Source organism: Pyrgilauda ruficollis, unplaced genomic scaffold (assembly GCF_017590135.1).
Source record: "Pyrgilauda ruficollis isolate IOZ18807 unplaced genomic scaffold, ASM1759013v1 scaffold10, whole genome shotgun sequence".
Classification (NCBI taxonomy): Eukaryota; Metazoa; Chordata; class Aves; order Passeriformes; family Passeridae; genus Pyrgilauda; species Pyrgilauda ruficollis.
In genome coordinates this window covers 3,675,176-3,746,537 of record NW_024508101.1, presented here as the reverse complement: position 1 = coordinate 3,746,537, position 71,362 = coordinate 3,675,176, and the positions used below count along the sequence as shown (strand labels likewise).

General features: G+C 45.0%; 3 protein-coding genes across 3 annotated transcripts; 1 reads left to right on the top strand and 2 right to left on the bottom strand.

Annotated features, from left to right (window-relative positions):
• Positions 1–16,736: 16,736 nt before the first annotated feature.
• Positions 16,737–33,792, bottom strand: EIF4E3 (eukaryotic translation initiation factor 4E family member 3). The gene is made up of 7 exons (XM_041463582.1): positions 33,719–33,792; positions 25,259–25,331; positions 23,270–23,364; positions 21,205–21,265; positions 19,890–19,956; positions 18,720–18,875; positions 16,737–18,151 (listed from the first exon to the last, which is right to left on the bottom strand). The coding sequence occupies exons 1-7, from the start codon at positions 33,790–33,792 to the stop codon at positions 18,120–18,122; spliced, it is 558 nt and encodes a 185-aa protein (XP_041319516.1). The 3' UTR covers positions 16,737–18,119.
• Positions 33,793–48,523: 14,731 nt separating this feature from the next.
• GPR27 (G protein-coupled receptor 27) lies at positions 48,524–50,575 on the top strand. The gene has a single exon (XM_041466121.1). It carries the CDS (start codon positions 48,565–48,567, stop codon positions 49,705–49,707), a length of 1,143 nt encoding a protein of 380 aa, XP_041322055.1. The 5' UTR covers positions 48,524–48,564; the 3' UTR covers positions 49,708–50,575.
• An 11,707-nt stretch (positions 50,576–62,282) lies between these two features.
• PROK2 (prokineticin 2) lies at positions 62,283–69,765 on the bottom strand. Its single transcript, XM_041464470.1, has 3 exons — positions 69,669–69,765; positions 65,560–65,685; positions 62,283–62,408 (listed from the first exon to the last, which is right to left on the bottom strand). The coding sequence occupies exons 1-3, from the start codon at positions 69,762–69,764 to the stop codon at positions 62,283–62,285; spliced, it is 348 nt and encodes a 115-aa protein (XP_041320404.1). The 5' UTR covers position 69,765.
• Positions 69,766–71,362: the final 1,597 nt, after the last annotated feature.

The window sequence follows — 71,362 nt, the reverse complement described above, 5'->3', positions numbered from 1 at the left end:
GGGATGGGTGCCAGGAGGAGGAGGAGAAGCCAGCTCTGGGCACCTGAGGAGGCTCAGCATCACCTGGAGCACCCAAAGGTATCCCAGCCACTACAACCACAGAGCCCAGCACAGCTGGGAGGTGCTCAATACCCCCACAGCAGCATCACCTCGAGCTGTGCCCATGCCAGCGAGTGCAGTTTGAAGCCCAGAAAGGCCCTGCTGCCTTCAGTGCAGCTGGAGCAGCTTGGTGTGAGCTCTAGGGCTGGATGTTACAGAGACATGCCCTGAGAATGCTTCCAAAGGGCAAGTACTGCACACTCTGCATCCTCACGGGGAATCTGTGCAACCTAACTAGGGCACTGTGAATTCACACCCTGGCTCTCTGTGCTGGAACTTGTCCGTGGAGACGAGCCCCACATGGCTTCTTCCAACATTCCTGGTCCTGGGGAAGCAGCATGGAGAACTACAGCATTGCCAAATCTAAACATTGAAAATCATGAGTCATAGTTTCCGAAAATTATCCCAGTGGTATTTAAAAAAAAACCAAACCAAAACAAACAAAAAACCAACAAAAACTAAACAAACAAAAATTTAATGAATTCCATTTTTCATTTCTCAGATGACACCCAGAAGTTTCTCCACAGTTCTCAGGGCTAAAAACTCAAGGGAAAACAAACATATGACAGAAAGCAGGAGTAGAGATTTTCATGCATTCTTATGATTCCAGAAGCTGGAGTTTTAAAGAAAAAGAAATAAACAACAAAAGGCTTATGATATAAAGATTATAATTTGGCTAGCAACAGAAGTAAAACTTCATGGTTTATGTGACAAACCTCAACTGAGCAACTCAGCTCAAAAACTTGGAAAAAGAAGGTGAAACATTCCAGTATCATTTTGGCTGCCAAAATAACAGAAACAATTGTGAAAAATTTCAACGCAAGGAAAAAACAAAAAACAATGAGATTTTTTTCCACTTTCATGAACTCAGAGACAAACAGATGTTGACAAAAAGATGTTGCAAATAGTTCTTGCTGTTGCTCAGCTGAGCCTGGGTTGCAATGCGAGTGCATCTCTCATTCATTAAGTCATTGCTCTCACTCACACACAGCAGCCAGTGCAGTGTCTCTGCACCCTTGGTGCTCCTTTGCAATTTTACCAGCACAACAGGCTTAACTTCAGCCTCTTGTACCCTGTTAACAGTCAGAATGAATTATTCTCATTTCTTCTGCAAGAACATACCCGTACTGCCCTAAATGGGGCACAGACCCTGTTTCAGACCTATGGAAAATCTCTGCTCCTTGGTAACATCTGCACTTTTTAATATGATTCTACAATTTGGACTACAAGTATCAAAGGGCCCAGCTGGCTCCTGTGTGCTACTTTCTGTCCTCCTTCAGCAGAGAAGCAACCCATAATTGTATTTACTCTGGATTAGACCTGTAGGACCCAACCTAAATCATACCAAGATCCAAGAGGTGCTCTCCTGGAAAGAGCTTTCCGAAATGGATCCCATGTCCAAATTGCAGATGACGCCATCACTGGTTTCATTTCAAGGCAATCCAGATGTTCAGTAAAGTGATTAGGAAGTGGTGTGTATCAAATATAAGATACTCCACATTGAATTAATGCATTTATTTGCTCTGAATGCTTTTCCAGGTCAGGGCAGCACTTTGCCTGTCACAAGTAAAGTGCTTTGACAGAACACATGGACATTTCTGCTGCTTAAACTGAGCCAGCAAACAGAATGGCCAGCAACTCCCAAGTCTCAGAAGAGTCCAAAGAACTACTGTCTCTCTGATATATTTGTTTCCTGGCCCACTAAATGCATGAGTTCAGATCCCATTTGTCAGCATCCTTCATAGGAACAGCCATTTGAAAGGAAGCAAATAAACATAACAACGTTATGGTGGGGTCATTGAGTTTTCAGCCTGTTACTGGCTAGCAGGTGTGCAGATTATCACTCAAATCAGCTGATATAGCCCTTTGCTCTGAAGAATGAAAGCCAAGAAGTTGTCTTGTCCCTCTCTGGTGCAGCACCTCTGCCCAGACAGACTTGGTTGTTCCAGTGCTGTCCCCAGGCCAGGTGTCCATGCTTGGGACAAAGGGCTCTGGTAACCTGGCCTCAGCTCTGTAACTGGGACAAGGTCAGCAAAACCTGCCCAGGACTAGCAAGAGCTGCTAAAGCCTTGTCTCAAACTACTGCAGAGTGTGTTTCCTACCTCTCCCATAGGAACCTACTGGGGGCTTTTCATTCCCTTCAAAGAGGAAGAGCTAGGACCAAGAGCAGCTGAGAATACAACATTGGTGGATCCTCTGTTTTATTTCTACATTTAGCAATCCAAGAGAATCAGTAGCCCCCTTCTTCCTTCTTGTCAGAGAAGCATTCAGTGGATATGTTGACTATTACCCCATCTGCCACAGTTTTGTAGGGAGAATTTCAGAAACAAAATTGTCAGGCAATCACAAAACCACTAAATCCAGAGGCATCACATCCTCTGCTAATGGAAAGCATCCACGGACATGGGCAGGATCTCAGTGTCAGGGTCCCTTCTGACTTCAGGCCTATGTCTCTTTTTCTCACTTGGGTTTCTCCTTACACCTTCTGCTTGTGAACAGGGGAGGACTCACAGCCACATGGGGGGAAGAAAATCCAGATAAGAGAATGCAGCTGGGTTGTAATTTGTAGTTTCACAGTCCTTTGTGGATAAGCCCCAACACAATACATCCATTTGCCTGCAAATTCTGAATTGTGTTAAACCCACAGTAGTTCTAATGTAACAATATCTTCATGCTGAGAAACTTGAAGACTACTGAGAAATACAGCACTTAAGCAGAACAAAAAGCAAATTCCCAGCAGCACCTTCCACCCCCATGTTTTTATTGAGTTTTAGTAGAAAAGAATTCAAAAATACAGAAGGCCTTCAGACCAGACTAGGCGTTGTCTGCATTAATTTGGGGTTTACATTACTTTCAGCTGATACTCAGATGAAAAATTAACCCAGCATTCCTCCATGGTTTAGGATTTTGTGAACGAGTTTTATAGACACATCTCTGCTCCCTGGATCTGGTGATCCCAATGATTTCCACTAACATGGGCACTCAGGAAAAGGAGGAACAGCTCTGTGTGTATGTTTGTCTGCAAGCCAGTGTCCTGGATGAAAAGGGAACTTGCAGACGAGTATCAGTTCTGATCCGAGAGCTCTGGAAGGGGTCATGGTAATGTGACTTTTCACCAGCTTTAGTGGCATAAGAATCTGGCCACCAAGATACCCTATCTTTTACCATGCTGAGACAAACACCAGAAACTGATTTAAGTGCCATCAAGATTTTTTCATTAGTGCCTGAAGCAGTGGAACTCACATCTTTCTGCTTGTGAGGCGGTGTTGGGCTCCTCAGTGTTAGGTGTTTCTTTAAGTTTTTATCTCAAGCTTATCCCTTAAGGCAAAAATAAGTTTTTCAGATTATGAAAGTGCTGGGCTTCCAGCTGCACTTATCCCATTAGGAAAATTGAATTCCTAAAACATATAATTTCATAGTTGTTGTTTCATTAGGTTAGGTAGGATGCAAACCAGAGAATTGCATTTATAAAGATTCCTCAATGTAACATTTACAGTTCCTAGTTTATTTCTCATAGAAACTAAGTTTTAAGCAGCCACACGTAAATCCAAAACACGAGGCCTTCCCTCATACCAGAAGTTACAAACTTGAGCCACTTCTAAGAACCTCCAGGACCAGCCAACTCTTTCCATACAGGGGAATAATGAGCAAAAGCTCCATCTGGGAATGAGCGGGAGGAAATCCACGATTGTGGGAGGATAACAGGGCACCAACACACCCCAGCTGAACAGAGCACGTGTTGAGAGCTCCATCCAGACACCTCCAGCAGCAATCCCGCCTGCTCCACCATCCTGGAAGGATCCTGTAACACCACTGCAGTACTGCCACCTCCCAGGGAAAGGCTGGTGGCCTTCTCCAGTAACAGCATCACCAGCTCTTGGGAAACACCACAACAAAACTCATCAAGTCCCACAGTAATGACTGGGGCCTACCACAGCACACAGATCACTCCTGACTCCTCCAAAACTGCTTCCCTCTCAGTTTTTCATGAGAGCCCCCTCCCAGCAGCCAGTAAACCCCCCGAGCAGAGCCCAAGGAGAACACCTACCTCCCCACAGCAACACATGAGCTTCCCTCTCTCCTGTGGCTTCATTCCAACCAGCCTTGGTCCGTGACTGGCAGAGAGCTGAAACGCAGGGGAGCCCCTTCTCAAGGGCCATACTTCCCTTCTCCCTTCCAAACCACCTCCTTGCAGGGGAGCTTACCTTCCTTGTGGGCTCTTCTAGCCTGAGGGAGCTCTGGGAAAACAGCTTGTGCAGATGGAGCAGGTCAGGCCCATTCCCCTCACTGTCTGCTCACAGGTGTAGGCGTTTTCCTCTCCTGAGCAGGAGCTGGAGGTTGCACAAACACAGTGTGAAGCATCTCCCTGCTCTGCTTCCTTGGGTGGGATGGCTGGCAGGGAAAAAAGGGACTTCAGCTCCAGGATTTCTTGTCTGGATAGATTCCACTTAAAGGAGCTGGACCCTCTAACTTAAAGGAGTGAAAGGTGTTTATATGAGACAGGGTGACAAAATTAGGATTAAAGCAGATCAAACATTATGTTTTCAAAAATTACAGTAAGAATAACATTAGTTGTACGTGATTGGCAGGAATTAACATGGGCAACCTCACTGCAGAAAGGTCTACAAGCTGTAGCAAAGAAATATGGGCTTTTCTATCAGGCATTGCTTTATATACACCCTGCAAAGGCAAATCATTGGGTGGGAAATGAAAGTCAAGAAGGAGAAATATATATGTTTCTGATTATTCTATCCCTAAAGTTGTGTTCTGTCATTATGGCAGATTGCTTAATTGTGCTGCTGATTACTTTTCCTGAATTCTTCCTACAGCTGTAGTTTTTGCAGAGCCGAGAAAACACTAATTAGCAGGAGGAATGTTGCCTTAAATTTTTTTACACTATATATACATGTTAAAAAAGAGAATTCCTCAGCATTTACCTATTTAGTCCTGGCTCTTTTGTTTATTTAACCCTTCTCACTCCTTGTTGATCCATCCCTGCTGTACACATGGCTGGTCTGAAATGGGGAGGTTGCAGGAAGACAAGTGCCATTTCCAGCTGAAGGCAGCTGTAATCCCAGGCAGCAGCAGCAGCTCAACCCAGTCCCCCTCATCCCTCAAAATTCACCTTGTCCAACAATCCAAATGTGCATTCACTGTGGGATGCGTTGGTCTTTGTGCTCATTTGTTTCCAGGAATTACCTCTATACCTTGCAATATGTAAAATAAGTTGCTGGTGTAGGAGCATCTGCACGATGCTGTAATTTTACCACACATTTAGGCTCCACATCCTTAATGATCCATCACAGGATGATTTGATGTTTAACTCTTGTTTCTCTGTGGCATGCATTTGCCCTGATTGTCCTGTCATGTATTCCTGCAATATATCCACTCAATAAAGAGAAATGCTCCTTATTTTAATTAAATTAAATTAATGCTGTAACACTACACTTTTACATTTTTTTTGTCCTTCAGTATTAACTGCTGGTTCACATAACCTTCCTCCTCCTCCTTCCCATCATCCCCTCTTCAGCAGATGCAGTGGAAAGAGTGCAGTTGCTCACTAAAAGAATGTGTGGAGCTCTCACACAAGTTATTTTAAGAGGGGTCGGAGGGGATCCCAGTCTTACACTTCCATAAACCCACCAGTATGGGAATGTTGGGATTAACAGAAAAAATTGAGGGGGAGTAAGCAACACATGGCTGCTGTTTGTAGGTTTTACCTCTCTCTGAAGTGACTGATGCATTGACCCCATCTAGCACAGCATTTTTTCTGTTTCTCTTGCACATTTAACCATGGTCTGAGCCAGCACCTCGACTGTGACCCAGGGCCAGCCAGCTCTGTGTAATCAGCAGTTTAAGCCTCCAGCAGAGGTTTTTGCTGGGGTGCTTGAGGCTACAGCTATTCCGTCAGCTCAGTTTGGGTTTGACTCTCTGGGAGCTCGCACAGCCCACGCACCCCAGCACAGCCACCCTGCTTCCCAGGAAAGGAAACTTGGGTGGGATGAGAAACCTCTTCAGGCGCCCTCGCTGCCCCGCGGCGTGGCTGACTCATGAGAGATGCCCGCAGGGCTGCCACCTGTCACTCTGAAATTTCGGTGGCTTCAGTGACTTCCCCAGTCAGCCCTGCCCTCGACATGAGAGATGGGTGTTTTGGTTCACCAGCAGCACCAAAAAGTCAAGACAAAGCAAACCAAAAGCAGGTTGGGCTGAGCTGTTTAACAGACCGAAACCCAAGGTGAGAAACAGCTCAAGTCAGCAACTGCAGTGGGTGAGAAGCATCCAAAACTCACTGAAATGGGGTTTGACCACCTGAAAGCTGGGAAGGAAATTAATGAGAAATCTGGGTAAAGTCAAGGGTAGCTCATTAAGTCCCATTTGTAAGGAAATATCCAACTTTGGGGCTTAGAGAATGTGCTCGAGGAACAGCAGCTACACACTGCCACAGATCTGTCAGAGTTGTCTTCATGCTTTATGTACATTCACAAAGTCCACGGGCTTCTTCCTGCATGCTTTCTCACCACTGCATTGCTTCTGAATCTCAGATGACTTGAACAAATAGTGCTGCCTGCTAGGACAAGGACTTCAGGATGCATCACAGTGACTGAAGCTGGCTGTGCTGCTGGGATGGGCTGTAGACAGAATCCCTGGCACCTCCTGGGCTTTCTCCACACTCTTCAAAGGGCCAGACACCACGTGCGTGGCCAACCCGTGGTGCTGGAGGCACTGGGCTTGCTTTGAGCCTGCAGTGAAAGAGCTTGTGCATGCTTAGCAGGCGAGGTCAGCGTCTCTGGACATCTGGCAGCTCCCAACAGGCTGCCAGACATTGGGAAATCTGAGACAAACACAAAAAAAGCCTCCAAATCTGCCTGTAAACAATGTTCAGGTGGGAAACCAGCATGTACAATAACTCTGGAGCCTGCTTTTCTTTAGCAGTAACTGGAATGTAACCAGTTCTGGGTTTTGTGGAGTCAAAACTGAACCTTCATCCCTGAAGCGACCCCAAAGCCAAGTTCACAAAGGTATTTAGGTACAAGAATTAATTGAACAACTCAATGCCATTCATTTCACTGGACCTCTGTTCACAGGGAACAGCTTCTACCCAAAAGAGCTTGCAGATGAGGGGCAGCAAAGTCAGGTAGTACAGACTGTTAAAAACCAACAGCAGACACTCTTTGCAGACTACTAACCCTGTCTCTTCTCCAGGAGAAAAGCAATTTTATCTGCCTGTTCCTGGTAAGTACAGAGAGAGGTTTCATGGTCATCATAAGTATTAGGACTGAATAATGTTTGTCTATATTAATCTAAAGTGCATAGCAGGGAATAAGTTAATTTTTCCATACTTCTGAGTATATGTAAAAATTTTATGCAAGCTTTTTGTGGATTTGATTGCAGCAACTTGGGCTGTTTCCCAATTTGTTCTTCTCCCAGGACAGTTTTTCTGGATCAGTTGCTTACGAGTGCTGGTAGAATACATGGTATAAAATATTTATTGCTTTAACATTTCAAACAACCTAGAGAGGAGGTCACACTCTCCTGGCTCATGTGCAGTGCCTTTGCTGTCTCAGAGGCCCTCTGTTAATATCTGCTGCAGCCAAGCAGCAAGGAGTGGATGGTCCCACAGCAGGGTGTTGTCTCGCAGTGACACATGTGCAAACCAAAATCCATGCTTTCCTGCTCCAGCACTCTCTTGGTGACACCTTTCACTTTGTTTAGGGCAAGGACACATTGACTAAGAATCTCCTCACCCACCCTCTAAACAGCAGCACACATAAATCACTGTAACCTAAAGTCTATATTTCTTTATCAAAGGAGATGCTGCAAAGTACTTGAAAATGATGTTGGCTGCTGTGAACTGTGGTGCCCAGTCAATGAGAGACATGACAGTCAATTACCCCTCCACTTGCTGATTATCCCCAGCAATCAGCCTGGATCAATACCTTCAATCTCAATTGATAGCAGATATCAAATCTGAAATAGAACATTTCTGTGCTTTGGAAGTACTGTCAGAGGGTGTGCAGTGGCCACCACGTTTATTTAATCATTCATTTCACTTCCCTCTGCTCCAATTGGCATGGGGCTAAGCTCTCCAAATGGCTCATGCCCATCCTTTCATCGGGATTGCCTGGCCAGTGTCAACAAGGGGGACAGCTGGACTACAGCTCACTGCCCCAGGGCATCTTCAGTGCAGAGAGAGCCTGTGGCAGAGAGTAGGGAAACAAAGCTCAGGTCAATGCCATAGGGCAAAGCAGGAAAATAAGGAGGGAAACTTGGATACTGAAGCAAGGAAGGTGTTCCCCAAGATGCTGCTCTGTGGCAGCAACTTGTAAGCAGGGCACCTGGAGATGGGCTGCAGTGCAGCCACCACAGCCTTGCTGTTGTCCCAGGTGGCATCTCCATCTACTGGTGCCCCTCGTGTCACACAGTCACCATTCAAGCAGCGACATTCTCTCGATACGCACTGGCAGAGCACTCAGCTTCACAGGAGGGATGGAGGAGAGGAGCAGGAGGTTGTGCCTGTCTTTGTTACAGGAGACTTAGCAAAGCTTCCAAATATTTGAAGAAGAGCTGTGCCAGGAGCTCTTTCAGAGTTTCCTTCAAAGATGCCAGTTCGAACAGGCTTTTGTAATTGAGAAGGATCATTTGCATTTATAATGATTTAAATACAAACCCGTACACACCGGTATGGGTGAGGCAACAGGGACAGGGCTCACTGGGATGGAAATGGTCTGGGGCAGGGAAGAGTTTCCCTGCACTCCTGCCCTCTCATTCAAAAGCCTAGTGGGCTTTGATTTTCGTGTCCCTCAGGCATCCCTGTGACCATGGACTGCATGACACCTCCCTGCCACTGGCACCTAAGGGAGCCTGGCCCTCTCACCATGTCAGACCTGTCCTTTTGGTGGCCCTTCAACACCTGTCCTTTGCACAGCAGTATAAGCTCCTCCATGGAATAACCACAGCAGCCAAAAACCCCCTTGCCAACTTCTGGATTGGTGCTTCCAGGTACATGCAGACAGCTCGTCTGTGAAGTCAGAGGTCTCTTGCCTGCACCAATTGCTCCCCACAGGTGACTCCCAACCCCATGATTTGTCACCATGGTGCTGCCAGCTCCTGCAGGCTTCACTGCAGGGAACTGGCTCCTTAAAACACCGTGTCCTAGGGTCAGATAGCCAAGGTGCTTGGCTTTCCCTTAAAAATACTTGGAGATGTAGGAAAAATAGGAGGAGTACCTGCCACATCCTTGGAATCATGGAGAAAAGGCTGGGAAACTTGAATGCAAGAGCTCAGGATATAACCAGCAAGAAACATGCTCTCTTAAAAATGGTTTACTATTGGGGTTGGCTGTTAATGTCGTTTCAATGTCCACATGTGGCAGAGGCAGGAAAGCAGCTGAAAGATAATGGAGATAAAGCATTATCCCTAGGATCACAGTATGGCCAGAAGCCAAGGCAGTCCCCTTTTTTTTAACGCACAATCCTTGTCATAAGATTGAATATCCATTTGGGGGCAGAATTCCCCTACTTTACTCTGCACACTCCCCTCTGAAAGCATTGTAATGCTTTACTTATTGGCATCTTATTTTGATGAATAGGCTGCAATTGGTGCAAAAATCTCCTGAATGGCTACAGGAGACTCAGGCCCATTTGTACTAAGTACCATCACTCAAAGTCTGTATTACTCACAGGATGCTTAAGCAAGAGTATTTTCCTAACAGGCACAGTCCTCTGAGGGGACAGCTAATCATGCTGGGGACTTCTCTGAAATAGCATAAAAAGTAATTATTTCCCAAAGTCCCATTTAAAAAACACCCTTAAAAACGAAGTTTTGTGCCTTTGGAGAAAAATATCCCAACCCCAAGTACGGCAGTGCCAGGAGGAGTGGCTGCCTGTTGGGCTCCACTTCCAGAGCAGCACGGGAAGGAGACATGTCCTGTCTCTGCTCCTTGTCTGGACTGAAATACAGATATTGAGGATAAAAATAGGGAAGAAAAAAGGGACCTCGGAGAAATGTGGGTCAAGTACGAGACGCTGCTCTTTTTTATTTTTTTATTAATGTAATGGGCAGGGATAATACAGATCATGGTGCCTGGGAAAAGCAGACCTCAATCAGCAGTAGCAGCAATGAAATCTCTGAGCTCAGGTGGATTTCTGCAACCTGTTACAGCCCTGAAGGAGCTTCTCTGCTGACAAGCTGGCCCCAATACCAGACTACTCCTTACCAAAGCTCTTTTCCTCTCAGAATCACAGGAAAATGCAGGTCCCCAAGGTGGTTTAACACAGGAGCAAGGAAAAATCCCACTGCTGGTCCCAGTTACCAATCCCTCCCTGTGCTGTGGGGCAGGAAACAGGAAACACCACCCCCAGCCCACTCTTCTGGATGGGCTTTGCCCTTTCCTTCAGAATTGCTTCTGACCTGGGCAGCACCATAGGGAAGCCATGGAGATGCAGCCCACTCTTACTTTCTGGGTGCAGAATGCATTTGATGAGCTGTGTTCACTTTCCAAGAGCCAGATCTGGACAAGGGCCTGTCTGAGCACCAAAAACATCTCATTCCTAGGTGAGGAGAAGAGAGGAAAAGGCAGATATTCCATTTAGCTCAGGAGAGGGGGAAATCCACTCACAGCATATAGAGGCTCCCTCCACTGTGTGGTATTTCTAATGACAATTAATTAGAAATTGTAGCATGCTCCATCCCATGCTTTCAGCCTGGCTTTGAGCAAAAGGGTTGGCAAACATTTTTTCAAGAGTGTTTCATTTATGGTGTCAGAGATATCACCTGACACCACCAGTGTTGCCTGGCCCTTCATAAGGAGCATGCTGCTTTGACCCACTATGGACATAAAGTGCTTTTACTATGTCCTGCCAGGAGTTCAGAGCCCTGGGAAGAGATCCCATCCCTAAGGAGAAACACCAGGTCAGCACAGCCAGCCCCACTCCAGCTGCAAACCTGCCCAGCCATGACAGCTTCTCCCTGTTCCTACAACTTGTTTTAAACTTCTTGTATGCTCAAAGAAAGGGAGAAACACACAAGTCCAGAAAAAAGTCATACCATTACTATTTTTAGCATGCCATTGTGTTCAGAAACTCCCCAGAAATCAAAGACTTTCTGAATTTGCCAGCAACAGTTAAAGAAAATCCATTTCCTTACTGCTATTCATAATTTAACCACCCTCCCCTCTTATTTGCACTGTTTATACATGAATTCCTACAGCATTATGTGCTTTGTATAAGCAGGAAAAGTCCAGTCCAGACACGGCTCCATGACAGCTCCTCCTGACTAACAGCAGAATTATCCTTACATAAGTCCTTTCTCTTCCTTGGCATTTTTTCTCCCTCCAGGAAGGTACTTCCTCGCACACCCTAGCGGGATGGAGCTGCTCAGTTCCATGCCTGATGTCGCAGTGCCATCTCATGGCAGCTCCAGTGCCAGCCTTTCAAAGGAGATCCACTTGCTTTCAGCTCTTTGCAGGTGCCTTCTTGTTGAGCTGTTGAGGCCTTAAATTTATAAACTTGCAAAAAGAAAAAATAAATAAATAAATAAAAAACCACAAAAAAATCTGAAAAGATTACATGAAAGTTTTTGGTAATGACTTAAAAACTTTAGAAACTTAAGAGCCTTCCAAGGAAGGAGAATAATCAGCAGAGATAACTTCTTTTCTAAGAAGCAGAAAGGATGGAGATGACATCCATGAAGATGCTTACATCATTTTTGTAGTTAGCTTGACTCCAGAGGGAGAAACTTTACCCTGATTGCTTCTGAAAACATGGAGAGGGGCTGCCCTGTGCCCCCATGGTCAGGCATCCTGCTGGGAGAAACTCCAGGAAAGCCACCAGCTGACCCCCACCACAGAGTCACAGCAGGAGTGTGGGGGATCCGAGACACAAAGCCAGAAGAGTGGCACTGCTGCTGCACGGTGTAGATGTAGGGAGTGACTAAAAAGCTGGCTAGGAAATACTGAACACAAGAAACCCAAAAAAGTCTACCCAAAATTATTGCAAAGTGAAAAAAAAAAAAAAAAAAAAAAAGCCATGAAGCTTTCTAGGCAGACCGTGCTTGTGCCACAATGCAGGAAAATAAATAAATAAATAAAAAACCACAAAAAAATCTGAAAAGATTACATGAAAGTTTTTGGTAATGACTTAAAAACTTTAGAAACTTAAGAGCCTTCCAAGGAAGGAGAATAATCAGCAGAGATAACTTCTTTTCTAAGAAGCAGAAAGGATGGAGATGACATCCATGAAGATGCTTACATCATTTTTGTAGTTAGCTTGACTCCAGAGGGAGAAACTTTACCCTGATTGCTTCTGAAAACATGGAGAGGGGCTGCCCTGTGCCCCCATGGTCAGGCATCCTGCTGGGAGAAACTCCAGGAAAGTCACCAGCTGACCCCCACCACAGAGTCACAGCAGGAGTGTGGGGGATCCGAGACACAAAGCCAGAAGAGTGGCACTGCTGCTGCACGGTGTAGATGTAGGGAGTGACTAAAAAGCTGGCTAGGAAATACTGAACACAAAAAACCCAAAAAAGTCTACCCAAATGCAGGATCATCTCCCAGTTAGCCTGGCAGGCAACCCTGTCCTTTCACAGCCAAATGTTATTTTGAAAGGTTGCTAAGAGCCAACAATGCTAATGCATTTGGGTCAGGATTTTCCTACTCCAAACCCCCTATTTCGTGACCAAAGGCATGAAGGAAAAATCCCTTCTATCTTTGATGGGATTTACAGTATGACCCAACCCATGGCTGTGACAGCTCCAGCAGGAAGACAGGGGTGTCAGGATGGGTGCTTCCATGGTGGGAGGCCATGGAATATGATTACCCAGGGAGGGCACATCATGGCACAGGATTACATGTACCATCCATCACTTGCTGACTGGGTTGTTTTCTCTTTGCACACTTGTATGGAAATGTAACTACAAAACATTCCTCTGAGCTGTTCACTTATGTGCAAATATAGCTTTAAATGACTTCTCTAGGAAAGAATCCTCACTATTTTATACAAATTGTCTTGCATGTTTATTACACAGAATCGTGATCCAAAAAGAAGGGGATCCATCCCATGCCTGTTCATAACTCTGTTACACATTATGAGCTGAACATACTCCAGGCCCCCTCACATGATGAATGATACCTACTTCACTTCCAGCCTGCTCCTATGTGCTTATTTATTTATGGAGCCTCAGTGCTGATGGATACACTCCCAGTTCCTCCATGAGACAGAGCACGTCACAGGCATTGCTTTGCAATGGGCAGTTTGGAGAGGGAGCAGTAAAAGCTGAAACTTTTTGTTTCATAGTGGCCTCACCACTATGCAGGAACACCCCAGGACTGCTCCAGAACTGCTGCACTTCCCACTGACATTGTTCCCAACAGCTGGTGATTTCTCCACCACATTTAAAGCCCTTTTTCCTGCTCCTTGACTAGGAGCAGAGCACCAGGCTGGACTCAAGAGCCATGCAGGTGCATGGATGCCCACCCGCCCACTCCAGGAATGCTGTGCCTGGGAGGTACCCACGGGATGTCTCCTGCTGTATTTAGCTTGGCTGGCTTGGCCAGCCCATTCCATTGTCTGCACAGCCTCGGGCAGAGTGGAAGGAAACAATGCACTGCCCAGCCAAGCAAAACACAGGGAGGTCAAAAGCTGCTGCACGGCTTCTTGGAGATGACACACCATGCTCCTGAGGCAGGTCCACTTGTCTCCTGGCACGGGAGCATCCTGCAGAGCCCTGCACCAACACCACAGCTCCCAGGCCTGGCTCCTGCACACACCACCTCCCTCCCAGGGATGAGGTTCTGTAACCTGGTTGGGAGGAAGCTGCTGGGGTGGGTAGTCCCCGTGCAGAGCACAGCCCCCATTCCCCTGCGCCGTGGTACACACGGCTTCAGAAATAATCCAGTGTTCATTACCTTGTCAAATTAAGAAATTGAGAGCTGTCAAAGTGTAGCAAAGATTGGAGGTGGCTTTTATAGCAAACTGTGGAATCTCCCACTGTTTGTCTAATCTAATTTCCTCATCCTCGTTGTCCTAAGAGAATCATTATAAGACAGGGAGAAGTAGAGAGATGAAGACAGGAACAATTTCCAACTGAAGGCACCTCCCCGTTCCATGTGTGTGTGCAGATGAGAGGGTTTATATAAGCTGTGTGGGATCAATAATTTCCCTCTGTCAGGTTTATGTTTTACGACAACTCTTAGATTTCATCCCTTCTGGTTAATCTGCCATAGAAAGAATATAAAAATTAAAATATTCTTTTGTCTGGCAGCAAACACTCCTGTCTTCCAGCACTGGCATTAAGAAGGCAATGCTAGAGAGAGCAACATGGGGTACATCTCAAGCTGCTTCAGCTGAGATAAAGCCCTGGAGAAATCAGCTGCTATAACAGCAGAGGGTGAACAAGCTGTCCAACAACAGCAGCAAACCCAAATAAATTAATAGCCAACATTGTCTCTGCTGGGGAAGGAAAGGTTAAAACCATGCCAGCAACTGGTTGGGGACAGGCTTTTGAGGCAAAGCTGCCGTTCCTTGCCTGCTAATTGTTATGTTTTCCAAAGATGTTATCAACTAAGTTGTGTTCAACAAACTGCTATTTAATTACTAGAGTAAAATCCTGTTAATTAGCCATCCCCAGAAGACATCCCTTCATCCCTGTTGAGTGAAATTCCCAACTAATCCCTCCAGCACTTATTGTGTTGCAGCCCAGAGAGCAATTAGTGATGGCCGCAAGGTGAGGGGAGCATCAGAGCTCGGTCCCCACCTGCTGCCAGTGGCTGTCTTCAGCCCTGGGAAGGTGCAGACCAGCAGAAGGGTAACTCAGAAGTAAAAAACTGTTCATTCCTCTTACCAATCCAGTGCAGTCCTTCCTGGCTCCAGTTGCCCAGGTGGCTTCAACCACAGCCTGGCCAGCATCTCCTCTTCCCCTGTGCTCCCCTGGGCTGCATCCCCTTCCTTCCTCTGTGCAATCCACGCCTGTGCCCATGCAAGAGGCTGGCAGTGCCCCTTCAGCTCCACACCACCTTCCACCTCCCACCCTGCAGCACCCAAGCTTTCCCCAGGAAGATGCAGTGAGCACTTTTACAAGGTGCTACAAACACTTCTAAACACAACCAGAACTCTCCTCTTAGCTCTCATCTCACCTGGCTTCCCAGGTGTATCAAGGACATGAAGTTGCCACAAAATACACAAAACAGCATGGATAAAAGTGACAAGTGCTCCAGTTACAGAAAAAACTTCAGCCTTTCTGGATCGTGCCCAAGGGCACCATTCCAGTGTGGAAGGGATCAGCCAGGGCTTCTTCCCACCCCAAGAGGGAAGCAGGTTTCTTTCATTTCATTCTTTCATTCCATTCTTTCATTTCATTCAGTGTGGAGTTTCTTTGCAGTCTGCCACCACGGAAGTTAAATGTTTTAATTTTACATTGAAATGCCAGCAGAAATTAATTTTGATAGGAAGTGTAGGCACTTCTCTGATATCCATTTAAACAATTTAGAAGATTTTGAAGTACTAGGGGGCTCATTTAATCAAGTTCAATAAAGCAAATCTCCAGGTGAAAATAATTAATATTTAAAAGAGTATAAAAATTAACTGTTCAACATGATTTGGTATAAATACATCCCTACAGATGTCGGGATGAAAGGACATTTCAAAAGTTCTACTAAGTCTTAAAATCAATGGTTGCAAAATTCCAATATGCAATTTGTCATGTTCCTGTGAACTTGCACTGCCCAGTTTGATCCAAGCCCAATCCTGGATTGTGGCATAAGAGACACTGAATTTTAGTTGAGAAGATATCCATCAACCTTTATTCTAAGTAATACTAACAACTACTATCAGAATTAAGGCATATGGAAAAAAATAGAATCCCTGATTTTATAGACTAGGAACTTAGAAGAATGAAAAATTTACAATTTTAAATATGGACCTTGATAGTCAGGACCTATTAAATTTAGTCAGGACCTTATTAATTTTAAATATGGACCTATAGCTACCCTACCCTACAGCCAGAATGATGTCTCTAAGTCTTTACCCAATGTTCAAGCAGAGAGGTCTTTATTAGAGACACATAAGGCAGCAACATAAAAATATTTGCCTGAAGTTGGATGAATAAAGTAATACCTTAAACTGGAAAGTTCCAGTGACATCACCAGATCAGCCCCTTCTGCCAGCAGCTCCAGCTCTACCGGAATCAACATCCATCCTGAAAACAAACCTGGGAAGAAATAAGAGGCTGTGGCTTGTTTCCAAAAGTAAAAGGAAGCAGAGTGAGAGGTGCATGATTAATTCTCCATTAGTATTCCACTTACATTTCCTCCAAAGATAGGAAAATATTTCAAGTGAGAAATCTTGCTCATGAAGCAGTTGAAAACATTTCTCCTCACTGTGTTCTAACCCTCACTTCTCTGAGGTCACTTTTCCCCTCCAACACACAGGCCTGGAGGCTGTCCAGGTACATCCATGCAAGTATCCACTTCACACCTCTTCACTGAAAAAAATTTAATCTAAGAACAAAAAAGCTTTTAAGAGAGTAAGTTCTAATGTAAAATACACAGGTTTGAAAAAGCAGGACCAGTAACATTTCATCCTAGAAAGCAATTATAGAAGCAAGACGCTTGGATTTTAGAAAATGTGTTTAATTAATAATGCTCATTAACTACACAGTTTTAATCCATAAATACAAGTTAAAGTTGTAAGTACAAGATAAAGTTGTAAAAAAAAATCTCAAATGTGTGATACTTATTTTTAAACTTATTTGATTTTTATGGCTGCCTCTTAATATACTAAAGATGTGGAAATCAGTGCAACTTAAAGAGCTACCAGACAAAAACCTCTAAAGGATGAAGAAGTGCTCAGCAAAGGGTATATTCATCTCTACCTTGCACCTTCTTGTAAAAGGAACCACATCAATCTTTGGTAGTATATTAAAACACCTCAAATAGTTAATAGAGACAAACATTCAAAGGTTAACACTGTTTATATTCCTATTCAAGCTGCAACACAAATTTCTTTTCTGTATTTTTTGCTTATTTTATAAAGGACACTTAGGAAGTTTTGAGGGCTTGAAACTGCAGACAATGGGATCTCTTCCTCTGCACTGAAGCCAGCAGCAATTCTGACACTGACCCAGTGGGTGCAGACATGGGCCTGACATACTTAAGGAAGTGGGAGGAATGGATCCAGTTTGTACAATTCATTAGAAATTATTCATGACACTTTTTCATTGATGTACAGAAAGATACCATAAGAGAGCATACAATATAAAACCACAAATACCCTATCACCCTTAAATAAGAGGTGTTGAGTTTGCAGGGTGTCCTACAGAGAAATTTCTGATTCTAACCTGAAAAAGGGCTCTTCTGAAATCAATACAATTAAAAGATATTAATATCATCCTACACAGGGTTAGTCCCAATAAAAATGTGTTCTCTTCAATTGCTCATTTAAGGTACCTTTTTCTATTTACATTTACAATATGTGTTGTTGTCAGTGTAGGACCAGATTAAACTGAACATTAGAATAAATGCAGTGCAATTTCTTTCTCTCTTGGGACAAACCAGTGAGAAAACTTTAACATTATAGGAATGTTTCAAAATGAAAATTGAAAACACATTTCCCCAAGCCAGGGTTCCTCTGTGTACAGCACATCTTGGAAAAGCAGCACAGCATCTCTGCATGTTTGCTTTTCACTAAGTACAGCACAGAAGAAGTCAACTATCTTTAACAAATGGGAACAAATATAATGAGGTTGACAAAAAAGTGGCCAAAATATTTTTTAGAGAAACAACTAAGAACTAAAAACACCAACTCAACATGAAGCAATGAATCATGTATTTAGTGGTCAAGGCAACTGTTCAGGGTTTTTTCATTTTCAGTAGCAATAGGCAAGTGTGAAATGTCAGAAACTCAAAAGGGCCAACCCCATGTAGCACTTCTGAGGGCTTCCACCATCCTCCTCCTTGTCCAGACCAGCTCAAAACACCAAATAACAACAAATGATCTTGGCATACAAGGCACTCGATGCTTTGCACATCAGCCTTCAAAAGCATGATGCTCTCTGTGGGCTAGGGAAGACAGGAGGAAAAAAAAAGGAATAGAAGAACATGTAAACTCTGTCAAGGAGTTGAAAAGATTAAAAAAAGAGAAGACAAAAATGTATAAATCAGTCAAGAGAGAACAAATGTGCTAACGAGGAATCTTTCAGAATAAACTGTTTGATAATACATTTATAGGGAGCCTAAAATAAGAGAGCCCTTAAAATCCTGATTGTAAACGGTTCCTCTAAATTAATACTTAAATTGGACAGTATGTAGCCCTGAGAGTTAAGATATTTTAAAATTTATTTTGTGAATCAGGCACATTAAACATGAAACAAAACAGATTGTACAATGAAATTTAAAATATATTTTGATATTTTAAATATCAAAATATATTTAACAAACTTCTTATCAAACTACTTATCAAAAGGTATTTAGCCAACTTCTACACTGAAGGGACATAATTTTAATGCAATGTCAGGTGCTACATTCCTAAGTCATCAATGATGAATCAGGCAGGATATTTCCATAGAAATACCCTACCAGCATCTTGTTTTTCTAATGAAGGTACAAATGAACTGTACAAAATACTTACATTTATAAAAGACCGCTTTAAAAGATGTGTGTGGGAGAAGTTTGTGGATCTTTTCTAAAACTTTTGCTTCACTTGCTGAAGAGGAATTCATGTTCCAGACTTGCACAACGTCTTGACGGTCACGAACACTGACACTAACCCCTATTACTTCATCATCTGCATAGAAGGGGAAGAATCATCAAGGAATACTTTAAAAGTGAGACATGTCTAATTTGCTACTTAGGTATTATGAAACAGTGCCCAAAAGCTGGAAAAAAAATAAAGACGTGAAAAAAAGAGCAATCTCCAGTGAGGAAAATACCAATGTTCAAACCAGACAAAGTAGTTATTGGAAATATTACCTCATGGTGATTTTTATGAAGTGCCATAGGATTATTCATCTTTGCTATTAGCACTCCTAGACTTGATTAGAATGGAATCACAAGACTCCCTCCAGTAAGGTCAGCAATATGAACTACTAAAGACAATTCACCTACAGTGATGTCTACAAGCAGACATGGGAGGATGAGGGTGAAACAACTAAAACGCCAGGAAAAGTACCTGGTGGAGATCAGACATGAGCTTTTCCAGACTTTGCTCTCTTTTTCCTTTACATATTGTCAAGGCAGCAACAGGAAAAAAAGAAAACAAAATTAATGAAATTAATTAAGCCCCAGTCAGGCTGCTGCTGCTGCTGGTGCTGGTAACTCAGTGCTACACTGAAGAAGCCCTTTCTGGTGTGAAGTTCTCAGGATGCAGCTTTGTGGAGAGCTCAAAGGCCATGCCACAGCTGGGAGCAGTGGCTGCTCCAGCTGTGAGCTCCATGGCACAGCTGCTCTGTGCATCCCAAGGAAAGGGTCACCAACAATACACAAAGGTGGTGTCAGAAGCACAAGGCCAAGGGCAAGAATCACCTCTGTGGACAGCAGGATATCATATATTTGCTGAAAGTGACCCCAAGACATCCCATATCAGTGTATAAATGGTGTGAGAGACCATTTCAAAGGTTGTTTCTAAACTGCTCCGTAAACTTGAGAAAGGCCATTCTTTCTCACGGAATGATAGCCAGTGAAAGACAATTCCTAACAGGATATTCACTGTCACTGTAACAGCCACTTTTATCAGATATTCATGCTTAGAAGAGAAGCAAATATGGTGAAAAGAATGATGGAGAAATGTCTCAATCATTACCTGCTGCACAACAATCTGTAAACTGCTCTCCAATAGTTGCTAGCAGTAGCTCTTTCCAAACTGCAGCCTAAGGAGGCAGAAAAATATTACATATGCATTATTATTTCTTAAATTGAAAGTTAGGTTTTCTAGCTAAGTTTTGAGTGTCTTCTCTTTCTGAGGCTGTCTAGACAAAAAGGAGTATTTATTGTAAGTGCATGCTGTGTTATATAATTAAATGTTGGGTCTGTACAAGATGTTTCATCTTAGCCAAGGAGATGCTGTGCCCACGTTTGGTGAAGAAAAAAAAAAAAAAAAAAAAAAAAGAGAGAAACGGGCATAAAGGTGTTATTTATGCTATTTACAAAGCACTGAAAGCTGGCTGAAGTTCACCTTCAAGCAAACCTTTCAGAAGTGACTGAGGCCATGTGGTGCATCGTTTGAGAGATCAAAAGTATCTTCATGTCAAAAAGGGGCTGTCATTCAGCCTCTGAAAAACAAGGCCTCTGGGGTCCCTAAATTCACTGCCCAGTAATTCAGGCTCTCCAAACCACTTGTCACTTCTGACAATCTTCGCACCTTGGATTATAGGAGGAAAAAGACAATTTCAATTTCATTCTTTTGTGACCACTTGGGACTGCGGGGAGGAAAGCGGCAACTCGCATACAAGGAAAAAGCCCACAGGCAAAAATCAATTAGCTTTCGGCTGAAATTTTGAGTACCATCTTTCAGCATTTAATGCCTTTTGCAAGGCTGTCACATTTTTCTGACACTTCACTTCTTCTGTTTAAAGGCCTGATCCAGAGCACACTTACACACATAAACACCATGTGTGAAGAGGTCAAATCTCCTTTCTGTGGCAGTTCACAGAAGTTACTCACATGCATTTGATTAGAGAGGCAAAGAGAAATACAGTTATTTCATTAGAGCTCAAGGATATGCCTGAATAGACTTCATCTTTCACACTTTGAAATTAAAAAAATATATAATTTAGCATAGATTATGAGGAAAAGGTCTTTCTATTTTTCTTTGTATGCCCATAAGCAGTTTTGTGAACAAAGGTGAATATAAATTACCATGTTTCCAAACTGAAACACTGCAGCTTTCATTATTTTTTATAATACATTGCCAAATGTTATCTAAAGCAAGAGATATGTAATTATTGGAAAGTAAACTTCTGCTCTTTGACTTTAAAAGGTTATGGAAGTTAAAGTAGTGTTTGGTTGTTGTGTTGGGTGATGTAAGAAGTAAAAACCTTTACAACAGCTTTATCAAACAGAGTTTACAGAAACTCCCTTACTAAACAAGGTCTGAGTAAAGAGTCACTGTAACATACCGTACTTTCTTTAGGGACCTTCATTTTCCATATACCTCCTTTGGCATTGCTTTCTTCTTCCCTGTTATGGGAAATAGATCAGTGAAAATACACATTCAAATCCACATCTAGATAACCCTATGTTTGTGGTTTAATTTTCCCAGAAAAATCCCATCTGAAATGCAATTACTAACTCCAGGCAGCATGACTCTGACTTCTGACATCAGAGATAATCCTTTCATTGTTCATATGAAGTGTATCTCTCAACACCTAATCCTTTTTCTAAGTTTTGTGTGTTGGAAAACACTTGTATTTTCCCTGACTACAGACCGTCTTTGAAGTGGCTGCACACTGCATGGGAACAAGCCACAAAACAATTTTACATTTTACTATGGTAACCTTTAATTTTGGAAAACCTCTGGCATATTTTCACAGAAGCAGCTTTTTACTCTTCCGTTTATTCAGTTTAATAAAAGAACATGAGCACACTTCATTTCAGTTCTGTGACAGCTAGAAATTAATTGCCCTTATTAAAAAAAGACTGGAGCTGCTGCGGGTCAGGGCAGATGTAACCATTAAACTGCCTTGTAATGACAAAGGCACAGTGCACTAACCTGTGAGCTTCCAAAGTTTATTCTGTCACAATTCTTTTCCTAAGACTTTAAATTAGGGCTTCTAGTTTCCTGTTAAAACTCTGTAAAGGCCAAATTAAAGGAATAACTTAAAAATTCATCTTTGGAATATCTATACCCAATGTGATACCTATAGAGATTCCTCAGGATCAATGGTCTCCCACCAATCCTGAGAGATGCTGGGAAAAAGAGGGGGAAACTTTGGGAGGACATCTTCAAAAATCTGCATCCTCAATTCTTACTTCAGGATTTCTCTTTCTTTCTAAAAGAAAAAAATACAAAATGCTGAAATTGGCCAGGATACTGTAATGGTAATCTGAGAAAAGCTTCTTGGCAGTAATTATTGAAAAGTTAGCAAATCACTGATGATGAGATCAATCTCTTGCAATCCCTTTCCTAAAATGCAAAATTACTTTGATAGGCTTAAAAAAGTGTTTAATTTTCAGAAATTATCTTTGTATTTTACACCTCTAGTAGTCACTTAACAAATAAAGGCTTTTAAAAGCCTCAAAAAAATCAAACCCCTAAATGCTCTCGTTCATCCTTACAAAGATATGAAGGCCTGAACACAATGGTCCAGTTGATTTACACAGATATCAATGTTTTTTCATACCCACTTTAACTATCCTGACAAGTCACAGTATTTTCAGAAAAGTAACACAGACTTTCAGATGTATTTCACTTTAGAAAATTTACATTTCCAGTAGATTAGGACAGAAATCTCATGTAGTAAGTCACCACAAAGTTAGACAACTATGATTAAGTTAAAGAACCCTAATGAAATCACAATCTATGTAAATAATGCCAAAAAGATCGAAACTCTTCAGAAAGTGCTGAGATTCTCTGAGATATAACAGAACTGCAACAGGAAGAAGGGGTGCAAAGTTTGATTTCTGAAAGGAAAACATCAATTATTTATATTTTATTCCATTACTATCCTACAATCAAGTAGGAATTTGCTGCAATGAACCACCTCATACTGTCTTAAATTACTTTTGATCCAAGGTGCACGGACATTTATAAGCATGGACTTCACCTGTACCTTTGCACAGGTGAAAAAGGAGTGAAGGACCATCAGTTGTTTGCATCATTATTTCACCAGCTTCAGTGGAAACAAAGTAATGTGCAAGCTAAAAAAATTCAAATAGAAATAACTTATTCTGTGTATTCCTAAATTGAAATTCAGAGTCATATTCCAATTCCTCAGCTTCTATTTCATAATCTATTTTTGTACAATTACGTCCAGAGGTGGACAATGAAATTGTAGTCTTTAATAAAGACTCTTTGGCACAAGTCACTAAACTGAACAAGGACCTCAGGGTATTTCTTTCATTGGTCTCTTGAGTTCAGGTGTTTGCAGCCAACAGAAACAAGACCCTCCTGTCCCACACCTCTGACTCCTTCAAGTTATTCCAGTGCCTATTCCCAGAAATGTCTGATGACAGCACACGTACCAAAGCGGGCGCCTTTCTCCCCGCATTAAATGGTAGCTGCATCTCAGAGGCAAGTTTGTCACAGGAGGAATGTTGTTGTAGACACTCCAGAAATCCTTGAAAAGGAAAAATATTAGTTGCATTAACACAAGAGAGTGTTTCACGCAGATTTATTTCCTTGCTAATTTCCTCTGAACCAATTACACATCCTACTCCTGGAGAACGGGCACCTTCTAAGTTATAATAAAATGCTCTGAAAGGAACTTCTTACAGAATAATTTCTACTTTTATTGCTTTTAGTTGCCAATCCTGCATATGTGAAGGTGGAAAAAATGGAAGCAGTCCAAATGTGGATTATCCTTTTGAATCCAGAGGGAAAAAAATCATCAAAACCAGAGTTACGCTGACTATGTCAGAACAAACCAGCACATAAAAACTTCCTTAGTATATTCAAAAGATGCATTTATATCAAATATCCACCTTGCTTCACTTAAGACTAGCCTAAGTGTCATTATGATTATCCTGAGTTACAAAAACACCACAAACAATAATGCTGGTGAACTAAATGTCTAACCAGCAACCAACTAGTTTGTCTGAGTGAAAGGTTTCAACCAGATGCAAAGAACCTGAGATGCACATATTAATACAGGAGTGGAGGAGAAATTCAAAGATTCAAGTTACCAGGAACCATTGGATTACTTCCCAATGTTTCTGCTGGTCAGAGAGGTTTGGGGTGGATAAAAAGGCACCCAAAAGCAGTGGTGAGCAACAGGGAGGGATGATTGAAAAGATCCCCATCTCTTCTCTCTTTATCCAACCGTTGGGAATAAAAGGATTTTTAAAGACTTAAGTTGCATCAACACATGGTGATGCAATATTAATCATTAGTGCAACTCATTAAGTATTATCTAGACATAATATGTAAGTATTATCTAACACATTAAGTAATATCTAATACTTAATCACTAGTACAACTTTAGAAACAAGGATTGCAACATTATGTGATAAAATTTTGTGGCCCTTGGCAACTCTGCCTAACAGCCATTAGCTCTACCCAGCCACAAGAAGAAATTGAAGACTACTAAAAATATGAAAACTTGGTATGAAATACCCATTTTGACTATGATCTTACTTTTAAATGGTTGTGAGCCCAAACCCTAAAGCTACTTGCAGAAGAAGGAGCAGAGAGTACACTGGTACACGGCTGTGTAAACATTTGAGAGCTCTTTTTGTCCTGAACTAGGGATGTGGTTTGGAAGGTTTTGTGTTTGGAAATCTCATGCAATGTAGGAAGTTGTGCAGACCTTCATGAGAAAGCCTTATTAAAAACTTCAGTAGATTGCTACAGGTGTGCTTCTCAAAGAGAATGGTCTGGCATCACCCTAAAATTTCAGAGATTTAGTGAACTAGTCACCTTAGCACTAAGGTGAGACAAATGCCACTTTGCTACACACTTCATGCTAACTGTAGTATTAAAGCAGAAATACAATTTTATTTGCAAAAGACACCCACTGCTGGGCAATGGCAGATGACACAGATATGCAGAATTTCTCACTGCTGCCAGTATTACACAGTTTAAGGGTCCTTTAATTCAGTTTGCTAGAAACTTTTTTTAGATACATACTCAAGGAGAGAAAGCCCACCAAAAAAAATCCACACACCGTAATTTTTAGTCTTTGGCAATTAATTTCTGTATTAGAAAAAGGAGAAAAGGCTGGAAAGATATTTAAAGTATATCAAATATTCAATGTACTAGTGGAAAGTCAGGAAGGTTTAAGAATCCACGTGCCCAATCCAATATGCCTCCTCCTTTCCCCATCCAGAAAGCCAAATGAAAATCAAACACTGACTCAGTAATACAAACACACAACACCAGAACCACTCACGTTTCACACCTCAGGTAAGCAAAGCCACAGGTGTGACTCGTCCTAGGAGGAAAAACGAAACTTGAGGTGTGAAGTTACATTAATTTCTAACATTAATGACATGTGGCAGAGCCAGGAGCCTTACCTGCACTGTTTGTACTGTATATATCTTCTTCAAATTTAATGCACATTCAGCCGCTGTTGTACCAGGAAGTGACCTTGAAGACAAAGCACTGATTAATTAAAATATTTATTTTGTCAAGGCGGGGGAGAAGGCAGATAGGGAATGTGAATCGCATGAGTGTGAAGTTGAAATGTTCACATGTCAAAGGGGAATTCCACTCCAAATTATCACAAATCACTTAAAGACAGGAGTTAGAGTTCTTTAATACTTACGAATAAATTAATATTTGCCAAGTAATTCGTAAAACTAAACAGAAGTATCAGGAGTTTTAGCCAGCAGAGCAATGCTGCTCTCAGAGCTACCACACACCATCAAAGCTCTGCTGTTCACAGGCTATCAGAAGGGAACCGCATTATCATACCCCGGAATTATTTTCAATTGCATTTAATACACCCCAGCCCCTGTTTTTAGCATTTTAAGGCGCTGCCTGTGCTTCACCCTTTGAAAAGGAAGCGCATCCGCACACCCCGTGCTGCCGGGCCCTCACAGCGGGCCGCTAGGTGGCGCAGGCGCACAGCCGGCGGGCACGGCGGGGCGCGGGCGGCCGCACCTTCCCTCAGCCCCGCACCGCCCTCACCAGCGGTCACACCCGCCACGAGCTCCTCGCTACCGCTGAAGGGTGGGACACGCACACGGGCTGAGGAGAAGCACAAGTCCCACAGGTCTGGCTGTGGCACCCAACGCACCCAGGGAACCTCCATGACTCCAGGCAGTTCTTCCACCGCCGGCACCGATGTCTTCAAGCCACACTTACCATCAGCACGCCCTGTAAAGCCAAGATATCCTTGGGCATCCAGTGAGACATCCTTGGGCTGGTCTCACTGCCACACACCCTGGTACACCAGGCGTGGTTCAGCTTCTGTAGCTCACCCTCAATGCTGGCCATCACCAGCTCCCACCTGGAGCTGCCTCTCCCCCTCAAAGGCCTTCAGGGGAAGCCGTAAGAGGAGTGGTTGAGGTCACTTCATCCTGGAGGAGACTGAGGGGAGATTTTGTTGCAATCTACAAGTTCCTCAGGAGGGGAAGCAGAGGGGCAGGCACTGATCTCTGTGGTGACCACTGACAGGACCCAAGGGAATGGCTGGAGCTGGGCCAAGGGAGGTTTAGGCTGGAAATCAGAAAAAGGTTCTTCCCCCAGAGGATGGCGGGGTATTGAACAGGCTCCCCAGGGAATGGTCACAGTCCCATGGTCGCTGTCAGAGCTCCAGAGCACTTGGACAATGTTCTCAAGCACAGGGTGTGCCCCTGGGGATGGTCCTGTGCAGGGCCAGGAGCTGGATTCAGTGATCCTCATGGGTCCCCTCCAACTCAGGATATTCTGTGATTCTTTAGGCACACACAGCAGCAGCTGCATCCCATCATCTGAAAGGTCTTTTCCAACCTAAATGGTTCTATTTATAATCTTTTCCATGACTCTTCAAGTGCGTGGGACATGGGATGGTGCATCCCACACCCCCAGAAATCCCTGCGTTCCTGTCACTGCACTAACATCCTAACACCCACCTTATAATTCCCAGCACACAATCCCACAGGCACAATTTTGGGGGAATGAGGTCAAAATTGCTAAGGCACATTCAATTTCTTAGAACTAGAAACATTTTTCTTTCCCTTCAGAAGCTGAAGTAGGATTTCTAAAGAAAAACGAAGATCAAAGACAAAAGCAGCCTCCCATTGTGTCTCAGAAGAGGAAACAAAAATGTGTAAAATTACTAAATCTGGAAACAGAAGCAAGAGAGCAGGTTTAAGGAAACAGAAGAAAACGCAGCTGTTGCTCGGGTACCAGCTGAAGAAAGGATAAAAGCAAACCAGATCTCAGCATCCCTCCCTGATACATCTGATCAGCATGAAATACGTCCAGGGAAACACTGAAGTTACTCTCAGTTGTTACACAGATAATTGAAGCTCTGGGCAAACCCTAGATATTCATGTAAAGGAAGAAATTTAATATGCAAAATTACTGAAAGAGCATCACATTTTCAAAACTCTAATAATAGCTCTAAGGTTTTTTCAAGGCTCCTATTAAAATAAGCTGCTTTAAAAATACATACAAAACCAGCAGAAAAATACCTCCCAAGTTTTTTAGTATAAAACAGGCAAACTCACATCTGTTTTACTATTTGACTGTTAATTATCCGAACTAAGAGCACATTACCGTGGTGGAACTGGCAGGAAACAAACAAAAAAATCAACAAGAAATCACCATGGCACAGCTGGTAGTCCTGTGGCTCACGAACTATGAGAGCTCCCATGAAAAAACTGAAAACCAGCAACAAAAAAAATCTGTCATCAACATGATAAAAGGAATTATCATAGTAAGGTTTGGAGGCCTGGGGTTCTTTCGTGTGTGTGTTTTGGCGTTTTTATGTACACTTTATACTCAACATTAAAGAGCAAAAAGAGAAATTCACAGTATTTTACAGAAACAAAGCCAGTCACATTACTTTTGAAAGCGCACAAAAAAGGTAGTAAGTTCAACCAGACTTTAAAACTTATCAAGTCATTTAACTATTTGTCAGCAGAGAGTAGAGGATTCACAACCAACTACCCCTTGCTCTTTTCTTGCTAACCATACTAGCACCTCTCTACTAACACATTGTTCCATGTAGAACGGAACACAAACAGGCAAAACCTGAGACAAATTTTGCCTCTTTTTGTCTCACCCCACTGCCCAAGAAATTACTTCTCTTGTGGACTATTTCTGCCACTGGTGGCTTAGCAGTCACCAAGGCATCTGGCATTACATATGCTGTACATCAGTTACTATCATCACTTCATATCCTCGTGCTGATACTGCCACTGAGTTGCTTCAATAGTAAGGCCTACTCAAATAAAAGATTAAAATGTATTCTCTAGCCATAGCCTTCAAAGGTTACTTAGATCATCATGGTGGCCATTTAGAAAATTTAATGCCATTTAAAAGAGCAGCTAGGACATGTAGACAGAATATACCACTCCAAGGTTATAAAATGGTTCATTTTGATAGTTGCAAGTTTTCCAGAGAAATTGTGATCAGCTGGCAGAAAGCACTAACCAACCAGAAAATTACCTATTTTAAAAGTTATGGTGAATGACCATTTATTCCTAGTACCCTGCTCCAGACCCACCAGATTACAGTGTTATTTCAGCCTTTCATTCAGCTCTGGAAAGTGTAAGTCACTTATGGATATGAGCATGAACACCCAAATGTTTTTATCTGAAAAACAAACAATCAAGCAAAACCAAAATCCTACTAAAGTACCGTAATTGAAAAAAATGCTGATGCATCAATTTAAAAGTTCAGGATCATTTGCTCCAGAATTTACACCTGCACAAATTTGGTTTAATGTATCAGTATAAGGCAGGGACAGTATTTTAATCAGATAGACAGAAGAAAAAAGCCTTGAATTTCCTGCAAAATTCCAGACTGCTGACAAATCTGAACTGTAGTGTTTCTGTTTCACCCAGAAACTCAGCAGATCCACGTAGATGACCACTTAGAAGTTTTGTGCCTTGAAACCCATGAAATTGGGATTTATTTTCTTTTTAGTTGAGTACACATTTTAAGTTCCGTTTAAATGAAGTTAGCAGAAATGACAGATGATTTTCAAGAGAAAGAATCTGTAGAAATTCCTATTTCTGTAACTCTCCAGCAAAAACTTGCACTCACACTTGTAGGAGTAGTGAGACGGTTGTGTACTTTACTAAAAACCTCAGTCCACATGGTACTACAAAACAAGACTCTGCAAATATTGACCCTCAAAATGAAGCCATTATTGGATTCTTCCCATCCAGATAATACTGCCATCAGAAATACAATTAATCCAATATGCCCTGCTGACCTGTCAGTTATTGCCATGGTGAACAACTCATTTCCAAGAACTCAACAGGCCCTGCTAATCCCCATGAGCACAGGAACAGGAAGGAGCTGGATCACGGCACCAGCCTGGCACTGACAGATCCTCTGGGGGTGGAAATAGTTGTTCTGTCACCACTTCACCTACAATTATGCATCTGGGTTTCCCATGGAGGGTCTGCACATAAAATATTTCTGTGGTTCTCCTGGTCTGCCTGTTTCATGCCCTGTGATGCCACTGCATCGTCAGAACCTTTATAGGAGAAAATTTAGTGCATTATCTGGACTAATTGAGTTGACTAATCAGGCCAGACCTACTGTACAGCATCTCGTGGTGAATCACAGAGGAATGTGGAAAGAGGAATAATCTCCACAAAATGAATCCTAACGCCAGCTTTCTTTGCTATTCCTTCATTATTCCAGCACGAATAAAGAACAAAGGATACAAAGATAAATTCCATTGTTTTATCCATGAATAAACCTCCAGGTGGTTGTGCTTATGTTAATTTCTGATGCTGAACTGTAGCTTTTCTGTTTTTCTGCAAAGAATTAAGTATAGAAGTTGTTTCATATGTGCTCACACTGGCCTTTGTTTCCCAGTGGGAATCTCATCACAGTTTTAGTGGAAGCTTTAAAAGCTGCCAAGCAGTTTTGAAAATACCCCTGTAAGTGCTTAGCCACAACTGCTTTTGGTATAAATAAGCAAAATATTTACTTACAAAGCATAAAGTCAAAAACATGCTGTGGCAACTAAATAAATCTGGTAATCCATTCTGAATACAAAGACTGATTTCAAGCCATCAAAGCCTGTCAAAATGCACTTACTGGATTGAACATTCTTATAATATTCACCATCATTTTTCATTGTAAGCCACCTACTCATAAGTTGTAATAGATGAAATAGATGATCCTAGATAAATAAATTTTGCTATAGGGAAGAAGGGAAATTATTAAGTTTAGTTTCAAATATCTGATGTGTTCAGTTGGGAAGATTAACACATTATTAAAATAGTTCAGTTATCAAAATGTATCTACTCAGCTTTATGTAGAATTCATCTACAACATACAGAGAGAATAATCAGCACACAAGGACAATACCTTATGTAGGAATATTTTGTCTTTCCTGGAGCAGACAAATAACACTGCTTATTTGACAATGTTTATATGCACATGCTTCCCCTCACAAAGATACTGAAGAGTTAAACTATTCTTGCAAGAGAATTAAGATTATCTAAAGGGCATTGTTCGAAGTCTGGCAAGAAAACAGGGCAAGCAAGCCATGATCCTGCAAAGTGATGGGAAACTGGGAGGAGACACAGCCAGGACAGCTGACCCCAGCTGACCCAAGGGATATTCCAGACCATCTGACATCGTGCTCAGTATGTAAAGTGGGGGAAGGAGGAGGAAAGAGGGATGTTTGGAGTGATGGTGTTTGTCTTCCCCAGTCACGTGGGATGGAACCCTGCTCTCCTGGAGGTGGCTGAACACCTGCCTGCCCATGGGAAGCAGTGAATTAATTCCTTGTTTTGCTTTGCCTGTGTGTGTAGCTTTTGCTTTCCCTATTAAACTGTCATTATCTCAGCCCACAGCTTTTCCAGCTTTTACCCTTCTAATTCTCTCCCCAATAACGCTGGTGGGAGAGTGAGCGAGCACCTGTGTGGTGCTTGGGTTTTGTGTGGGGTTAAACCACACTATGTGATACCCAGGCTAAGTGACAGGTGGGATTTGCAAAGTTTATCAAGTAGGATATTTGCATCATGTCCACATGTACATCAAAAAGTGTAACCATCTTCACAGCTTTATATTTACACAAATATCACACCCAGATCCACAGCTCCAAATCCCATTAAGGGGTGGTTTCAAGTGCATAAGGTGGCTTGTTATCCAGGACAGCCCAGTCTGTGATGATCATGTCACTTGATTTTTCCTTTTGTGAAATTCCAGTGTCATGTGCTACACAATATAGTGACTAGATTGGCAATGCTCATATTTTATTTGTTATATTCAGTGATGCATATTGACACTTCATTATAAAAAATAACTGAAAGACTATATAATGTAGAAAACCTAAGAAGGCAACCTTTCCTTTCAGAGCCAGAAGCTACTACAAGCAGAACCAGAGTCTTCCTGAAATAAGCACAACTGTAAAGAGCCACCAGCATGAATCAGCTTCCCAAGGTGGCACCAAAAGCCCCTGCAAGCCTTGCTGAAATTCCTCCTGCTCCCTAACATCACTGCAGGCAAGAATCCTACCAATGAGACACGTGGGTATGAACTTGGAAATCTGTACAATGGACAAAAAAACCAGCAAATCTAAACTCATGTTTTCCAAACTTCTAGCACTTGACCTTGGAACATGTTAAAAACGACATCTCATTTGTCTTAAGAGGAAAACACCTGCCAGCTTCTCTGCATCTTCTTTGGAACTGCTAACCTGCAAGTATTTCAAGATCACAGATAGGATCTTTTTTTGTCAAACTGGTGAATAATATTCCCCCAAAGCTTTCATCATGCTCATTTTCCTAGGACTTTTATGGGGTAAGACAGCAGAGAGCACTATCAGATTGTTGCTATTTCAGACACGGATACCAAGAAAGGCTTAGCACTAACAGGAAATGCAGATGCCCTGTGACACGTGTGGGATGATGGCAATGAACCAGGACCTGGCCACAGGATGCCAGCCTCCAAATGTTCAGCCTGTGCCAATGCATTCACAGAAACAAGTGCTGATGTAGATAAAATAAAGACATTTACTTCTAAAGCAGGAGATGGATCCAGTGCTGCTATGATAAAAGCAAGGCCATGAACCCCAAGGGTAGCACATCACTACTTGCTACAGAAAATACCATTTAGCTGATGGATATTTATTTTAACAGCATGACTTAATGAAAAGATATGTTTTAGAGATCTTAAAATTGTATGTCATGGATCTCTCTCACAGTAATTTAATAGAAAGAGATAACTATGTATCCATCTCAACATCTATTTATCCTTAAGCGTCACTTCCTTCTTTTCTCTGCAAGTACAGGGTAAAATGTAGCAGCAGTCAGAAATCAATACCATCTCCTGAGGAAACAACACTGCTCCACAGTAGGTACTACTGAAGTTGGTTTAAAAAGTGCCCACAGTTATATTCTACAGAAAGTCCAACTGATACAAGCCTAAGCCTCCATCAAATCTCTGTGGATGTACCAAAAAATGGTATCTATCTATTCTATCCCTGTTACTGGTAAACAAAATACAGTTTTGTATATTTATGGTCCCCCTTTTTTTTTTTTTCTTATATATACACTCTTGGATTTATAAGTTAAGAAACAACAGTACTAATTAAATGCATTCACATGTGATCTGAAAAATAAAAAAAAAATTCTGTAGAATAACTGAATTTTAAGCGTCTAAAGCACTGTGGAAGTAAGACTTAAGAAAAAGAAATGAGAGGACTCAGGAACTCAAAATGGATTTTAACTGCTGACATTGATTGTAAGAAATAGTCATGCTTATCTCCACATGGCTTATGTAAACAGACCTGGTTAGTGACTTGATTGAACACCAGTTCAAATGATGCTTTTTAAAAACAAAGAAGCAAAAAATGATGCTTTTTAAAAACAAAGAAGCAAAAATTCAACTTAGATCCCAAACCCGACCATAACTGCGTCACAACTGCAAAAGGAATAATCAGAAATAATTGGTGGGTTTATTTATTAGATTTTATTTGCTGGACCTGAGTTTTCAACAGTTCCTTGTTCTTTCTCTGTCATAGGCTGGAAAGTTACCAGAAAAATAACTGAAGAGGACAATTTTACCAATAGCATGGGGCAGTATATTCAGTGGCAGATAAACTTGCCTTCTGGAGTGGGGAGAAAGGAGAGTACGCGAAAAAAATTGAGAAAAGGAAGCTGTAGATTAAATAACAAGATGCTAGAAAATACATGCTAGGAAAACAACACCAAATGCTGGTAAGAAACTTTCAGTTTTCACTTTGGCACTTCTTCCCTATTCCTCGCTGTGTGCACCACAGGGGTGAGCTCCCTTGGCAGCCTCTCTCCGCGGCATTAGCAGCTGAAACTTCAAGCAAACGAAGTGTAATAACAACCTGCAGGTAATTAATAAATTTAGCTAATCCTTCAAAACCTATCACTTCGGATTTTAAGAACTGATCACCTGCGGGAGCCAAACCTGACATTAAAGAGTTGTAAGATTCGGCATGTCACGGTCGGTGGGACCGGGTCCATCTGGGGCAGCCGGGCACAAACCACAGCAGCAAAGCACAACCTTTACCCTTCTATTCCCGGGGCTGCCGAGCGTCATCTCTAAATTTAGAGCTCAAACCTGCACCGACAGTGCCTGGACCAACCTGTGTCCGCTGAACTACAGAACCGAAAGCGTTTCCAAACCAGTTTCACTACGCGGAACCGCTCCCGACCGCCTCGATGGAGACAGGCACCGGGACGTTCCCCATTCGCAGCCCAGCATTAACTTCCCGCATCCAATCTTTGGACGAGCGAACCGATAATCCCAGAGATGCGCATCCCTTCCCAGACGGATTTGGGGGGTTTCCCCAGCTCCCGCCTCCCCCCAGCTCCACTCACTTGTCCAGCCAGAAGGTCCATGGCGAGTGCAGCGGCAGCCCCGGCGCGTCCCGCTCGGGGGGGCTGAGCGCCATCTCCCCGGGCGGGGCGCGGGGAGGGGACAAGGGACGCTGCGAGGAGGGGGCGAGCGGGACTCGGGCTTGGACGAGAGGCAGGGGAGGGACAGAGAGACGGGGACAAAGTGCGATGGGAAGGACACACAGGAAAGGGGCAGGGTGATGCCAGAGATGGACGTGGCCGAGGGACCATTGGAGAGCATGGGTGGCTCCCCGAAGGGGCACAGGCGCTCGCTCCATCCCGTTACTGCCTCTCCTGCGGAGCACAGCTGAAGGGAATCGCTGATCTTCTTCCTGAGACCTTTACAACAACCCACGGCCACGAGGGGCACACGGGGTACCCGGTGCCACCCCCTGTACCACAGTGCTGCTGGCAGCCCCTTCTCTGCACACACACACAGAGTCACATCGCACACCTGGCGTGTCTCTGGGGCTGCCTTTTTGAGCAAAATAACCTTCGTGCTCAGTTTGGCTTGGCAATGCTGACCAAAACACTAAATCTCTCTAGAACTCCCACTTTTAGGACACAAAACCCTTGCACGTTCACACACGCCCTTCTCTGCACATCCACAGGTCACACCACAGAGCTGGCGTGTCTCTGGGGCTGCCTTACTGCTCAAAATAACCCTTGTGCTCAGTTTGGCTTTGCAATGCTGACCAAAACACTAAATCTTTCTAAAACCCCAAGTTTTATCTTAAAACATTTTCTCCATTCACACAAGGAAGGGATGGCTACTGTCAGAGTCCATGGATGGAGACAGTGCAACAATGAACCTTTCCAGACTTGGGGGATAATAATTTTTCTGCTTTCTCATCTTCTCTACAGCCCATTGGTTTTACAGGGAGATGTTCCTCACAATCAAACATGGACATGTGCAATACCCCTCACATTATTTTTAGACTAGTACTTTTAAAATTAAGATTCTCCCCATTGGGACTGTGCACAGTAGTAAAGTTAAACACCCACATAAATGATAACAGGATCAAAGACCATGAATCACATAGATTTCTTTGCAGGCACATTTAGTAGGATGAATAATTTTATATATACTTCATCCTAAAAGAAAAATCAATAAAGACACACTCCTTTAAAGAAATAAAAATCTAACAGTAAGAAAGGGCAGAGTTTACCCATAAAAAGCAGTCTTCACAGTGACAATGAAGAAACACAAAAAGTTAATGATTATGTTGTACAGATGGAAAATGTAAATTAAGTCCAAATTAAATAAGATCTGCAAAACCAGTTGCACCATCTCTTGCAATTTAATTTATTCCTCTTTAAATTGAAGGCAAGATAATGACCATTTGGGAGAGCTTGGAATCTAAAAATTCATTGGTATGCCCACTCTGAGTATTTTTTCTCTATTTTAATGATGAGCCCACCAAAAATGTTCATCCTGAAAAAAGCCCTACAATAAATGTCCGTATCTAGGCACAGATTTTCTTAGAAGAGCTGGAGAAGACAGGAGGGGAGGAGGAGAGTGCTAATTTCTTATGACCCAAAAGGGCCACATCTTGCCTCCATGACTGCCAGTGTCACTCCCCATGCCTAACACATTTTTGGTGTCCTCTGCTGAGGTTGCCAACACAGTATAAATTTTGGATATGCAGCAGCATCACTCTGGAAATAAGGCCAACCCCACCAGACTGTATTACAAAAACTAACTTTGAATGCAGTACCTGCCTCTGATAGAACCACATGCTTCAGTGAAAACCTCCAGATTCCATTAAGAGGGAGCTGCTCATCAGTTAAAACATTACAGCTCATGCTGAAAACAAATCATTCTGTTATAAACAACCAGGGCTGCAAGGAACACTATAGAAATAAAACCCCCACACCTCTGAGACACAGAGTGAAAGCCAGGAGGCACAGCCTGTATCATTATTCCAAATGAGATATGTAAAGCCTCCATTTATTCCTTATTTACATCGGTAAATACCAGGTTTCACAGTGGCACAAGGAACGTTGTGGGAATCTCAACTAAGAGTAAATTAATTTGGTTGTGGAGGAAGGGCAATCACAGGATGCATCAAATTAACGCATCCTTTGCCTACAGAGACTTCTAAGAAGTCGTGACACAGAGGAAAAAAAGAGTCTCCTGAGATGAATCTCAGAAGGAAAAATGATCACGAGTACAGCATCCTGATTCTGCTCAGCTACATCATGCTGCAGCACACCTTGAGTGAAATAATTTCAAAGATTAAAATCCCAGGAAGTTATTACTGCTTTCAGAGATGTATTTATAGGACTTGAATTAAAAATGCATTTTATCGGTGTTTGCTACATATTTGGAAGGTTTTTGTTTGTTTTTTTTTTTTTTAAGGAAACCCTCGTGATGCCTCCTGGGCTCTTGTACCTTCTCAAGCAGCTTTACCAGAAGCAAACTGTGTTATAGTGCAGAGATGAGTTGCTTAAAGCTCACCACCACAGAAGGGACTTGTAGCTCCATTCCTCACCCCTCCTCCCAGCCACATCTTCCTTTCCCTTGCAGGGCTCTCCAGGTAAGCTGCTAATTTTCTGCTAAGGCCTTAAAAAGCAGGACTGTGGGGCAGAGAGCAGGAGTCAGCTGGTAGATTAGCTCAGCTCATTTCCAATGGCTAACAGCTGAAATTTTCCCAGGTAACAACTGGGGAGAAAAAAAGCCCAACAAACTGGAGTGGGGAATACTGCTCTGCCCCCTATTATGTGCTTGTCTGCACCCATTTTCAGGCACCTGAACCTTTTTGCCACACAAAGGCCCAAGCTGTCCCATGCTGGGGTGAATTAGAGCTGAAGAAGGCACATTATAGCCAGAAGAAACAATAAATACTTCATACCTCTTTCCATAGTTTTATTTAAGATTTAAATCCCTACCCTTATAATCCTTGCTGATCCCAAAATCTTGACAGCAATGGGTACATTACATGTGCTTGAAACATTGTTTGCCTGTTCCAGGAGATTTTACTGTAGTCCCTGCTCCCAGCTGGTGCAGGAAATCCCCCTGCTACAATACAATGGTGTTTTGAGGGGGCAGAATGCCTCTTAAAAACATCAGGACCTTCCTTTCCCCTGCTGACAGTTGTGCACCATCACTGTGGCAACTGCAATGCCTGCATACATAAGAAATATTAGGCAAGCATGAGGCTTATTTTAGCTATATTTTAATAGTGTAGCACCTGGAAGGGAGGAAGGGAACAAGCACCATATGAGCAGCCACAGTGCATTTCCACCCTGGGAGTGTTCCACAGCAGTGTGAGGCGACAGGTACCACACCTTAAAAAACATCTAAGGCATCACCTGGGTTTGTTCAGTGCTGCTGACAAAAAATGAATGGTGTGCAACCTTAGCTAGACCTCTCTCCGGCTGAAGATCCTCTTTTTCACTCTGGGGCAGAGCTGGTTGGAACATAAACCTTCCTGGACTTGAGGCATGGCTGGAGCACAAGCCTCGGCTGCTGTGCCCAGCTGCTGTTGCTGCTGCCTCACAGCCTGAGCCAACAGCCATGAAATGTAATTTCTCTACCAAATGCTGGTGTCACGATCACTTGCTCTTGAAACACTGCCTGGGACTTCAGAAGCATATTAAATAACACAGGAGCTGCTCCTGAGAGGTTCCCAGGAAGATAAACTGATCATCTGAAAGCTGAAATAGAGGTGAGGATGAAGGGATTTTAGTTGATATTTGCTTCCAGAGGCTTAAATAAATGTTTTTTTAAACCCTAAAACAAAATATTAAAGTGTTGAATCCCAATGCTTTTGGCAAAAGCTCCCTCATCTAGGAATGATTTCATATCAGCCAAGCTGTTAAGCAGAGGTTGTCATGGAAACAAGTTTTATTCAAATGATATGGCCAGAGATATACTGTATTTAGTGAGTTCTTCATTTGCTGCATATTGGGAACATGTCAGAACTAAATGATATTGCGTAACTTTGTTTTCTTAAAAACAACCTGGCTCCCTGCCCCTGGTTTTTTTGAACGCCTTGTGTCCAGTCCTGCCTGGGAGAGAAGGTTTTCCACACAGTACCTGCTCCACAGAGGAGGCTCCTCAAGCAGCTGGTCCCTGCAAGCTCCCAGAGAAGTCTTCCTTCAAGTACATGAACCTGCCCAAGTCAAACAGAGGAACCTTCCAAGCAGAGGAACCTTTCCTCAGCTTCTGTAACTGACATAACAATTTATTGCTCCAAAAAGAAGTGCAGTTCAATCAGATCCTTTCCTCCCCTACTAAAAAAGTTCCTACAGATGCATTTTGAAAATCTAGGAAAAAAAAAAATCTATAAAATTACACAAGAGTAATGCCAGTTTGTGTGGTGATGGGCATCTCATAAGTGCCCTTGTAAACACAAGGATCCTATTAACTCACTCTTGGTGACTGATGGCAGAACAAATCTCAGAAAGGACATGTGCATACTAAATTTCTACCTCTGCTTTTTTAGCTGTGAAGCTGTTAAAAAGTACAGGAACATTGTCCACATCCTAGAAGTAAATGCATATTTTTTTAATATGTCCAAAAATAAATGGAATAGTTCTTGCTCAAGTTATCAACTAAAATCAAGTCAGCTTTGGCCAGGACACTGTGTAGAAACTTTATCCTGAAGAGTGAAAACAAAAATGAAATACAAAATTGGCTCCAAAATCACTCTCATGGAAACCACTGTGCAGACTTTCTGGAGCAGCATCCAAAGGAAGGTGGTTTAACATCTCCCAAGGGACCAAGATTCCTGGTTGCCCAATAGAAGCAGAGCATTAACAAAAAGGCAAACAAAATTAAAACCTTACCCTTAAAGTTGTTACATAACTGAACATTCTGTAAAATGCTTCATGGGAAGGAGATGGCATCTCATGACCTCCTGTGAAAATGGAACAGGAACTTGCTAACTTCTGGGCCAGGTGATCCTAGATTACTGCAGGCTTTCTAATTACAGTTAATAAAGGGAAAGAATTGGTCCAATAGCTCTTTTGGTATATTAAAAGCAAATCACAGGATGGAATTCTGCTAGATATGAGCATGAAAACGGCAGTACCTACTCCAAGGTAGTGTACAAGTTGGAAAGACATCAGTCTTTCCAGGATCCTTGATGCATTCCAGAATCACAGCTCTCTCTGGTTACCACCCCTTGTGAAGGAAGGCTGAGCCTCATCCAAAACCCTTTACAGTTAAATAAGAGCATAGACTGACTTCATCATGCTTTAGATTAGATCTTTATTTCTTTACCTAGCCGTCTTTGGGGAGCTGAACTGGCTTGACCCAGCATCCAATCCATGCATCAGGTAGTAAGAGACTGGAATTTCTTACTTAGCTTTGGATACTGGGCTTCTGCTTTCATCCTTCCCTGTTCCCCACACTTGGAAAGCACTGGGGCTCTCTGAGGTGCTAAAGAGATGCCCAGCAAAGGTTAGGTCAGGAGATAAATGCAAGAAACCTGACAGGCCTTAAAGTTACATGTTGGAAACAAACTCCAAACATATTGCTTCTCCTGATTTACCAGTAAAATATCTGTAGTGTTTCACTTAGGTATTGCTTCCCCAAACATGAGGATCCCAAAATAGCACCATCCTCAATGCTATTCTGTGTCATAATGTTATTGGCACCACATCTGGCACTGGCTTTGATGTGGAACACGAGCTTAAATACTGATCTTTTTTCTACAGGCTTCCCAGTGTACAGCTGAAGGAAATAATGTGCAAGAGTCACATCCTCCACGCAGCACAAACCATGTTAGCCTGGACTGCAGAGTGAGTCTGGGATGGAAACCCCCCACTACTATGGATATCGTAAAAAATAAGTACATTCTAAGAGATAAAAATTGCAGGACATAGTAATTTTATACGAGCTCACTGCTCTATGGTTCAGCTCATAGGGGTCATTTTCAGCATCACACCCAGAGCATTTGGTACCTGTCCAAGCCAACAAAGCAAAGGCCCCCTCTGGAAATAAACCACTAGAGGGAGACTGACTTCAGCAATGAAACACCCACAGGGAGAAAATCCTGCACATCCATTAAAAAACCAACAAGATTCAGGTCAAAATTGCTCTTTGTGTTTCTTCACACATAAAAGTGGCTGAAATTAAAGGGTCAAGTTTGGCTTCATCAAGGTAAACTGAAGGAGCATCATGTAAAAGGGATCAGGCAGTCACGTGTTCGACTGTTTGTAAGAGAGGTTAGGCCAACTCTATTAAAAAAAAAAAAAATACACCAAAAAATAACCCAGCCACTGAAAATACTAATAGCTGTATCCTAGCAACATCACAGATTCCATGTGGACTTTGTTCTGGAGTCTACAGTCCTATTTCATCAAAATTATTGACTTTCTCAAAGTCTCTAAACGACCATCAAAAAAACTGTTAGTGCTTAAAAAATACAAACATTTAATTAGTCACATTAATAAGAAAAAACTAAGAGCAGCATTGCATGCTAGTGCTCCCTTTTCATGGAGCTCAATTTAGCTTCCTTTGAAATTGGTGTCAAAATTCCCACTTTATTTATTGGTAGCAGAGCCTCTCCTTCAAGGAGAAAAGCTGGAAATGGCCTTACAGAACTTGGCAGATGAGGTTTGTTTCCAGGCTGAGCTCACACACTGCACAGATAGAATTCCTACAGCTCTCCGTGAACCTCCCAGTCACCATGTCCTTATTGCAAAAGTACATCAACTGGCATGCCAGTGGCACCCAGAGGCTTTCTACAAGGCTCCTGTGCTATGCATATAACCAGTGTCCTTTTTTTCCCCTAAGCTTTGTTTTTGTTTAACCCCAAAATATTTTTTCAAGATCTCAAAAAATGTGGAATTCTGCTGGATCTTCCCAAAGGCCCAGGCCCTGCTTCTCTCAGGTATTTCAGGTTTAACACAGCTCTGGGAGGTTTTTCCTCGTCAGTCCTGAATCATTGAAGTGAACTTTGTTAGATAAAAAACAAAGGCAAAAAGCAAAATAAATAAAAAATGAAAGGACCCAGCCCTTCCAAAGAAAAGCCCTTTACACAAAAGGAATGCCTAAGAATAAACCAAATCCCAAAGAAATAAGCTCTTACCCTTATCAACCTGCATGATGATCCAAGGAATCCTGGGCATTTTGGCATATAACTCAGGGTTTAGGCAGACTCAGATTTTGGTCACAATTTTCACTCAGATCCAAAGTACATCACAGCTTTTCTGACAGTTTTCATCTGTTATTCCAAGCTCTGCTTCAACAAGTTAGCAACACCTTTTACCACAGAGAAAGCACTATTAAAAGAATATTTTTCTTTTCATCATTCTGCCTTAAAAGTTCAGTTGATAGGATAGTCTGGTGAAAAATATTTCTAACCCTTTACTTAGACCACAAAGTTGATTGAGACCCACCAACACTTTAAAATTGCAAAACCTTTTAATGTGCTATTCCTGCAGTTCAAAGTGAAATGACAAGAGAACGCCTTTGTTGAAGAAGTGATTTTAATACAGAAGGGTTAGTTAGTGATTTTCAGCTCATGAGCATGAATCTGGTGATGTCTGGATTTGAATTCCAGGCATGGCATGGAACTGTCTGTGCTGCTCCAGACATACTGTGCTCTCCAGTGGTGGAGAGCTTTGAGCTGACCTCACGGTGTCACAGGAACACTGCCAGATCATCACTCCACTCCAACACCCCAGCAAGGGTGTTATCTCCACAGACAACACCCATTTAACTATGAATTTAGCATTCAAGCAGTGCTCATGGACTCTCTGGTACAGTTAAATCTCACAGTTTTAGTCACACCAAAGGTTTTACTTTGCTCATCCTTACATTTCCACCAGCTGCGGGGGGGAAGGGGCCATAGGCAAGGAGAGGATATCCATTTGCACAGAGTGCCAAAATAAGGGAGTAGTTCTGGCTTCATCTAAGCTGTGCAGTGTAAACCAGCAGGAAAGGTAACAAATAAGGACAATGGAGCAGCAAAAAAATCAGATTTCAGATTTTATCTACTCAAATGGAAAGATAATATCAGAAGGTACTTCTAGCACCTCCAATAACTCTCTGTGAATGAACAGATTAATTCCAAAACTCCAACGAGAGCAGCTGAATAAAAATTTGAGAGTTGCATGCCAAATTCTGCTCCTAGTTATGCCTTGAAAGAGAGTTGTTTAGCTACTTTATACCTGGGTAAAAAGGGAGGAAAAAAGTAAAACACAATAAGGATAGAGATGCTTTAACTAGCCAAGCAGATTTGAAGGCTCTCCCTAGCATTTTGTAGGAGTAGCTACCTCAGTCTGTTGGCCAGTTGCAATGGGATTGCTTTTGATGGTAGACATTGCAGACAATGAGTGGAGAACAGCAAGGGCTGAATTCATATGTAAAAAATAAAAATTTCACAGTGGCTTTGCAAGTGAAATTTCAGTTGTGTATTACCTCCTTTTTTTTTTTTTTATCCCAGTGAATTTTCTAGACAGGCATTCACAGTAGGTCTATTCAAAAGCAAAGAGAGGATAGCAATGGAAATAATTTGGCTCATCATCAACATAGCCACCTTTTGTTCTGAAGCTGCCCACACTGTCCATGGTGAATTTCCTGCTGGGTACCAAAGGCCATTTCACTGTGATGAGGGTGATGGATTCATCCTGTACAGATGAGGTGGATTCATCCTGTACAGATGAGACAGCACAGCCTCAGTGCAGGGAATGTGCTCTGTGAGGGTTGATGTCACACACAGGGAGATGTGACAGCAGTGTGTAAAGCCTCATGCTGCCAGCTTGTCCCATTGCCTGGTTTTACCTCACCCTGTGGAGAGGCTGCAGCATGCACATGTACACATGCAATCAGGAACACATTTATTTCAGGACTTCACAGTCCTTGCTGCTAACGAGGAACTTGGGCCTGAGAAGCACCGCAGCAGCACAGCCAAGGGCTGGCAGTGCTCCTAAAGGCAATAAGCTGCTTATCTCTGGCCTAAGGAGTTTATAGCACCCATGTATCCCCAAAAGCTCATTAGCTCTTCAGCAAGCAGCTGAGACATTGGATGCACAAGCAGAACAGCAGTGGCTTGAGTTTGCTACAGCACAGATAAAACTTCTGGGCTTGGCTAGTCTGCAGCAGGCTGGTTCAGTAGCCTGAAGCAATCCCACTTATGTATAAACTGGAGAAAGCCTGATCTTGTGAAATGCTCCTTAGTGTCTGGCTTTGCTGGTAGGAGTGTGTGTAGCTAAAACTCAGCCCTGCCACGAGGCTGCATCTGCCTCCCTGGTACCCACTAAGAGCCAGAACTGGCATCTGGCAGCATCCCCTGCCACAGCCTCACATTGCATCTGCTTCTCGCTTACCCTGCACTCCTCCATCACTCCCTGCCTCTGGGACAGAGGGGTGGGGATGCAACCCAAGCAGCTGGCCTGCATCTCATGGAAGACAACTATAGATACAGGAAGAGAAGGACAGGAAAATCTGTGCCTGAGGAGATTTTAAAGGAATGGTTTTTCATAACTATCTTGGCATGTCCACGGGACTGGATAGTAGCTACGAGCTCCTGTAGAAAGCCATCATATCAGGGATAATTCCTGTCTCACAGCAGCTATTCCTCGTGTCACAGGGGAGGTCTTCCACAAAGGAGCTGCTTCTGAAGAACAGAGTGTCACCAACAATTCAGCAGGTTCACTTTAGGAGAGACAGTGATAGAAGTGAACAGGAAGGAGCTATTCTTCCCCTCTGCTTTTCTTCCCTCTCCATTAAGGAAAGCCTTTAAAGACCAGGTCACTTTGCAGAAGGCTACAGAAGTTTTAGCAAGTGGCATGCATGGAAGCTTTCACAGCCATGATACCTGTGTCTGGTTATTTCCAGTCAAAATAATCTCCTACTCAATTATGGAGAAGAATAGAGAAGCTCAGCCTGACTCACAATCACATGGGGGAAAAATGAGAGGAGTTGTTCAAGTTCAAAACGTTCATCTTGCTGTGGAGGAGGATTAGTACTGCTGTGGAAGGAGGCTTTCTCTCCCCCTGCAACAGCACAGCACTAAGGGATGGAAAAGACCCGAGTCCACTTCCCTGCTGTGCCAAATATACTCCTCCGTTCTTCCCTCCTCCCTCCCCAGGAGAGCATATGAAGTATTAAACAGCCAGGAATAAGCCCTGGAAAAATGTGATTGCTAGCTGTCAGATACCCCTCTGTCACAGATGCAGCTCTGTGACTGCTCGCCTGCAGATCCTCCACTGCATCCAGGAAATCAGGATTCAACAGTGACATTAATAGTCCCATCCACTCTGGTGTCATCTGCAAATTTTGCACTACTGTGCTAATAACTATGGGAACAAAATCACATCCAAAATCCTTCATCAGTGTTTTGCTGAGCACAGATCTGGGCTCTGCTGGCGCATGCCCTTCCCAGCCTGATGGCAGTGCCCAGTGCCCCATCCCCAGCCCTGCATCTGGATCCTCTGTAAGCAAGAGGCAGGGTGGAAGTTTTCCAGCACTGGTTTAAATCCGTCTTCATTTCACTGGCAAGTACCATACCTGTGCCCTGGTTACAGAGGGCAAGGATGGCTCCTGTGCAGAGCAGTTATTTTGGGTAGTACTGTAAATGTTGCAGATTTTAATCTTCTCACACTGTTTTCACATTACCCAATGCCCAAACATTACCTTAATGTGTCATCTTCTGTTCTGTCATTGCCACAAAGTATTATCATGATCCTTGTAAACACCCACAAACCTGCCTCATTAGCTCCTGACACTCACTCCTCCCCTTCCAGGGATGACTGATAGCCACGCTTATGCCAGTGCCATTCCCTAGGCTACAGCCTCATGGTTTGCTCATTCTCCTCCTTCTCTAGGGCTTGTATCAGCTCTCTCTCCCATTGCACTGCTGGATTTTAAGTTTCCTTGGCAAAAGGACAGCTTTTTGTTTTGTTTGTGTAGCACCCTGGTCCCTGACTCACTCCACTAGGTGCAAAGATAACACAAATAATGAGTGTCATCCAGAGAACTTTCTGAGAATTACAGGAAGCTGGGAAGGAGGACCTTTAATCTCTTTCTGCCAGATCCAACTCAAGCCTCTGTTATCCCTTTTTGCTCTAGACTGACCTTTCCATCTCCTTGATTGCAAAGCCTGAAAACTTTTCCTTGCCTGAATTATCTGTGACAGCAAAATTGCTTTGGCTGACTGCTCTCACCTGTCCTGCTTCCCTGTGGTGTGTCAGCCATGGTGGAGCTCAGGGATTGTCCTTCAGGCATGTCCAGACATTTCCTACTTCTTCCTTCACATCAGGGACAACACTGATTTCTACTACACTGTTACAGGGGTACAGGACACTTCTCTTTCCAGAAACATTATGCAGAGCTCCCAGCCACAGGAATACAAATAAAACCACTAATAATAAACAGACAAGGATTCAGGAAGCACACCAGTGACTGATAGAAAGAAGGCAATATGCCACAGCATTTGCTGTAAGAGTCCCTATTTCAGCTGTCTTTCCTGTTCAAGGCAGTGAGAGGAGAACATGAAGAGGCAGCCAATTCAAGTAAAGCACACTGAAAGGTCAGAGGAATCCATCTAGCTTGTGCAGCACCATTTTGTAAGCAGAGAATAGCTCTTCATTAAACTCGTTTTGTGAAAGTGATTGAAGGGAGAAAGGAAAATAGCTTAACACTCTCATTACAATCTCTGGGAATTACCTGTTCCCCACAACTGCTGAGATGGGTCTGCCTTTTGTCTGGATATACCCAAATCAATAGACACACAGTGTTTCCAGCCCCCACCAGGGCACTGGAGGAAGGAGCTCTGTGTTTCACTGTCCAGGGTACACCCATGCACAGAGGTGTCCCTGCTTGGCTGGGGGCTGGACACCTGGCAGAGCCAAGCAGCACTGAAGATGAAGGCTTTGCCATGTGGATACAGGGGCAGTGCCTGATGCTCCTTTTGACTCAGTGGTTGACACTTCCACAGGCACTGCAGTCCCTGCAGGTGGGAAGAGCTCCTTGAGCGCTCTGCAACAGCAAAGGGGTTACATATAAAATACATAAAATACCCCATTTCTATTTTTTAGTCAAATGCTGTAAGTCTGGCACTAATGTCCAAGCTGAGACTGAGTCTGGATGAGGAACTTGTTTGAAGTTGATGGGTCTGGTGCAACAAGACATGAAGCAGCCTGAATTGGTGTTGGCTTGCCTGTATGGGGTCACCCAGGTGGGGCAGGGAGGGCTCTTCTCCTGGCAGGGTGTAACTAAGAGGCAGAGTTATCCTGGTGGGTCTAATGCCAGGTCAGCCCCTTTGGGAGGCGAGAAGCCTGCTCATATAAAGACTGTTAACCCCCTGCCTGCCCTTTATTTTCTTCATTCCTTCTGGCTGTCCCTTTAGTGTCACATCTCTCAGTCAGCCAAATTCTAGGCTCACACCTCCTATAGCACTATATAACAGCCTCATCAGGGAAGCAGCCCTGGGAAAATGGATGAAACACCATTCCCTGCCGGCTCTCTTCTCGCTACAGGTGGAAGAAAGATGAGCTAGCAATTTGCTGCTGGCCTGGCAAGATAGCAGTGAATTACGGCAGCTCCTGAGCCAGCTCAGCTGCGCTGGCGAGCGTTCAGGGATAGGAGAAACCCTTCCCGCAGGAGCGGAGGAGGGAAGCAGGTGTGTTATTCCCTTTTGTTCACTTGATGGCAGAGATCACAGAGCTAACACGGGCCATGAGGGATCCTCGGCTCCTCTGAAAAGCCACATGCCCCCGAGGACAATCGATCCTCGTATTCGTGTTTGGCAAAGCACGTTGGCTCCTGGCAGCCTGCCGTGGCAGAGCCGGTTCCTGGGCTGCGCCGGGGGCCAGCGACACACGCGGTGTCCCGGCTCCTCCACAAAGACACCCGGCACAGGTGCCAGGGCTGCCGAGGGGACACCGCGAACCCGGCACTCGAGTCACTGCATGAATGTGAGAAACGCCTGGAAAATTGCACAAAGCACTGAACAACCCGTGGGCAATTCTCTGTCACAGTAAAACTTCGGCGCAAATGAGAAACCTAACAACTGAAAACAGCTCAGATGCACTGGTAGGAAGCAAAAAGCAGCCTCAATTATCTACCACCTATTTTTTTTTCCCCCTCTCAGGATTTCTTTGGTCTCCTAACACTGCAATAAATAATGGACATAAACCAGGTCCAGGGGCAAATTAAGTCCTGTCTGAAACAGATTGCCCTCGACACATCTTTGGGCCAAAGTCTGGCTTTGGTTCCCCGCTGTTAAAATGCCAGGAGTTCAGCAGAGCTGCTCTGGACGTCTGGTGGCATGATCAGGGTCAGAGCCTGGTCCCTGCTACATGTAGAATGACTTTCTGAAACCAGCCTGAAAGATCTGCTCGAAAGATGCTCCACCAACCTTCGCTTTTGGGGCTGATGCAGATGATTTAATTGCTACAGTTTCTAGAATAACGCTGAATTTACTGATGCCTTTTAATAGAATGCTCAGAAAGGATTTCAGACGTGTCCTTCACAAGAGGCCATGAAGGAAACTCAGTAATAGTACGATAATTGCATTAGCATCTCCAGTGAGCCCAGGGCCGTGCGTTGGTGCGTGCCTTACAAGGCACGCAGAGAGGCCTTGCCCTACATACACAAGGATGGCAAAGTGGGAGAGAGAGGACAAGGATCTGCATCTCGCTGGCCTACATTAAACTGCCCATTACAAACCTGCACCAACAGCACAGGTGTATCAGCAGATGCTCTGTGCTAGTCGGGTCAAATGTGGTTTATCCAGCTCACAAAACCTGCCCAGCCCTCCGTGGGTCCTGTGTAAGTAAGCCTGGGAGTTGGTAAGCCCCTGAACAACACAGAAACATGGAGAGCATCCTGTTTGATCTTCTTAAGAACCCTAGTCAGACCCCAAATGACAGGTTCCACTAGGAACCCAAATGTCAGGCTCCTGACTTGCAGAGGCATCTTTTCCTTGATGTTCACACTGAAACATTTGCCCTGTAAGCCTGCTGCAAGCCTCCTTCCCCTCCAAAGCCCCCTGCCAAGCAAGGGACAGCACACCTGGATGCTGCACCGCAACAGGTGCTGCTGGACTTGCCTTGCTTGCCAGCAGGAAGTTAAATGGCCATTTAGTATGGCCAAATCTAGCAGAAGCACACTGGTGACTGTCACACGGGTCTATCACTAATGTGTGGCTTTGCTGAACCAATACACATGCTATAGGTACCGGTATGCGTGTATATGGGATTATACACACATACACACCTGTCTCATGTCCAGATACACTGTCTCCATCAGCTGTTAACGGCATCACGCTCCCCGGAAGGGCATGCAGGGGATCCCCGCCACGGCCGCTGGAGCCGGACACCTCACCGCACCCCGCGGCTGCCCCCGAGCCCCATCCCGGCACTCGCCCCCGGCGGGAGAAGGGCGGGGGCCGGGGGTCCGGCTGCGGGCGGCTCCGCTCCGCTCCGCTCCGCCCAGCCCAGCCCAGCCCCGCTCCCATCCCCGCTGCGGCAGCGGGACCTCCGCGCCGCTCCGCGCCGCTGCGCGCCTGGCTCAGCCCCGCGCTCCGCAGGGGCCGGGCTGCGCGGGGGGCGGAGGCGTAGGCGGAGGGACGGAGGAGCAGCAGGAGGAGGAGGGAAGGGAAAAAGGAGGGAGAGAGGGAGGGGGATTTACCCCATTGTCCTCGGCGGGAGCTGGGCAGAGCCGCCGCCGCCGCTGTGCGCAGGCTCGTCCGGCCCCTCGCCCGGCGCGGAGGAGCAGCTGCCGGCGGTAAGGGGAGGCTCCGCTGCGCTCCGCGCCCCCCCCGGGCGGCGCGGCCCTCGGCCCCGGCGCGCTGCCGCGGCGCTGAGCCCCCGGCCCTGCCCGCGCGGAGGAGGAGGAGGAGAGGAGGAGGAGGAGGAAGGACCCGATGGCGAACAGCAGCGAGCTGGGGAGCAGCAGCAGCCCGCACCTGCCCAGCGCCGGCGGCCTGCTGAGCGCCTCCGGGCTGAAGCTCGCCACGCTGGGGCTGATCCTCTGCGTCAGCCTGGCCGGTAACGTGCTCTTCGCCTGGCTCATCCTCAAGGACCGGCACCTGCACCGCGCGCCCTACTACCTGCTGCTGGACCTCTGCCTGGCCGACGGGCTCCGCTCGCTCGCCTGCTTCCCCTTCGTCATGCTGTCGGTGCGCAGCGGGGCCGCCTGGCCCCACGGGCCCCTCAGCTGCAAGGTGCTGGCCTTCCTGGCCGTGCTCTTCTGCTTCCACGCCGCCTTCCTGCTCTTCTGCGTGGGGGTCACGCGCTACATGGCCATCGCCCACCACCGCTTCTACGCCAAGCGCATGACGGGCTGGACCTGCCTGGCTGTGGTGTGCATGGTGTGGACCCTTTCCATGGCCATGGCCTTTCCCCCCGTCTTTGACGTGGGCACCTACAAGTTCATCCGGGAGGAGGAACAGTGCATCTTCGAGCACCGCTACGTCAAGGCCAACGACACGCTGGGCTTCATGCTCATGCTGGCGGCCGTCATCGCTGCCACCCACCTGGTCTACATCAAGCTGCTCTTCTTCATCCACGGCCACCGCAAGATGAAGCCGGCCCAGCTGGTACCGGCCATCAGCCAGAACTGGACCTTCCACGGGCCGGGAGCCACCGGCCAAGCAGCTGCGAACTGGACGGCTGGCTTTGGCAGGGGGCCCACGCCGCCCACCCTTGTGGGCATAAGGCAGGCCACCCACAGCCAGATCAAGAGGCTGCTGGTGCTGGAGGAGTTTAAGATGGAGAAAAGGCTCTGCAAGATGTTCTACATGATCACCTTGCTCTTCCTGCTGCTCTGGTCCCCCTACATTGTGGCCTGCTACCTGCGGGTCTTCATTAAGGCCAGCTCCATCCCCCAGGTGTACCTGACCACCTCCGTCTGGATGACGTTTGCCCAGGCAGGGGTCAACCCGATCCTCTGCTTCATCTTCAACAAGGAGCTCAGGGTCTGTCTCCGAGCCCACTTCCCGTGCTGCCAAAGCATCCAGAGCACCCAGGGCACCATCCTTTGCGATCTCAAGAGCTTTGGGATGTAGGGGGGCTTTTCTCTTTCTAAAAAAAGAAAGATGGATATAAATTTCCATGTTTCTGCATATGAGCTCAAGAGAGTGTGACCTGTGGGGGACATACTAAACCACCCAGCACCCAAACCTTAGGCTGTAAGAAGCTATTTTATTTATTTTTCTATATTTTGCGTATGCTCTCTTCAGAACATAACAGGTTGCTGTCTATGGGAACAGGTACTTGAGCAGAACACCCCCAAACCTTAGGCAGTAAGAAGCTGTTTTTTTCTTTGTGATTGTGTGGTTTTTAAAAACAAAACAGGGCTCCGAGTTTCTGGTCTTGCTTCTAACGTTTCTAAACATGATTCCAACAGATATGGATTAAGGCCATGACATTTTTTTTGTTTCCCTATTCCTGTCTGTTTTGATAAAGGCTTAACAATTTTACTCATGTAATATTTGATAAGGGCCGAGACAATTTTATACTAAAGTTATTTTTGATGACCTCAAGAGGTGTTGTTTTATTATTATTTGATTTTAAGTGAAGAACATGAAGAGGACGTTCCTAATGTGGTCAGAAGTCAGTTTTGGTGGGAGCTGTTGGGTTCATTCATTCTCAAATGGTTTGAGTATTTGAAGCCGTTAGTTATAACTTTTGCTTGACATGCAAACAGTGTAGAACTAATTTCAAATTTTCTTGTTGCACTATTAATTTGGTAATATTTCAGAACTATTTGTGAAACGTGATTTTAAAATACCAACTTTAAAAATAAGCAACTATAGCAGTTTTTAAAACCTAGATTGAAATTCATATTTTACTGCCTTTATAGGAAGTTATCTACAAACCTGGGTAATACTTGTACATTTTGACTGTTTTCTTTAATAAAATATTGAAAACCTTTACTGTATGTAATTGTTTCAGAATGGCAGCATTCTGCTTTGCTGACAAATAACTTGTGTATGTGGAAGGTTGTATGTCTTGTGTCTGAGTAGATTTCACAGCTAAGGTTATTATGGACAAGCACAATCCTTATTTGCTGTTAGATCTCAATTTAGGTGTTTATACCAATAAAAGTGACTAAAGCTATTTTTAAGAAGACTTAAATTCATGATGGGCAACAGGTTTAAATAGCACAATTCTTTGTGTCTGCTGAAACCAAATTTCTGTTGTAGCTAATTGCTCTTCTGTTAACGATAGAAAAGAGTGTGTAATTGTGGATGGCTACTTTTAGTTGGCAAAGCAGTTTTTTAACGCTGTGGCTTGGTCAATACCATACTCATTTATAAACTATATTCTTAATGGGAAGCTTACATTTATTAAGCATGGTATTTTAACCTACTCTGTTGTTCTACAAAAATGTCTCTGGAAGTATTTCAACCAGTAACCTGATGGCAGGATCCTGGCCCAACTTCTTAGCTATCAGAGGAAGCTGTCCCTGAGGTGCTTCCCCTCTCTGATGGATCATGTAACATTTAACAAACATGTGCTGGAGCAAGTCTCACACAAAATAGCAGGGATACAACCTCAGTTTACGTGAAGAAATCTGCATCTGCTGAGTATTTCTGTAGAGAGTAGTCCAAAACTGGTAGGCATCAGCTGAGAAATAGTTCTGTGACTATGAAGGGAGCACAAAAGAAACGTGGCAGATCAGAGGAGGGCAAAGGTGGCAGCTTCAGATTGAGGCAGGGAATGAAATGAGGTGGGACTCCTGGTTTGGTTTAAGTCTTGTTTTCCACCCCCAGCTGGGATTTGGACACCAGAAAGGCACAATTTCCTGCAGTGCATAAGGAGAAGGTTGCAATTTGAGTTTTTTGGTGCAGTTGCAGTACCAATGCTGCCAGAACTGGGCTCAGAAATATGACCATGGATGGGGTATCTTCAAAACAAAGTGAGACTTAATGACCATTTCTAAAGCATCTTGAAAATGCACTTGGATACAGAAGGAAAGCTGTAACATACTTCAGATCACAGCAGCAGCTGGTTATCAGTGCTAATTATATTTTCAGGCTGGAAAATAAGATGATAGCTTAGTAAGTCTTGGAGAGTAATGGAGTAGAGTTGTGTTACAAAGACTGTGGGGCAAGGCATGGATGCTCTTGCTGGGAATTGTGTTCCAAGTGTACTTTATACCCTGATTTACTTTTAGGTCTTTTCTGCAGGGTTCCAGCTTTTGGAACTTTTCTCATATTTCTCTGAGAAGCTGCCTACACAGTAGGGGCCTAAGACTGTGATCTGTAACTCAGATCTTGCCATCTTTTTCCTAATCGTGCTGGTAACCAAGCCAATATTTTCTTTCTCTTTACTCTATTAAAAATGTCTGATGTTTTGGCATCCTCTCTCTCTTCCAGGCTATAAGTAGTATGATTATGATTCTATTTAAACCACAGAGATGGGAAAATAGTTATTTTAAAACCTCCTTAAACGCCGCAAGGACCAGATTTTTCACTTCTAGAAAAAAATGAACACAAGTTGTAGAGTCAGTAGTATATGTGGGGGATGAAAACTCACCTTTGGGTGACCCGATGGTTTTATTTAGGTTTGGCTTATCAAGCAGTGCTGCTGTATTGAATCCCAGCCTCTGTGCAGGGGCATCCCCTGGCTCACTGATGGCCTCACAAGATGGGTGAGTTGGTTCTTATCTGGTGAAGATAACAGGTGCTATGCTATCACCCATGAGTGACAGCCAGACCCAGCCTTGCTACAGCACAAGCATAAAAAAAAAAAAAAAAAAAGTCTGTATACTATGCCTTTTGCTTGCACACAGCTTCCAGGGCTGTCTCAGGACTCCTGTTATACTCTGAGGGCGAAATCACTGCTGTTTGAAGTTAATGTTTGAAGTTAATTTTATATTTTAGGTACTTGTGATGTCAGTCAGATTGTGATCGAGGCTGTGGTAGTACAAAAGAGAAGGAACTCCAGTTGCTTTAATTCAGGGTTTAGATGGGTGTTCTACTATAGGGCTTAATTCCAAAAGATGTGAAACTAAATATCAAGGACATGGCAGAAAATTAAGGAGTATTCAGTGCCAGCACACCAAAAAAACACTCTGCTGGCTGAGAGTGCACCAAGAAAGTATGGAAAACCAGAAAGGGCTGGAAAAGCACCACAGGATAAATATTCCTTCTGAAATCTGAGAAAATATAAGAAAGTTGCAAAAGAAAAAAAAAAAAAAAACACTTCCAAAGCACAGCATTCACATAGCAGCCTTTATTCTGCATATGGGGAAAGTGGGTCACAGAGATTAAATGCTTTGACCAAGATCAGAGAAGGGGTGTCAGGGAGGATAAAAACCTGCTCTGGATTAAAAAAACAAAAAGAAATAATGTTGGGGAGAATGGAATGAGCACAGGGAGAGATGGTTGCTGCTGTATGGACTGTGAGGTGTGGCTGTAAATCCTCCATCCTGCAAAAACCAGAGCATTTTTAGTCTCACTCAGAAGTGCCAAGGGCTGAGACTCCGTGAGAGCTGGGCGTTAATAATTACTCCCACATGAGAAGCTGTTGCTGCTTGTACAAGTCCTGGGCTCTCTTCCAAAAACTCAGATGGTTTGGACCCCTCTCCCCATCCCCACTGACCAAAACACAAAGTACTTGGGAGGTTTGGTAAAAAAAACAGCAGCGGGGCTCTCCCAGCTCTCCCATTGACCTGTGCTTCTCCAGAATGTACATTCAGTCTGCTCTCCACCCCTCCAGGCAGCTGCATGATAGTTTCCCATATTCTGGGCACCACGAGTGCTGAGTACCACAGGAAATACCAATATCATCTCCCCCAGAGATTCTTCACAGTCTGGCTCAGAGGTCACAGCATGCTGCTTCTGCATATCTGTGGTGAGGGATTGCAGTTTTGCTGAGAGCTGCTCCAGAAAAATCTTGATTGCTGCTGGCATCTCCACTCATTCCCCAGGTATTTAACACATTCCTTACAAGCGTTTCCAGTCAAAATCTTGAAGTCAGCGGCAGTTTTTAGTATAGACTTAAATGTCAGGCCAACTTGAAAAATGGCCCTGGACTGAAATCCCAGTTAGCAGCTAAGATGATCTTTGATTTACAGTGCTCAGTGCCTGCAGTACTCTGGGGTGCTTGTGGCTCTGCTGTTAGACTTGGAAAGAGCTTGCTAGGAAAGGAGCTGAAACATTTGGCCTCAGCCAAATTACGTTGTTGGGTAAAGGTCTCATTCAGTGGTCGTGCTAGAGGTGAAAGATGAGCAGGGAATGTGTAGCCCACAAGCTGTCATAATTTACTTTTCCAATACCAGCTCTGCACAGAGGAGGCAAAGCTGCCTCCCAAAATGGTGTGAAGCCAGTAGCCTCAAGGAAAAGGGCAGGAATTTGGCTCAGTCTGATAGCAGGAGTTCTTTCCTGAGGCTCTACCTGGATGTGGTGCAGCTACATCTTCAGAAGGCTGCTCTGCCATATGCTGTGGGACTGCCCTGGGACACGCTGTGCAGAGCTCAGAGGAGAGCAAAGCTAGCATTTCCCCTCTTTTCCCAGAAAAGGATGTGGCTGGACCTCTGCCACTCACCCCACATGGTTAAGCACAGTCACCTTGTTCTTTGGAGGCACCTGCACTTGCTCAGAATTGCCAACAAACCTCCCTGAGGGAAGTGGCTCCAGACAGAGTAACAGACACATATTGGCAGAAGGCAATGCTAAGTGTCACTTCATTAGCTCAGGCTGCAGATTGGATCATTCCACACAGCATCAGAATACCCCAGAAACCTTATTAGACAGTTATGCTGCTAATCAAAAAATTATTAGAAACATGGCAGGGGGGCTGTTTTCTGATAGAGGTTTCCTAAAATCATCATTTTTTGCACAGCTTCCTTTGTAGTTGCTCAAAACACTTCACAGGCTATAATTAACTCTATTGTGATAGGAACCAGGAAGCATTTCCCATGCTATGATGTTCTTATGCTTCACAATATTAAAAAATATATGACATGTTGAAGAAATGCAGCTATCCAAGAAACACCATCCGTGAAGGTGGTCTCCTAAAAGCTGGTGCTGAGTTGTGCTGGGTTGGAGCTGTGCCTATGGATATCTTACCCCAAACCTTTCACACTGGTGATCTCTGATGCCATGTCATTCTGAAGGATTTGTGTGGGGTAAATCCAGTTGTGGAACTGCTGACCGGGAGCTGATTTTCCAACTTGACATCTGTGGCACTCTGACTTTCCCCAGAGCTGCTGATGCTGAGCATCTCCGAGCCTATTTTCACTTGGTACAAATCATTAACTGCCCCACACCTCGATGCTTTATCCCAAGAATAATTAGTTATTCACCTTTCTAATGCAGAGAACCACTGATGGCAAGAGCATTATCACGGGTGAACAATCGCTGACTACACAAGCTTTCATCACTTTAAAGTCAAGCTCAGCCTTTCATGCAAGCTGTTGCATTTCTGTATTTCTATTCATGTTTAATGACCTCAGCACTTGCACTCTGTCTTTGATCTCGAGTCATGCATGGCTGTACTGTGGATCTATTTATTGGAAGGCCACTGCATTCAGTGCCACATTTTTCTCATCTGCTGCGACCAGGTTGATAGCACAAAGCACTTTGTGTAGGAGGCTTTCAAGTTCAAAGCTAGTCTTGCAAGGGCACAGGGAAGCTGTGAAGTCACAGCTAATTTTAGGCAGTCATCATGGCATTCATAGAGTAGGCAGAAATCAAGAGATTGCCCGGTGGAGAGAAAGCCCATCCTAAAGTTTCTGAATGTTATCTACTAGTATGTCATTAAAAAAATAATCCTGTGTTTGTGTGAGGATGATTAACCATTGGAACAAATCATCCAGAGAAAAAAAATGGATCTTCCATCTGTGAGACATGTAGAGTGAGCCTGCGTGCCTGCCCACGGCACACCTGCCCAGAGCCTGCTGCCTGCCCAGCCAGGGCCCCTGCACAGGGTCTGGGGCTCAGCCCTAGCACACAGGCAAGAAAAAGAAATCAGAAACACCAGGAAACAGCACCAGAACCCTCTCTGTCTCAGGGTGATTCACTCCTTCCTTTTGCTAACTGTTTTACAACACCCATTTTATCATAGCGTATAAGCAACAGTGCTTGTTTCTCTCAGAAATTTTAGCAGAGGTAGAGCTAAAATGGCTTTATCATTAAGGAGGGAAAGACAGGAAGATTCAGAGGAAGGGCTGAAGTCTGGGTGCCTTCTGACAGTGAGAGAAGGAGGAATGATTTAGTGGAATATTACCTCACTGCATCGAACCACTCAATCTGTCCCCATCTGTCACTGAGCACTTGCAGGAGGGTGCTGGAAATGAAATGCTGAGTAGCTTGATAGTCGAGTAAATCAACTGGGCTTTTTCCTTTTCCTTTCCCTCCCTCATTAGGCTTTGCACACTCACACTACACAGCAGGTCCCTCACTGTGCTGTGCCCAGGGTGAGGGGACAGCCCCTGGGTGCCTCAGTGGCCCTGGGGCACAGAAACCAGCTCAGGGTGCCCACAGGGCTGAGCTGCCCCTGGGAGCAGTTCCAGCAGAGCCCCAGGAGACATCTGGGTGTGGAGGAAGGTGGATGAAGAGGGAATATGTTCGGCCAGGCTGCAGTGACTGCAGGGGGAGAATGTGGGCACCCGAGCCAAGGAACCAGCAGCATCACAGGCAGAGGTAAAGCTGGAGCTGTGGAAGCAGGGAGGGACACGTTTGGGCTGAGCATCACCAAGGGTGGCCCAGCAGGGCAATGAGGGAGGCTGCAGGAACTGGGCTCTGCAGGACAGGCATTTTCTTATTGTTTGTGCAATATCTGTCTGAGCCTAAGTGCTGATGCAAACCAAATCCAAATAGTTGAAGGCTCTGTTGAAATGTGTGAAAGGTTTGTTAGCGGCTTTGGAGAGTTTAGTGAAAGGGTGGGGAAGGGAGCTTGAATTAGGACACCACCACAGTCAGGGAATTTTTCTGTTGGATTTGAAGGGGTGCGGGACCTTCCTGTCAAGGTTTCATCCATGTGATAAAAGAAATTGGAGAGGAAAAAATTAAGAACATACTAATTCTACAGGATGTAGTGAAATTTTTGGAAAGAGTGAGAATGTTGGCAGATGCCTTTCCCTGAGCTGACCCTTCTGGTCCCATGAAAGAGGTCAGAGGTGTGCTCTGCTGCCTGGGCTCACATGTAGCCTGGAGGAGTAAATAAAGGGTGAATCCTGCCCGCCCTGGAATGAATATCATCCTTGCTGGTTTGCAAACTCCTTGCAGCAAGAGCCACATCTGCCCGTTTGCGGTGAAAGAGCCCACAAATCTCTGCATGAAATGACATGAGTGCGCTCACATGTGCAAGAGAAAAAGTAAATGAAGCCCTGCTTGCTGGGCTGGAACCAGGCCATACTTTTAGTCTGCTTCTGCACTGTGTTACTGCCTTGGGATTTACAAAGCCACATTATGCTTTAAAAGCAGATTTAATCCTTTCCATGTGTTACGATGCTGTGGCAGAGCCATTGCACCAGAGTTTGGGAGACCCGGTGGAATTCCCAGCCTAGGAAGAGAGACACTGCCCAGGCAGTGCTGTGCAGAGCTCTCCAGGGGTCCATGGCCCATCCTTCCTGCACCATGGGCTGGGCTGCAGGGCAGTCACTGCATCCCAGGCTGGCTCAGGCTACAGTGGTGCAGGTACACTCTAAGTGCAGCACAGGCACTTGCCCTGAGTGGTCTGGGAGATTTGTGAACTTCTGGGGACAGGGACATGCCTGTAACTAGCTGATATCTGGTGCCTTGATTTGATTACATGCTTATTAGGAAAGGGGAAGCAAGGTGTTTGGGGTGGAGCATCAGTCTGGGTGCTCTGGGAACTCCTGGCACACAATTAATATACACAGAGTTTCCCAGGTTTTGCAGAGGAGTCTTTCTGTCCTTTTGACATTGTGCTTGCCTTCATTTTCTGCCCCACTAAGCTTCTCACACTCAGATTTTTGGGAAACCCCTGCCACAGGGGGGTTTACGCCTGTCCTCTGTGGTTATATTGCTCTTTCCTCCTCTCCTGCACACTTTGCTGTCACCCTGCATTGTACATCTTGTCACAGAACAAGCTGCCATCCATCCTTCTCCCTTCAGTGCAGCAGGATTGCTCAGCTTCAGCCTTTCACAGCCAGCCTTTCCCAGCCCTGATGAGCAGGCAGAGTGACCCAAAGGCTGCCACCATCCTCCAAGGCAGACATGCCACATGGGGAAAGCTGCCCTGCCAAATCCTTGGAATGTGTCCTACTGCACTGGGCTAGGTCTGCCTGCACTCAAGACTCTCCTTGAGAAACCACAGGTGATTTGCTGATGTGCATTAAACTCATCTCCATTCCTGTGCTCAGAATTATTGATCAGTCTAATGACTGTACCCCTGCTGGTTTGCCATTTCATATCTATGTAACAGAGAAAGGCACATTGATTTTGCTGTTACCAAAATCCTCTTGCATTTGCACAGTCTATTCTTTTCCTGCAATTTTCTAATTCCTTCTGGAAAACACATTACACATTGTCAGGATCAAAATCCTGAGACATCTTGTTTAAATCAAGGGATTCTTAGCACCTTCTGTTTCTTTTGAATATCCATCTGTGCAGAAACAACAAATCCCAGAGCTGTTGGGGTAGGGGGAGGCACTGGCAAGGACCTTGGTCTGGGGTCACACTTGCTGCTGTCATCCTTTGGTTTGGTGGATTGTGCTGATGGAGAAAATGAGCTCAGTCCCTCTTGACAAGGAATGTTACACGATCTTCAAACACACACTAGAGCTTTGGGGGTCACAACAAGGCTACAGTTTCCCACACAGCTACAAACTAACAGTACCAACAATAATCGCTTTTCTTACCTTGAAGTGTTCTCCAGAAAGATATGCATTATTCCCTTTTATCTTCCCAAACACCATGGTGACCTTCAGCCAGTTCATCTCCTTTTGTTACTAGTTCTGTCAAACCAGTATTTGACCTGTCTCTTCTGCATGCACCCACTCACATTTGAGTCCCCCCCTTACCACACAACCAGAACAATTTACTTTTGTGTCACCTCTGTAACACTGTTTTTTTGAATTGGCAAAAATTTCCAGGGTGAATTGTGGGCAGGAGGATGCAGATGAAGCTGAGTTTCAGCTGGGCTTGCTGGTGCTCAGCAGCAGAGCCTTCCCTGCACTCCCCCAGGCTCACAAGTGTGCACTGGCTCAGCCAGCTGTGCACCCTCAAACCCCAAACACCTTGCTTGCCCTCTCCTAATAAGCACCTAATCAAATTAAGGCAGCAACTCATTATATGTGAGGGTGCTCTTTCCTGCAAGGCCTCTCTGCTAACCCAAAATCTGGCAATAAACATGGAAATGCCTCCAGTGTGGTGGGATATCAACATTATTCTATAGCATATCTGTAATATCAATATTCATATAATATTAAAAATTAATGCACACGTTTCTATTAATAATGAAATTACTGCAATATTAATAAAGTTAAAACACATGTTGGCACAGATCTAAGTGCAGTGAATAAAGGGAAGTGTTTAAACCAGCCTCTCTCTTCACAAGCTGTGGGTATGGGGAATGAGGCTTTTCCCCTGCACCAAGGAGGTTCCAGGGCTGCACAAGTTCTGTTCTATTTTCTCATCTGATTTCTCCTGCAAGGGCCTGTCCCCTTCCTCCCTTCAAGGCAGGTGAGGAAGCTGTCCCTGGCCTGAGATAACAGGGCACTACAGAAAACCTTTTGTGGCAGGTTGGCTTGAGGCTGGCCACCTTTTCTGTGGGTCATCCTGAGTCATTTGCTGTGCTCCTCAAAGCTGGCTCCAGGAAAAAGCAGAGGGGGCTGCAGGGCCATTCACATTTGGAAATGCTTGTGGTCACTGGTTTGCCTATTATCAGTGTAAAGCAAAGGTAAAGGGTGCCCTCCCAGCCCCTTCCATTGCAGACAGAAATTAAAGGGCCTTTGCAGGTGTGCTTGGGAGAGGAAATCTCCCCTAGGATGGGAGAAAAGATAATTGATTAGGGCAGAGTTTAGGAAATAATGGGGATGCAAAAGCTTAATCTTCTTTCCAGAAAGATTCTCTCAAATCAACTAACCTCCACTGTGAGTGTCAATTAATGGAAATTAAATTACTAAAAGGGGAATCGGAATAATTATTGCCAAGTGAATATAGTAGGGATGTAGGACAGTGAGGTTTTGCCTTTATCTCTCCTACATCAGCAGGGAAGGTGTGGAGAAGCCCCTCAAGGATGAGTATGGAATAAGGCATCTCTCAAAGCTGCACAATCCAAATACCCTGTCCAGGAGTGTCTGCAGGACACAGGAGCTTCCCCTGCTATAGATGGTGTGAACTTTGAACTTGTGTAATTGGGGCTGTTCTCATTACCTAGATAAATGCTTCATCCCACAAGTTAATTGGCACAAATTACACTGTGAAGTTGCTCTGCTCTTTTCTGATAAACTCTCCTAGGATTTGGCAGGTCTGAGGCAGTCCTTAGGTACAAGTGTCCACTCTTTTACAATGACATAAACCAGGGCTCCTGCCTTCAGTGGAGGCACTGGTGAATTAGGCCAGCAGGAGATGAGGAGCAGGGCTACTGTTTCCTCCCATGGTTCATTTTTCATGCTCTGATTTTAAAAAATGGAGCAAGAGATGGGACACAGGCACTTTTGGACTGCTCCTATTTTTCTTCTTGATTTTGTGTAAATTGAAGTCCATTATATTGAGCTTATTTCATGGGGACAGACATGGGGAGAAAAGCAACGCTCACGCTTCCAGTGTGCTCCTCCTCTGCAAACCCAGCCTTTGGGGGTGCACAGGGTGTTTGGGGAGCCCCTCTATTTAGTGACAATGGTAGAACCAGGCTTGGGGGTTGGTTTTAAATCCAGGTTGTGGGAATTTCTGCAGTGCTGTCATGTCACTTTGAACTCAATAAATGACTTGGCCTTTCACCAGCCCTTTGGGTTAGTGTTGAGCCCCTCTGAGACCTCAGATCTAATACAGGCACTTTGTACCTGATCACATTAATGCAAACCAGATGTAAAATTATCCTTTAGTGGCACTTCAGTCCTCTTTTAGTTTTTTTTTCTATCACCACTTGCACAGCTGCAGTATCACCACTGCAAAGGGGGAGACAAAATTCAAAATTCAGAGGCACTGGAGTGGGTACCCTGGGGATGGGCTGTCTTCAGCCAGGAGGATACAATCTCTCTCAAGACTTTTATTTCCCTAACACATGCAGAATCCATGAAGATCTGGCAATAACTAATCCAGTTATTCTTTTCTGTCTCCCAAGAAAGGTTGTGGAGCCCAGTAGAAGGTACCTGGTAACTCCCAGGGATGTTTCTCCTGTCAGTTTTACAGGTCTGGCCTTGACACAGTGCTCACTTATCCAACCCCCCCATTTCCACCAGCAGCAAAGCACTGATTGTTGAAAGATGAATGACTTCACTTTTCCAGTTCCAGCATATGTTTGCATGTCTGAGAGCAAGAAACATGTGAATCTCACACAAACTGTTGGAATTCCAGCTCTGGGGACTGACAAGTAAATATGAAGTCACACAGTGTTTCATAGAAAACCCACAAATCTTATGTTTGCTGGGCTAAAGTTGGTCCTTTTAGGGACAAGCCAAGAAAAACCTCTTGTATTATTTACACCAAGATTCCTCCAAATTCTGAAACTGCAGCTTCATTGAGGAATTCATGCCTTGTAAACTACAAGTTTCCCAAGAAGCAGCCAGAGGCACATAATCTTTTGCTAAGCTATCCATAAGGAGCTCTGCTAGCTTGGGTGAATCAAGTATGGGATAACAGATTACACTGAATAAAAATGAAAAACCACAATGACAAAATAATGTTATAATATTAAAATAAATCAAATCATACACTGCCATTATTCTGATACAGAATTTTTGCACAGCAAATTTGATACAGATACAAGAAGTCAGGCAGCCTGTTACAATAAACTTCAGGGTTCCTTTTTGCTTTAATATAAACTACATCTTAATACATAGTTTGAGATGATCAGGTAGTTTTACACCAATTCAAGTAACAACAACTTCTCATCTTAGAACACTAAAATAAGTAAATCTTTTAATGCTCTGAATACTGAAATGTTTTGTTTCCACGTGCCACTTTTTAAAAGTGTAAAAACTACATCTATTGGTTAAACCTTTACCCTAGAGGTGTGCCTAACTTACAAATAAAATTATATTAATAAAGATATGAAATGCAATGTAAATACAGTTCTTTTGGCAATTGTCATATTCTTCACACTATGCAGTTATCCAACTCTCAGTTCAATTCAGGTATTCCAAAGTGGAAAGCTGTGGCCAAATTTTTCCAAAACTGGCAATAATCTTGGATTTTTTCATTCTGGGGTTAAACAAGAGCCATGAAGCCCACAAAATGGTTCAGGAATGGTCAAGCCCCTGCCCTCAGAAAGAGTTTTGCTCTAGTAGATGTTGTTTGGCTACCCCAAAATGAAATCATCCTCCACTGCGAGTCCCTCCTGAAAACCTTGGCCACAACAGCAGCGTCTCATCTCCAGCGGATGTTGGTGAGGCAGGGAAGTGTGGTGAAGGGTTTCCCCTGGCAAGCAACCCTTTCTTTTTGTCACAACAACGAGAGAACGAAAATACTGAGCGGCTCTTTCTAGTGCAGAAGAGTTCCTGCTAAAAAAAGACGTCTTCTTTCCTGAAGTCTGGTAAACACCTGAACCTGCTGTGAGGAGTCCTTAGGCAGGCCAGGCCCGGCAGGCACGGGCAGGTGTGGTGCATCCGCCGCCCGGAGAAGGGCACCTGGGGACAGAGCAAGGACATCAGCTGTGATGGCATTGGTTATTTTCAGCTTTTCACAAAGAGGATGGGACTGCTGGGGTACGTTCCTTGAGCATCAGCCTCATGACATGGTTGAGACAATAGGAAGATGGCCAAAGCTTACGTACAGACGGCAGCAGCCAAAGATTTCTTTGTCACAGAGCGTTTAAAAACTTTTTAGCTAATTGCATATTTACTATTTCCCACAATCAGTGACAGGGAGAGCCACGGCACTGGTGGCTGGGGGGATGAAATGGGAGGAATAATGGGGATATGGGGAATGCTGCCCAGTTCCCTCCCTTCACAGCCAGAGTTCCCCAGGAGCTGCAGCACAGAGCAGATGGCAAAGGCAGCCCCGTTGTACACCCAGGTCCAGCCACGGTTAAGAGCAGGATGTTTAGCAGTCATGTTGCTCTGTGAATCTACATCTGTGACACATGTTCTCCATTTACTCCCATTTCATAAAGGAGTTTGTTGTGAAACTACACTGGCCTTTAACATCACGTTTTGTGGTGCCACTGTGCAGGGCTTTCTGCGTGTCCTGAATCCTGCCTTGTCACATGGCACAGAGCAGGGCCTGGGAACCTTGGGATCCCGTGGTAATCATGCTGGAAGGGACCTCTGGAGGTCACCTTGCCTGACCCCCCTTTGAGCAGGATCGTTTCCACACAGGACAGAGGTTTCTCATTTCATCCCACCCTCTCCAGCCACATTGTGCTGCAGGGAGCACATATGGAGTACATTAGACAAATTTAATTGTGCCGTGACATGCACACGCACTGACAATCTTCAAGAACTTGGTCACAAGCTCTGTCTCTTACAGGAGCCAAAAAGGACAGCCCAGTGGGAAGTGTCTGGGAGCTGTGGTGCTGCCAGCTGGCAGCACACACTGAGCATTCCCTGGATGCAGCAAAGGAGGCACAGAGGTGCAAAGCCTCTGCTACCAGCCAGGCAGGCAGCTCTAATTCCCTCAGTTCCAGATTTCTGTGTGGTTGAAGCCTAACACTGTAATATTCCAAGATTTTCTTGTGTCAGTGCACAAATTTTGTCTTTAAGAAAGTCCCACACAGTCCTCCATGCATGGTGCCAAGCACCAGCCTGACTCAGTGACAGCCTGCTGGGGGCAGGAGGTGGCCAGAGGGCTCACATCCCCTGCAGTGCCCTGGGCCAGCACCAGCACCACCTGAAGAGCAGCCCCAGGGCAAGGGATGTTGTGGGTTTCCTTGTGCCACCCACCACAGCCCCTCTGCTCCAGTGTGAGCAGAGAGGCACCAGCCTCTCTGGGGACTCCCCATGGGAATCACCCCAGTGCCCTGGGCCAGCACCAGCACCATCTGAAGAGCAGCCCCAGGGCAAGAGATGTTGTGGGTTTCCCTGTGCCACCCACCACAGCCCCTCTGCTCCAGTGTGAGCAGAGGCACCAACCTCCCACACCTGCTGGGGACTCCCCATGGGAATCATCCTTTTGGGTGCCCACACCCAGCACTGCAGCCAAACCCAAAACCTGAGCTCTCAGCCTTCTGACAGCTCAGGTGATTTATTCTAAACATTCCATTGCTTCAAGGAAATGTTCCTTTCATTCCCCATGCTGCCAAACGTCACCTGCCTGCAAACCCTGCCTGGCCCTGCCTCAGACTCAGCCTCGAAATTCCAGCTGGGACTGCTAATGGCATCAGTCCATCACCGTCTAGTTGTTGAGAAGGAAACTAGAAGGTGGAACCCCAGCTGCCAGCCATGTCCTCCAGTTATCTCCTGGCTCCTCTGGATGTCCCCGAGGTGCCATGGCCATGGTGGTGCCTGCTTTTGACCTATCCTGCTGGTAAATGAAAAGTTTTGGTGATCAGGGCAGCTGCTCCCTACACTAGTATTTACAAGAAAGGAACCACTGAGCTAACCCTTCATCTTTAAAATAACCCCATTTCACATTCTCCAGTAAATCAATTTGCTTTGTGTTTCTCAGGAAGATCAGTGGAGAAATTAAAATTAACTTCATAAAGCTTATAAACATCAGTGACTTAGTGTCTAGGGTGGACAGGCATCTACTCTGATTGTAGTTACGCAGGCAATCAGCTTGAAATATATCAGACAGTTTAAATTATTGCCCAATAACAATAAGCTCATAAAACCCTCTAGAAGACAATTTCTCTTATCCTAATTCCTGGTAATGGAAAGAGCCTTGCAAGAAGAACCTACTACATTACGCAGTAAAAATGTCCATTTGGTCCCCAATATCACAGCAGAAGTTTTAAAAATTTAACTGCAGTAAAATAGAGCCTTAAACTTCCTAAAGCTGAGACAATAAACTGAGAAGCCAGGCCTTGGGGGAAACAGTGAGAGAGGCAGCTAACTAGCTGCACATTTATGATCTGGATTTATTGCCTTATATCTTCCACTTGTGATGACTCTTGGGCTGTGTTCTTCCCTGAGGATGACTCTGAAGATCATCAGGTTCTCAAGCTCCCTGGTAACATGCCATTCAGTCTTTTGTGTTTTAAATAAGCAGCTTTTTTCATACTGCATGACAAATACACAATTACATAGCCTTAAATAAATGCACTTGTTAAAATCACTGTATTAATAATACAGTGTGTGTGTATATATGTATATATACACAGATATTTAAAATGAATAGGTAGAACAGAAACAAAGAGAGCCTGTGGGCACTTTTCTCAAGTCCAAATGTGTGTCAACACTTTCTCAACACATCAGGTGCCCCAACACCAACTGGTGACATTTTTGTGCTTGTGACAGGATCTCATCCACTGCCACTGGGGTTGGTGGCACTTGCTGTGCTCCTGCTCACACAGGAGGGATTGGCAGGGCTGGGCTTGGGAACTGCCAGCTCTGTTTGGGATCACGCAACAAAACAAAGCAGCAACAACAAACTAATAAGAAAACAATCTGGCAAGCATGTAGTGCTTTCATCCTCTGATTCTCTTCAGCATAATTCTGACAGTAATGCACTTCCTTACGTAGGTACCTCCATCTCTGTTCCCGTACAGATGCAGGTGGCTGGATATTGTAAGGAATGGGAAGCTTCCCTGCCTTTCCACCACGTCTAGGCTTTATACCATGTGATGTACAGCTCAGGATATTCCTGCAGCCCCCCCAGCCCCCCTGGTGAGGTACTCACTCTGTGACTCAAGGGGTGGCACTCGTCTCCCAGGTTTCCCATGGGGGTGCACATCCTCAGGCTGCGGATCCAGAGGCTGACGGCGCAGCACATCCCGCCCCCGCACTGCTGGTCTCGGTCGCAGGCCTGGAGTTCAACACAGCATTAAGCAAATTACATTAATAATAAATGGAATCCAGAAATAGGATAGATCAGGTGCTCAGGAGCTGCCTCTGGCACCCCTAAGTTATCATGGCTCATTAAGGCTGAATAATAAGATTTAAGACTGATTTGCAATACTTGTGTCTCCCATGGATTGGAACGTGCAGGCTCCTGGCACATTTTGGAGTTGAGACCAGGTTGTTTAAAGCCAGGGCCACACACAGAGCTGCTCTGGGCCAAACCCAGGACTGTCAGTGATTTACAGTCCAAACTTCTGAGCACTGGTAGACCATGGCATGTGCCACACGCTTTCCTGGCTCCCAGATCGGTGCCTGAGTGAGCTCAGGCAGGAGCAAGGACCAACCACACTAAACTTGTCACCAAAAGAGTCACCAAACCAGTCTTATGGAGAAGCTGAGATAGGAAATCATCCATTAATTGAATGACTTTCAGGTAACTATTCCTTCTAACTTTGTATGATGATATCATGGTTGTGAGTGCCCTTGCAAGACTGCATGAGAGTTTTGTTAGAGAAGTCCAAGTGGAAGTAGCTAAAACAGAAGTTTAAATGTGGATTCTGTGGTTGTTATCTAGAATTACACATAGCTAAAAGAGGTCTTAAGAAAAGCTTTGCATAAGTGTTCATATCCAAAAAAATGCTGCTGTGGTAGCATTCTCCTTCACGGGAGGCAAAAAAAAAATTTTAGCCACTTACCCAATACAGCTTAGATAAGCAAAAACCAAAATGCAAACTAGTGGGTATGTTTTAAAACCCACAAACCATGAAGAGCAATTGACACATGAGGGTTTGAAAACAAGCTACTGTACATCTTTCAGTGACTTTTTAATCAAAAGCTTATATAGATTTAATGCAAAAGCCAGTCTCCTTCCTCCAGTGAGAAATGCCGTCAGTTAAAGGTCCTGCTTACATCCCAAATTGATTAACTCACTGCTCTGAGTGTCTGGCAGCAGCAGTGAGAGATGGAAGGCACTGGTCAGCACTACGTAAATGGGAAACTCATAAAAACATACGTAAATGTTGATAACAGCTCTGGGGAAGGCACATTCCCAGAGTAAACATGCTCTTGAGGGGAAAACTCACTGATCTCACCTTGGGATTTACATGATAAATGGCTTTAGACTGTACTCACTGGGTAAATATTGCAGTGACCAGCAGAAGCCAGATCAAAATACAAGTTTAAAGCTCAGTCAGTAGTTTAGGAAGAAGCTGTTGCATTAGGATCATTATTAAATAGTGTGTGTGACCCAAACAGCTCCTAAACACAGAGCTCTGTGCTCCAGGTAAGCCCAAACACAGAGCATTTGCTTATAAGACTAATATGGCCATAAAACTACCACTCCAGCCTGCCAGGTAGGTAATACTCACTTTCTGACCGCTCTCTTAAATATATATATATATAAAATAATTTTAAAAGCATTCTAATTATATTATTTTGCCATAGTCACAAATAAAAATGCAGGTCCTGTGATTTTGGCTGCCCACAGCACACTGCTCAGCTGGAGTCACAGGCTCTGCCATTTCTCACCTGCCAGCTCCTGACTCCCTTTTGTTCTCTGTTATATATCTCAAACTCCATTCAGCTCTGTGGGACTGGTCCTGGGGTGAAATACCACTCAGTTGAAAAACCCACCTGGGTATGTTCTAGCAAACAAGAGTCTTGAATGCCCAGGCTGAACAATTTCTTTCCTGACCTCACACACACATATTTACATCTGGCAGAACTTTTAAGGCTCCATTTCCAAAAATGTATGACAAGTTTTGAAAATATTCAACCCAAGTGTTCCTGCCCACATCTTATCTGCAATGGGTAATTCCTGCTGCTAGTCCTAAACTTCCCCAAACACCACATGAGCACCTCATTTAAACACAGTTTTCTCAAAAATCAGCCCAAGAATATGTCCCAGATGAAATGCCAGCTGCAAAGGGAACAGGTTTCAGCACAAGAACCACCACTGAATTGAGGAAAGTTTGAAAAAAGTCCTTAAATTGCAAAGGAAAAACACCTTTCAGGCTCAGGGGTTGGGGAACACCTACGTCAGCTCTCATCTAAGATTTGCCTGTTCATTAAAAGCCAAAAATGCATCAAAGTGGTTTAAGCAGAAATGCTCTGCAATAGTTAATAAAGTAACATTTTCTAGTTTTAATCTATTTTTACTTTTTTGAATCTGCCTTGTCCTTGATCTATTATTCAGTGTCTCACAATTACTTTATTTAATGGATTAATTAATGGATTAATTATGCTTTAAAGGTGTAGCCACAACTCTAATAACAGATAAACTCCTCCTCTGTTGCTGGGAATGTTTCTACTTAGAAGAAACTTGAAATCCTCAATTATTAAAAAATTCCTTCACATTCTCTGCTCTAAAAAAAGAAAAAAAAAAAAATAATCAGTCCTGGGAACTGATCTGACTTCCAGAGAAATGCCCATAAGCTGTTTCATGGACTTCAGGGGTCTGGACAGGGAGCCTGGACAGCCACAGAGAAATCCACTGCTGTGAGTGCAACTTCTGATGGTTATAAAAGACATGTGAGCTCTCAAAGGAATGCAAATGCTGAGTTATTAATCCAAAGCAAACACTTAAAAATCGTTTAACTAACAAGTGATGCAATGCTTTGGGTTAAATAACGTCTTTAGGAAAAAAAAGTATTTTCACAACCAGAGTAAATCTTGAGCCTAAAAACAACAACAACAGAGACTTGTTTGCAAGGGGTGGCTATTGAGGGGGAAAAGCAACACAGTCATAGACAAAGAAAATAAAAGAAGGAAAACAGAGTTTTCCGAGGATTGTAATCCTGCCCTGTACACGGAGGGGCTGGAGAAACTTGGGGAGCACGGTGGGCAGTGCAATGCCCTGAGCCAGACCCTCTCAGAGCAGGTTTGGGGACAGCTGGAGCTGCATGCAGGGAGATGGGAGACAGCTCCAGCCCTGACAAAGCAGCAGGAATCTCTGCATGCTCTCAGACCAGCCTGGAACCCCCCCTGAAGACATCCCTCACTCCAAAGGAGCAGACCCCACATTGCAGCATCCCCTCACCTCTGAGACCCACGAGTCCTGGCATTGCCCACGGCAGAGACTGGCACATCCTGGCATCACTCACCGCAGAGACCCCCAGGCTCTGATACTACTGAATCCAGACCCACCCGCAGCTCCGGGCGTCCCTCATCCCCTAGAGATGCCACGTCCAGTATCACCTATCCCAGACGGGCCCCCAAGCCCTGTCACCTCTCATCACCTGGCGCTGCTTTCCCTGCCACGTCCTCGTTATCACTTATCCCGGCTCTGGCCGTCCGTCACCGCACTCGGCACCGCTCCGTCCTGGCATGGCTGAGTGCGGACAGACCCCGAGTCTCGGCAGTGCTCACCCAGAGAGCGGCTCCGGGCATCCCGCAGGGCAGAGCGCTCCCCTCTCCGGGCATCCCGTAGGACAGAGCGCTCCCTTCTCCGGGCACCCCGCACGGCAGAGCGCTCCCCTCTCCCAGGGCATCCCGCAGGACAGAGCGCTCCCCTCTCCGGGCACCCCGCACGGCAGAGCGCTCCCCTCTCCGGGCACCCCGCACGGCAGAGCGCTGCCCTCTCCGGGCACCCAGCACGGCAGAGCCCTCCCCTCTCCCCTGGTACCCCTCAGGGCAGAGCCCTCCCCTCTCCGGGCATCCCGCAGGACAGAGCGCTCCCCTCTCCGGGCACCCCGCACGGCAGAGCGCTCCTCTCTCCCAGGGCATCCCGCAGGACAGAGCGCTGCCCTCTCCGGGCACCCCGCACGGCAGAGCGCTGCCCTCTCAGCAGGGCACCCCTTATCCCGGGCAGTTCCCGCTATCGCTCCCCGCGAACAAACCCCGACTCCCGTCCCCGCCGCCGCGGCGGAGCCCTCTGTCCTTCCCTCCCTCCCTCCGTCCCTGCCGGCGCGGGTCCCGTCGGTGCCGTCGGTGCCGAGCGGCGGCGCTCACCCCGGTGATGACGGCTCCGTGCCCCGCGGCCAGCAGCAGCACCAGCAGCGCCAGCAGCATCAGCGGCGCCGGCGGGGCTCCGCGCACGCTCCGCATGGTGCGGTGCCGCGGCCCCGGCGCTCCCCGCGGGCGCGGTGCGGCGCAGCGGAGCCGGGCTCGGAGCCGCCCCGCCGTTTTAAAGCCGGGGCTGAGTCACCCCCGCCCGGCAGCGCCGCGGCCGCGGGCGCCGCGCGCACACACCGCGCCCAGGTGCGCGGCTGCGGGCGGGGGGGCAGCGCCGGGATGGGGGAACATCCCACAGCATGCTGGCGACATCAGCTCTGGGGGGCCTGGGTTAGGGGGTAACATCCCACAGAGGTTTTGGGGGAACATCCCAGTGCTGACGGAAAATCCCACAGCGTGGCTGAAGGATTTTCCACAGCTGGCGTGGTGGGGTCGTCCCAGGGCTGGCTGGGGTTCACCCTCTAGCAGGTATGAGGATATCCCACAGCAGGTCTAGGGGTTCATCCCAAGGCTGGTTATGGACATCCCACGGCAGATGAGGGAGCAGGGAGGCATCCAACGGCAGTTTAGGGGGGAAATATCCCACAGCATACTGGGAACATCATGCAGCAAGTTGGGGGCAGGACACAGCAGGTATTGAGGAGAACCTGCAGCAGGATGGGGGCATTCCACAGCGGGTCAGAGCACATCCCACAGTGGGGCAGTGGTAGCCCACAGCCACTGGAACCAGCACTGACCAGTGCCCATGCTCACTCTGCTCCCTGGCCAGCAGCAGACCCAGATCCAGTGTTGTCCCTGCTCCCTCTGTGAACAGAAACCACCTGTAGCCCCCAGCCCAGCCTCTGCTGACACCTGGCAGAGCTGTGGGCATGGCCATGTGGGGACACACAGGCTGTGCTCATCTTGTCTGGGGCAGAGCAGCATCAAAAGTACCCCACAGTCTGAGTAAGAATGGGACCAATCCCAATTCCTACTGGAAGCCCAGAACTCCTTTGAATTCCAGTTCTCTGGTTCTCCCCTCCTTGCCACAAACAGTCTCTGCCTCTGTTGAAGCCCTCCCAGCTCCCATGGCAGCCAGGGGCACAAGAGGAAAACAGCTTTCTTCTTCAGCAGGGCTGCTCCACCAAAGATCCATGGGAAGACAGTGAGAAGAAGGAGCACTGGGAGCAGAGAACCCCATTCCAGGAGCTGTGCCCCACTGGCTCCTTCCAGCACAAATGCCAGGCATGCTCTCGTGGTCTCAGTGAGCACCTATTTCTACATGCACACCACTGAAATTCAGCACAAATCAAGGCCTGACCACTCAAAATGGTGGTTTCTCCAAAATGAAAATGGTGGTTTCTTTGGGCACCTCCATCCTCTGTGAGAGGAGGACATCACTAAAACACATACAGTATTTCCTTCCCTTCTTCTCTCACTCCTTCTCTCTTTCCCTTACTTTTCCAGTTCTTTATGCTTCCTTTGCCTTTCTTCTCCCTCCTAACTCCCTTTCTTTCCCTTTCCCTGCCTCTGTGTTCCTACTTCCATCTCTCTGTGCCCTTTATTCTACTCCTGTCCTCCAGTGTGTCCCTTTCTCACAAGTAGGTCCCGTTTTTCCAGGATTTTTCATTTTATACTTTTGTTCCAACAGGAAAGGCCTGTTGGCCTTTCTCACTCCATTTCTTCTCTATTTTCCTTACTTTTCCAGCTCT

Excerpts from the sequence above, each read along its gene's own strand:
- EIF4E3 (XM_041463582.1), bottom strand. The coding sequence starts at position 33,792 with ATGGCGCTCAGCCCCCCCGAGCGGGACGCGCCGGGGCTGCCGCTGCAC. Across the intron at positions 25,332-33,718 it reads TGGACCTTCTGGCTGGACAA|GTCACTTCCTGGTACAACAG; the intron begins GTGAGTGGAGCT and ends TTTGTCTTCAAG. Across the intron at positions 18,152-18,719 it reads TAAAGCGGTCTTTTATAAAT|CCCACAGAGAGCATCATGCT; the intron begins GTAAGTATTTTG and ends TGTCTTCCCTAG.
- GPR27 (XM_041466121.1), top strand. The coding sequence starts at position 48,565 with ATGGCGAACAGCAGCGAGCTGGGGAGCAGCAGCAGCCCGCACCTGCCC.
- PROK2 (XM_041464470.1), bottom strand. The coding sequence starts at position 69,764 with ATGCGGAGCGTGCGCGGAGCCCCGCCGGCGCCGCTGATGCTGCTGGCG. Across the intron at positions 65,686-69,668 it reads ACGGAGCCGTCATCACCGGG|GCCTGCGACCGAGACCAGCA; the intron begins GTGAGCGCCGCC and ends GTTGAACTCCAG. Across the intron at positions 62,409-65,559 it reads GCCACCCCTTGAGTCACAGA|GTGCCCTTCTCCGGGCGGCG; the intron begins GTGAGTACCTCA and ends CTCTGTCCCCAG.